The sequence below is a fragment of the Nesoenas mayeri genome (genome assembly GCF_963082525.1).
Source record: "Nesoenas mayeri genome assembly, chromosome: 11".
NCBI classification, from domain to species: domain Eukaryota; kingdom Metazoa; phylum Chordata; class Aves; order Columbiformes; family Columbidae; genus Nesoenas; species Nesoenas mayeri.
The window spans coordinates 408,965-480,414 of NC_137563.1; the positions used below are offsets into that span (position 1 = coordinate 408,965).

Genomic DNA, 71,450 nt, shown 5'->3' on the forward strand with positions numbered 1-71,450 from the left:
TTACATTTAGAGACACCTAGTGGCCGTAGCCCGAACTGCTGTGGGAAGCAGCTGTGGCTGCGCTGCCCGCACCTCCCCGGCAGAGCCACAGCTCAGCGCAGATCCGGTGTTCTCCGAAATAAAGAGGCGGTGTCTGTTGAGCTCAAGAGCGTGACCAGTTTTACTTACCTTTTTGGGGCACATTCTCCCTTTCCTTACCAGTTGCCAGGTGTGACATTTCAACTTGTGATATGCTTGTACTACAATTCATTATGGATTTCAATTCATGAATATTCTACAAACATCACAAGTTATTAACAAAAAGTATTTTGAGCCTAAGTAATTCTTATTGTTTGCCTTCATGTGCAAATGCAGCTGATCCCATAGCAGGTATGTTGATAAGTCCATGTTCATGCTGTTTTTCCCATAATGCAGGTTCTTGCCAAGAACCAGTGCCACAGAACAGGGAACTACATACAAATACTTAATCTTCATAATCTTATCTTCCTGTATGGGGTTGTCTTTGCCACAATATTTTCCACCTAATGTCTGTTTGTATTTGTACTTGTTTAAAAAATATTCAAGTTTTTACATTTAACAAATCACTGAACATCATAAAAATAATCAAATTACTTGTCATACTACTGCTATGGTCTGTATGGGATTTGACAGCAGCCTAACAGCGTCTTTTCTGAGAACATCGTGATTTTTTAAGTAAGTTGACTTGTATCAGCTCATTTTACTTTCAACATGACTACTACCAAAATCCCCGGAAGCAAATCCAGAAAAGTTTTCACCTAAGATACCGTATTTCAGTGCTCTTCAGCTGGCCTGCAATACACACCTTCCCTCACACGCTCCACAACACAGACCGCTCACCCCAGGGCGCCCAGCCCACGGGTTTGCTGCCCGAACCCTGGCACCGCAGCTGCTGCGGATCCCCAAACCCGCGCCGGATCAGCCTCCGCCCCCGGAGCACCTGGTGGCGCCTGCGAACGCCGGCCCGCGCCGCGCCGCCCGCACCGCGCCGCCCGCACCGCGCCGCCCGCACCGCGCCGCCCGCGCCACCGCCCCACCGCCCCGGCCCCTCCTGCGGAGAGCAGCAGCAGCAGCACCCGCGGCCGCTGCACACGGCTGCCGCCCCTGAGAATGTTCTCTTTACCCTGTTAAAGTGGGGCGGGCACTTGGAAGTCTCCTGTGCCCAGTCAGCGGGCAGGCGGCAGTCCCTGGGGGGCGGGCTGGTCCGCAGCTGTTGGTCCTGCCCGAGGGGGGAGCGGCCCCGCCCGGGTCAGCGGGGGTCAGCGCACGGGGTGGACAGGTGATGAGCGCGGCTGCCGCCCGAGTTCAGCCCCACGTACTCGGTATTTGGCTCGTGTTTCCCTCGCTGTTTTGCCCTCAGCTGCCGCGTTGATCGTTGTCCCGGGCGCCGCCGGGGCGGGGGGCGCCGCCGGGGCTGGGGGGCGCCACGGGGCTGGGGGGCGCCGCCGGGACTGGGGGGCGCCGCCGGGGCTGGGGGGCGCCGCCGGGGCTGGGGGGCGCCGCGGGGCTGGGGGGCGCCGCCGGGGCTGGGGGGCGCCCGCCAGGACTGGGGGGCGCCGCGGGGCTGGGGGGCGCCGCGGGGCTGGGGGGCGCCGCCGGGGCTGGAGGCGCCGCCGGGGCTGGGGGCGCTGCCGGGACGGCGGGCGGCGCCGGGGAGCGCGAGCCGGCGCCGGCACGTGCCGCTTTCGCTGCTGGCGCCCAAAGGAGCGGCCGCGCGCCGGCTGCAGCTGCTCGCGCCGCAGTAAAGCCCGTCCCGCTGCGCCGCGCCGCGCCCGCACCCGCGCCGCCCGCCGTGCCCCCGCCGCTGCCGCCCGCCGTGCCCCGGGCCGTGACCCCCGCCGTGCCCCCGGCGCCCCCGCCGCTGCCGCCGTTCCCGCCGCAGGTAAGGGGCTGTGCACAGACTCGCCTGCTCAGCCCCGCTCCGGGCCCGGCTCCTCTCCTTCCCCCTGCCCGCTTGCAGCCGGCTGCCGGCCTCCCCACCCGGCAGCGGGGCCGGGCTCGGGGCGGCGGGGCCGCCGGCCGCGCTGGTGCCCGGGGGCACAGCCGGGGTGGTTTGCAACGGCGGCGGTTGTGCTGCTGCCGCGGGAACGCGGCCGAGGGCGGGCGCGGCTGTGCCGGAGCCGAGCAGAGCGGTGCGCTGGGTGTCCCCGGCTCCTGCGCTGGGTGTCCCCGGCTCCTGCGCTGGGTGTCCCCGGCTCCTGCGCTGGCTCTCCCCGGCTCCTGCGCTGGGTGTCCCCGGCTCCTGCGCTGGCTCTCCCCGGCTCCTGCGCTGGCTCTCCCCGGCTCCTGCGCTGGCTCTCCCCGGCTCCTGCACTGGGTGCTGGGCCTTCGGCTGGCGTGGCGTTTGGTCCTGAGCGAATTTCATCCGAGCTTCTGGGCGTTTTGTTTGGTCCCCTGTACGTTTAGCATCAACTGTGTAACTTCATTGTATTTCAACTTTGATGTTAGATGTCTGAAACTTCTGGTTCCGAGATAATCTGGTGAATCAAATGTGTATCCCGTGGTGCTGCAGAGTATGCTCGTTCGCTGGTCTGCTTAGGGAAAAGCAGTGATGTGAGAGAGGGCACTTCAGAGTTCGAAATGTCAGCTCATTTAAATGGGAAAATGCTGTTGTGTTATTTTAGTGATGCTTTATTGAGTAGGTGCAACACCTTAGAGTAGGAGACTTTCTTTGTTTGTTGTACAGCAGTTCTGTTTTCTCGGGAAAACAGTTTTGGTTAGCAACTTTTTTTTCTGAGACTTGCTTGATTAGAAACTTAATGGCTCACTTAAAGCCTTATGATGTTCCTATGGCAATTACTTTTCTAGTTAATGCTAGGAACAGTAGTAGTTTGTTAATATTTAATGAGATTTTAGCATGTCAGTAATGCCGCTGGTACAGAACTGTGATCTTTTGGGAAAACCCATTGCAAAAATGGCTGTTCGGGTGAGCTGGCTCTGCTCCAAAGGTCGTGCCGGTTGGTAGGGTAGGTGTGTGACAAGAGCAGGTTGTCTCATTAAAAATCCTGCAGTGTTAAAATTAGAAGTTTATTGTAACAAAATGTGCAATCCATGCATTGCAATGCATTGAATCAGTTTTGGACTTTGCTTCATGATAAACAGTGTCTTTGCTTAAGCAGATTTGACTGTGTATACATAATAAATTGTCCTGGGTTGTTGACACTAAACAGCCCCGCGCCCCGTGATGAGAACACTGCACACAGGCCTGTTCCGTAACTGGAGTGTTCAGAGAGCAAAATGGGAAAATGAGGAGTTCTTGTCAGAGTTCAAAAATCTTTCTGTGATGCAATTGATTACACCACTGACTAGCGAATATTACACCATTATCCAAAACCGAAGGCTGACGGCATGTTGTAGCTGTACTTCCAGCATCTGATTGCAGCGCTGTTTACATCTCAGTGTTCTGCAGCGCAGTGTAGCTGAGCCACGAACTCACCTCTCTGGGTTTTATTTTTTAATCTTAAATGATTTCAAGGTCGCTTATGGAAGACAAAATGCGGGACACAGAACTTGGATGTGCATTCACTGCCCTCCAGTGCGAGACATTTGTTAAGGGTTTTGGTTGTTTATTTTTGTGGTGGTGTTCTTGTCATTGTTGTTTTTAGGTTTCATGTGTCCTGACCTTACCAGATCTTATATCTTTTCTCCTAAAGCAGCGTAAACAACAACTAATTCTGTAGCTTAATTATGGCTAATTCTGTATGGAATCTGTGATATTTCATCAACATGAAAGTTGATCAAAGCTCTTGTAGATTACATGTGACTTTTCCTTGTATCTATGGGAAGTCTTGACACAGGCTAGAAGTTCATTACTCTCTATGCTTTCCAAGTCATGTAGGCCATAAGCTTGGATTTGACACCACCTCAGCAGACCCTTTGGTTCATGTGGATTATGTTGGGATCATTGACTCTCTAAAGGACATAAATGTGTCTCTGCTCAAGAGACAGTTCATAATTAAGAAAAGGTAGGGGCTGTCTATTCACTAGCATAAGGAATCAGCACTTTTTTACGTGGAAGACTTCTTTTCGGTAAAGGTGGGTGTAACTTATCGTATATAAAACTAAGGTTAAAACCTGTCTTTAGGTCATTAAGGTGCAATTTGGTAGACAGCAAATTTACATTCTGCAGAATCTGATGCTTTCCTGTAAGAACTGATGGGTGAATGTCCCGAGGGCGATGTGAAGGAGTGCCTCCGCTGAAGGGATAAGCCATGCTGTTGGAATGCTTGGGGCTTTACAAGTGGCAGGGAATCCACATCTACGCAGTTCTGTGTCTGCTTAAGCAACATTTCCTGTAGATAGCTCTTCTTGTAGCTCATAGAACATTCAGACATCATTTTTTCAGGCAGTAAAAACAAATGTGGTTGTTTTTTCTTTAAAGAGATCTTGTATGGCTCCAAACACACTTGTATAATGTACTTCTTTTTCAAGTAAACTTTGTATGTATACAGATCCGTGATGTATGTGATTTAAAGCCAAGGTAGCTAGCTCACATGCAGTAATTGTTGTCTGACATAGTCAGTAATCTAAGAGCTGTTTAACCGTTGTTGCTGAAGCCTTTAATGACAGTGAAAGAAAGTGGGAATTTATAATTTGCACGCAGTGTTAATTTTTCTATTTAGCAGAAGAGCACCCTGTGACACGTTTCCAGCAAGCTTCAAATAATGTAGCAGCTTATGTGGAGGTGAAGGTTATTCTGCTGCACCCTGTGACAGTGTGTAATGCACAAGTGTTCCGAGTTGTTGATGTTTTCACTGCCCCATTTTCCAGCTTAGGCGCAACATAAACTATTTTAATTAATATTGTGTCACCAAAAGGTTTTGAGATGGCCAATTGAATTCTGCCAAGATAGAGTCTTTTGATGAAAACGTATCTTTATTGATTGTAGAAGAAGAAAATCATTCTTAAAATGAAATCCAGAGAAAAATCATATCCCTCAGAGAAAATTTCTGAGTGGCAGGCTGAGATTAACATCATAAAATTGAATTTGTGCTGCAAACCTTTGATGTAATCAGCAGCTGGGAGATGGTGTTGCCCTTACTGTGCTCCTTCTGATTGTGGTGAATTATTGTGTGGAATGAAATAAGTGTGTCTTGTGTCACTCGTTCAAGAAATACAAACAAGGTATTACTAGGTGGCTCTCGCTAGTTAAAGTGGGTTGTATTGATTCCTGGCCCCAGACTCCTGCTCCCTTGGACTGCAAAGGTGCTTTATTCGCGCCCGGGGAGAGACGGTGCCGCTCAGGGGACCCCGCCCGGCGGGGGGTGCCCGATGGGGGTGCCCGATGAGGTGCCCGGCGGGGGTCGAGGGAAGGAAGGCCCGTGTGATCCCGGCAGGATCCCGGCAGGATCCCGGCAGGATCCCGGCGTGGCGCCGCAGAGGCGAAGCGGAGGGAAAGGCGCGCAATGCGGAGGGTGCTGGCAGAACATATTAAGGCGTGAGGGAGTGCGACATACAGTAGAAATGTTGGTTGCTGGAGGATTTTACTTGTTGCCTGTTATGTGGTTAGATATATTAACTAAAATATTTGAAATATAAAACTAGTTTTGCTGCTGGACCCACAGAGAGCAGACTGCATCCTAAAGGAGCCAGTCATTAATTCTCTTGTACAATCGTGAGCATCAATGCGGGACGTTTGCAGGCTTACAAAGACAGCACTATGTCACTTCTGTATCTTTAGATTACTTTTATCAAGTATTATATAAATGCAATGTGTTTATTATTTATGCCTCTCAGATGGACTTGGTGTCTCTTGTGGACAGTCGGTGAATAGAATTGTTTAGTTCTGGAAAGGTTATATCTTTGCTGATTACCAGCGATAATATACAACACCTTTCAGGAGAATGCTCTGTTTACATGATAAAGTAAATTGAGAAAGGAAACAATTAGCTTTTTAGTAATAGTACAAAAAATATTGATAGAACTTTTATTTTCTTATGTAGGCGGCAAGAGAGGACATGTGAGATAAAGCCAAAGAACGGGCAGGATTTTGCGGGACTAAAGAGACACACGCTGCTTTTATGAAACTGTTAATAATTGCTTTTAATAATTTTGGCCATCTATCCTGTGTTGGGTGGTTTTTGTTAGCTTCCCTTCCCCCCCAATATTTGTATTTTTAATCCAATACAGTTAACTGCTGCTAATCTCTTAACATTTCAGGACTGTAAGTGAATTTGTGCATCTTTTTTGTGCCTGCATCAGTTGCCACACATTTAACTGCACTTGAAAAAGTTGAAGTTTTACTGATCATTTAGGATGCATAGGAGAAATGGAATAAGTACGAATGTAAATCGAGAAAAGGCAGATTTGCTGTTACCTGTAGAGTGATCTTCTGTTGTACGAAGTCTTTTCTCCCTCTATAAATAATCTATAAATTCCTATTTGGTAGCTTTTGTTATGGGCTGTAGCTATGAGACAGAGGTTTCCATCACACCTGGGTTTACTGTGTGAACTGTTTGCCATTAGGTCTCTGGGAAGCTCAGTTCCTAGTTTTAAGGGCCTTCATGTGTGTGAGAATGGGTGAATTATGAATTAATTTAAAAATCAGAATATTTATTTTCGTTATCAAGAAACGTGGTTCTTATAACGGTAGGTGATAGTTTAATATGGTTCAGGTTGTCCTTATGCTTTTGAGCAGCCTCTGCGTGGAATGCCGGGACCGAGGGGGCGCGCTGCTGACCGCGGGGGCTCGCGCGGCTCAGCCCGACCCGCGTGTTCCCAAACCGTCCTTTGGGATCGTAGCTTTGTGTGGAGAAAATGCAGCTCAGGATGTGTGCCTGTTGTTAAGCTGTGCAAATTGGGAGCATTTTCCATGTTAGCAGAGGTTCGTGGTGTGGTTCTGGTAGGAAAAGCGTTTGTAGAACTAGAGAGGACGGCGGTGATGTGGCCAGTTAGTAGTGGGATGAACTGGTGCGGTTTTAACTAAGACCAGGGAGTTCTGGTTACATTCAGGAGGGAGTTGTTTTTGGCAGTGTGATTGTAAGGGCAGGAGGAACAAATACGCTTATTAGGCTGTAAGCGGGGAACATGGGTAGGAGGTCTGAGGAACTGGATTTGAAGTTGCAGTACGGGTTGGTACTGTGAATCAGCTGCGCTTGAGTGGGCAGAGCTGGAGGAATTCCACATGCGCTGATAAGCTACTGCGGTTCAGGTGTGCCTTGGGCAATATTTGACTTTGTGGAAACACTTTTTATGTTTTTAAAGGAACAGTCTGATAAATATCTGTTGATTTTATTTAAAAAAAGTTTGCTTGAGGTGCCATCAGCATCATTGAATAACTTTGCTGGAGCTTTGGTGGTCGGACGGTGTGGATGTGCGCATGTGAGCGTGCAGCGTTCCTGGGGAAATGGAATTCTTGGGAGCAAAACTTTCACACAAAATACTCGTGCACCAAAATATCTTAATCCAAAAGAAAGGTTAACCAAGAAGCAAGAGGAAAACAGTTAAGGACTTACATTAATACAGAAGTTCATATGCCTTCTGGTTTTTATTTCTCTTAGGCTTCAGTTATAGTACAAAAGAAAAAGTACAAAATGTTCATGTAATATTTCAGTCTAAATTACTTCTCTTACGCAACCAACGTTTTGTCTGTAGTAGTAGTAGCTGTTTATTAATTCATGATGCTCATGGAGATCTAAAACAAGCGTGTGCAAATAGATCATGTATATATTAGCAATTCTATCAGTTTGTCTGGGTTCCAACTTGTGCTGGTGGTCCGAGTTCTCTGTTAGCCATCACTTGCTCAGCAGCAGGTCTGCCAGGAATATTGATCTTGATTCTGTGCTGCTTTTACAAGAAAATGTAATTTATGACTTCATATTCAGCGCAGTACAAACCTGAATTCTGCTGCCTTACGGTGTTTTACGCTAATTGAACACTCCCATGGCACAAGTGTAAATGACTACATGATATGCAGGAAAAGGCATTTAAAAGACCCCCGATTTGGTTTATCAAGTGTTAACTTGTCAGCCATGGTTTTATAAGCCCTATGAAAATGGTGGATTTTCTTTGCTTAGCTGATACCTAAAAATGTATCATTAGAGTTTGGCTAGAACAACTTCCATTTCAGGGCACAAACTGGAAGATAAGACGACTTCGGTGTTCACCAGTAAGCATGATACTTCATATGAGTAGAGACTGACAAATGAAGTTTTAGAAAAGTCAAATTCTAAAGCTGAGATAAATAACGTGTCCCAGTATTTTGTAATATGCCCACAAAGAGCTTTAAAATGTAGCCAGATGTGATTGAGACGAAGGAACTCTTGACCTCAGTTGGTGTTCTCTTGCGTTGCTCTTGCTCTGCCGTTGTTCTGGCTGCGGTTATGGCGGGACCTCGGTGGTCTGCCGTACCAGCCTTTTCAGCCTGTTTTCTTGGTAGATGAGCCTTTCACCTCCTGTCCTTGTCAGGAATCAAGACCATTCCTCCGCTTTTGTGTCACGTAACGCTTTTATTAGTAGGAACTAAGATACCTCTCGTCTGTGCCCGTGCTTTCAGCTGTTACTATGCTGGGTTTAGTGATGGCTTATATTACAGTTTCTTTAAACGCCGTTTGAAAGGCTGCTTGGGTGCTGCTTGTGCCGCACGGTGGTTTCGGTGTTCTCCGGGCGCCGCGCTGCAGGTCGCGGCAGCGTTGTTCCTCCGGCTGAGCTGCCCTGCGCCCGCCTGCGCTCCTGCGCCCGCCTGCGCTCCTGCGCCCGCCTGCGCTCCTGCGCCCGGCCCTCCAGCTCGCTGCTCAGGACCTCGCCACTGTGAGCTGCGGCTGCACCTCCTGCCCAGCGCCCGCCTGTGCTCCTGCAGCCGGCCCTCCAGCTCGCTGCTCAGGACCTCACCACTGTGAGCTGCTGCCCAGCGCCCGCTGCCCTGCGCCCGCCTGCGCTCCTGCGGCCGGCCCTCCAGCTCGCTGCTCAGGACCTCGCCACTGGCGCCTGTTGCGTTTGAAATCTTGGCTCAGGATGTGCTCCAGGCTGGGTTGTCTCCCCTTTCTCCAGGACACCTTCCCTGGAAGGCGGGTTTTGCTTAGTGGCTGCAAGCAGCTGCTCTGAATTGTCTCTTCAATGCTGTCATTGCTGTTAGGACAAAAAGCAGGTGTTGCCCCCCCGCCACAGCTGGGCAGAGCAGAGCTGAGCTGGGTTGTGTGGGGCACTGCAGGATGGGTGCTGGTATTCCAGCGTTGTGATGGTGCTGGTCCCTGCTAACCCTGGTCGTGTTTGATTCTGCCTAGATCTAAAATAGCGCCGCATCGCTGTCGTGCTGTATGTTTGAGCTGTTAGTGGATAGCGATCTTAATCAAAGCGTTAGTATGATGTCAGCAGCAGCTAGAAAATGTTTCAATGCCTCATCAACTTTTTTGCAGCAGTATTTTGTAGATTCCCTTTTCAGATGTTGATTAAATCGCCCCCTTGTGTCTGTAGTTGATCTTGTTCCATGTCAGCGCGGTCACTGACCCGTTCTGTGTCCAGGTGCTGGCGATGAGGGCGTCGCTGCAGGCCGTGGCGCTGTGGGGGCGCGCGGCCCCGGCGCACAGCATCACGGCCGTTATGATCACCGACGACCAGCAGACCCTCGTCACAGGAAGTCGAGAAGGACAACTGTGTCTCTGGGATCTTTCATCAGAATTAAAGGTTCGTGTCCGCTGCGTTGCCGGTCTGCCAGAAAGACACATTGGAGTTTCAGCTTTTATTATCAATAATGGCATTATCCAGACTTGCACTTAGATTAAATTTTAAAGATAGTATGGTATTTGTTATAGGAAAATCATGAAACAAAGAGTGTTGAAGTGGCTATATGAGCAACCAGTAATTTACAGACTTAGGATAATTTTTCATAGATTATCATGACCTGTGGGTTATAATTGAAGGTGTGCTGTGAGTAATGACAGCAAGTGAACATACACACCTGTCAGGATTCTGCTCTTGTAAAGTATTTTCTTTTTTTTTTAAAAAAAATCATTTTTGGCCGTCATTTAAGGAAAAAATATCTATTTCTAGAACTGGAGCTGTCTGCTGGGTTAGCAATGGGAGAGTTTACAGAAAGATGGAAGAAGAAAGATGAAATACGTAGTTTTTGTACAACTAAGCTGCAAACCTCCTGACTTATTATTGCTATTGCTTTGACTATTTCAATTTATTTTCATAGAATAGAAGAGAGTGAAAGTGGTTCCAATTTTTTGCTCTGCATTCCTAGAGCTGTGATTCTGTTCTTGCTGGATTTGGCTGCCCTATTTGTGCTCAAACATAGCTCCAAAGTTTAGTTTGTGTTCCTGTAGGGCCCCCTTTTCCCACTAAGGTCTTTGCCTGCAGTGAGGCTGACCGGGGGTTGCTCCAACACGCGGTGTGACACGCGCCTCGGCGCGTTCCTGCGCCGTTCCCGCCGTCCTGCCAGCCCTGCTCCGTGCTGTAGGGCGACGGCCGGAGGGGTCCCGCACGTGGCCTGTTCCAGAGCATTCGTTGCTCCGTAAGTTCTTCACCAGGCGCAATTTTTAGAGTGCAGTGAATACAAAGTCTGTACTTTATGCAAACTGCATAATCCGTCTACATCTTTGTACATTCCAGAAAGGTAACTGAAGAATATAAAATATGAAGCAGATTGACAATTGCTCATTAATAACATCTACAAATAGTATTCTCTAATTTTTAGATCTGCTTAGTTTATACAGAAAATGTTATGTTTAAGTTAAACCGTTGTGTTGTTCTCCTAGATCTCCTCTAAAGAAATGCTCTTTGGCCATACTGCTTCTGTAACTTGTTTGGCAAAAGCAAGAGAGTTTGAGAAACAGCCATATGTAGTAAGTGCTACTGAAAATGGGTAGGTAACCGAATATTCAATTATTAATTTCTTAAATAATGAAATGTATGGCAGGTGTCGGCCAGATTCAGCATTTGACAGAATGTTTTCAATCCATTTCTTCCATGATGTGAAAAGTACAGCAGTTACCCTGGATCATGGCTGTGTTGCTTGTATATGGTAGTCTCACTAAGAGCTCACCTCTGGGGCAGCCGTGGGGTTCGGCACATCGGGGTGTCTGGTTAGGAGTGAGGAGAACGAGTCGTTCGGGGGTCTGCCAGGGCCCTCACATGGCTGTGGAGACAATCAACAGGCTCAGGAGCGTTTTAGTATCATGGTGCTGTTTTCCTGTGCCTTCTGAGCTCAATCCTGAGAACTGAATCAGCACAAGGGGCTGATGTGCTCTGATCCAGGTTACGCTTACTCGGTGAACGTGTCCAGAAGCACTGAAAAGGCTGCCTTTGAATAAAAGGCCCGTGTGTTCCTCGTCTTGGTTTTGTCTGCCGTGCTGTTTTGGAGTGCATCCTTTCCGAGGCTCCCACCTTGCAGCTTTTCTCCTCTGTGTTTGCTGGGACTTGGCCCATCGATTGACTCAAACTAATTTTCGCATTTGTGCTACGTTACCATTCAAGAGGTTGTTTTCTCTCTGAATATTTGCTTATCGTTTCAGCTGGGGTCTGAAGCTCATCTGTTCAAGATTCCAGTTGTTGAAAGTAGTTTGGGCTGGCTTCTTCCTTAGGGGCTTTCCTTAGTTTGTCTTAAAGATATTCTCCTTGTTTTGGCTTCATCTTTTGAAATGCGCAGGACAGCTCTGTTAAAACCTCTTGCCATGAGGAGTTCCTGCCAATTGCCCTTTTCAAGCCGCACCTTCCAGCACCGCAAGGCTGCTGCTTCCTCACTGAGGAGCCTGTTTGCCCTTTGCAGCTGCACCTCTGTCTGATTCTCGCACTGAACCACAAGTACACAAGACAGGGGTGACTTGAACAGACTAGTTCAGGCTTCTTAATATTGGGAAGTTAGACTGCCCCGCTGGAACAGTCCGTGTAAACAGTTCCAGTTGTCATGTGCGGGAAGGAGGGTGAGGAGCCTACACAAGTAGTTTTGTGCTGGCCTCCTACATTTCTGCTGGGGTTCAGAGGTGGAGCTGGTTTTTCCTCAGTTCTGCACTTCTGTTAGTGCAGTGCTGTTTACAGATCATGCTGCGAGAAAAGATGCTGTATTTCCAGAAAGATGGGCTGAAAAGCATTAGGAAACAGATGAGGTTTTTGCTATAGATGTGCCATGCAGAGCGGTGTTCACATCCTGCCGGTCCTGCCTCCGGAGGGCTCAGCGGGCGTGCTCGCAGCGTGTCCGCGTGGCGCTGGGCAGCCTCCTGGCCCCTTCGGCCGCTCACTGGTACCAAATCACTGCTGACTTCTCATCTGTATTACATAAGGGCACAGCATCCATCGCTGAGCCCTGAGGGCGGCCACACGGATTGAGATCATTACAGACAGGAGGCCTCACCTTCGGGAGATGCAGGGATTGTCCAGCTGCATTTTCTGCCTTGTGAATCGTTCACTTCTGCCATTTTCGAGCTTCCATCTCCTTGTTCTGAGGGTGGAGGAAATGGTATGGAACATGGTACTTTCCCCCATCCTACTTCAGCATCTCTGAAGTGATCGTGTAGCTGACTTATCCCAGAAGGACGAGTATTGAGCAGCATTTCTGTACTTTTTATATGGAAATCTAGAAATTAATCCATAATGATTCCGAAGTTCGGACTGATGTCCTGTGCATGCATACAGCATATACAGCAGGACGGGTTTATCTGCATGTGGTATCGTTCACTCTGTGTTAGTACACACGGTAAGTTAAGTACAACACACAGGAGCTGAAGTTATATTCTGGACTCTTTTGTACATGTTTGCACGTATGTATCATCTTTACTGCCCTAGCGATGTTACTGTATTGTCGTTCTGATATAAACAAAGAGAAATGCTCTGCTTTGACATGTTTAACAAACAGTGTAAGCGTTCTTTTGAACTTGGGACTCGTGGTCTATCAGCTCTGATGCTACAATACACAGTGTAGATTTCACTGCTCTTGATCAGCTGAAAAATATAAATCAAGTAATATTTTTAGATTATCATAAAATGTCAAAGTGTGTAAATGAAAATGCAAATCACTAAGTAACATTTCTGATATAAAGTATTTTTTTCCCAAGGTGTTCTTTAAGCCCTCATGCAGAGAATGTCTTAGAATATTATCTCCGAAATCATGAAGTTATTGTTTCAACTGTGGAAATATTGCTTGCTGGTTAAATAAAATCTAAAAGCATTGAAGTTTAACATTCAGTTGTTGAGCTATGAAAACACACCTTATACAACATCAATTACAACGTTTAATTTGATTGTGTTCCTGTTGTACTCCAGTCCTGTAGCATGTTGAATGATGTCTAGATGAAGAGTGGCTGATGTGTCTTTCTGGAACATTGAAGCTAAGGGTAATTAGCTGTATCTGGACGTGTCCCAGGCGCTGGGCGCCCGTTGCGGGGCCGGTGCAGGTTGGGGAGCAGCCTGCTGGTGTCAGTGTTTGACCTGGCCAGCGCGGTTGCTGCGGCGCTGCGCCGTGAGCGGGCGCAGGTGCGCCGTGCTGCTCCAACGCGCTGCGCGTTCACCCAGATGAATCGTTCCAGGAGGATGTAGTGCCAGCGACAGGTAGTTACACTGATGTGTTGACGAGCTGTAATGGCACTATACCTACAATTTGTTGTAGACCAGAGTTGGCCTTAAAGTCAGGTTTGCTGCAAGGCAGCAGGGTGTAATTACCAACCCAAAAAGAAACAGGTACTGCATGTCATCCCCTGCTAATGACCAAACGTTTTCTTACCCAGTAATCTGTAACAAAAAGCCACCTAAACGGCCAGGCTGCACTTAAGTACAGCACTAAAGAAAAACTTGGTGGCATGAAATTATTCCAGCCCATTGAGTGGAAATGACAGAGAATAATACAGAGTTGTCTTTGGCAGGGAAATGTGTGTTTGGAATGTCACTAGTGGACAGTGCATTGAGAACGCAAAGCTTCCCTATAGGCATACAGCAATCTACGTAAGTATAGCAACTTTTCGTGAAATATCTCTGTTCATTACAAGAGGAATTTTGCTTTATTAACATGCTATTTTTCAGAAACATACAATTTTAAATGTATAGCTGTAATATACTTAATAGTAGAAAAAAGCCTGTTGCAATATAAGTAGTTTTATACCTGCTGTTTTTCCTTTTTTTTTTTACTTCCTTGTAATAAAAGAACTGAGGCTTTTATGTTCTTCTGAACTCCTTAATGAGATCAGGCTGATCCTTTGCCAGCTGCAGGTGTCTGGAAGGCGGTGTCCATTAACACTGGTCTGGGCTCTGGGAGCTGTGATGCTGTGATGTTCTGTTGCAGCGGTGGTGGTCCATGGGGAATGATGGCATGGGAGAGAATAGACAGAATGTTGTTGTCTAGCAGGTGTAGTGCACTCTTGGTTTTTGATAACATCACCACTGAAAATTGTTGCTTTGTTTTTAGTTAATGCAGGCTTTAATTAAAGTACTAACGTGTCTGGTCTGGGAGGTTCCTTCTGCCCAGCCCGGGTTCAGCTAGAAAGGGCGGGTGTCAAGCAGTGCAAACTGAATATTTGCCGTTGAAATGGAGTTTAGCACCAGGGTCAACTCTCCACCGCTTGTGGATCTGAACCGGTGTGGGATTTTCTCAGAGGACTAACTGTACAAATCTTCCAGTTCAAGCCTAATTTAAGAATAACAGTAATTACTAGTGGTTCCTGCTGCTAAGCGTTTCTGCCTCTGGTCATTCATATCACCTGTGGTGATACTTATCCTACTCCCAGTTATTTATGCTGCTTTTGTTTTCAGAGTTCAGTTAGTTAACTGATAGACCAACAATTATTATCCAAGCAAAAGAGAATGTGCAGAGAACTTGTAGTGAATGTGGCACAATTTTGTTGGTCTCACTGATATTTTCATCTGCTACTTTAGCAATAGTATTTACTTGTAAATTCCATTTGAGGAGGCTGCTTATGCGTTTACAGCAATTAACTTAGAGACAGATATTACCCCAAATGCAAATGTCCTGACACGTATGAAATGCTTAGCAAAAAAGAAATCTTCGTAGTCACTCTGCACGTCTGCCGTCTCTGTTCCTTAGTGCTTTGCTCTGTGTCTGCTTTTTGTGTTCTGTATGCGATTCTTGAGAAAGAAGAGATCTTCTGAGCACTAGGACGTGTAGTGCCAGCGTGAAGAATATCTCAAGGGGCAGAAATTCTTCCTGAAAAAGAATGAGAGATTCATTGTGAATCTTCCGATGAGGTCTCTTGGAGAAACCAGACCCAACCGTTCAGCAATTGATAATGTAAATTAACACTTTGCTGCCCCAAATCTGAACGTTTGGGCAGGGCAGACAGTGATTTCAGTGCAAAGCACCGCTAAGCTGTGTGCCTGTAAGACGCTATCAGTGCACGTGAAACGCTGGTGTCGCTGGCAGCGTTGTGTGTGCTCTCGCATTGCAGTGGTGTTTTACTGCAGATGTTGGTGACGGTTCCAAGAGTGACACGATTGTGACAGTGTGCGTTTGTGTAGCTGTGCGTGCCCACGCTTTCCTCTCGCGCAGTATTACCACTGCTCGTCCCGCGTGCCCGGGGAAGGCTGGCTGCTGTGCTGCGGGGAGTACAGGGACGTCCTCGTCATCGACGCCAAGACTCTGAGTGTTCTTCACACTCTGTCCTCACAGTCTTCTGACTGGATAAGCTGTATGTGTATTGTACACTCTGCAAGAATTCAAGGTATACGTTTTGGATGTACTTACGTAGGCCAACTAAATAGTGATAAAATATGTCTGTGTAAATAGTACAACCCTACTAGATTTAATAGCTAATTGTGCTTTACAGAGCTGTTATGTACAAGATGTTAACATTTCATTGGCGGCATGTAAGAAGGTGTTTTTAATACTCCTAATGTTGATGGTGATTTGTTTAATACATTTCTTAAAGAGAAAAACAAGCAGACTCTACACTGGTTGTATGCACCTAATTTCTTGGATATAAGTGTTGATTAGTTATGTAATATCAGGGAAATTAAAAGCACAAACTCACTCTTCTATGTCTTCTACTGAAATGTATCTGATTGGACAAAATAATTATTCACTACTTGCTTGCATGTTTTGTATTTCTGAATAGTATGTGTAAAATTAACATTTCATCCCAGCGGTGTGCTGCAGAGTCCCGGTGTTGGTGCTGTGCAGAACACGCGTGTCTCTCGGGCTCCGCGGTTCTCTGCGGGCACCGCGTGAGCTCGGTGTTGGTTTCACTGTCTCACTTTAACCTCCACAGAAGACTCGCTGGTCGCGGTGTCTGTAACCGGAGTGCTCAAGGTGTGGGACTTGTCTTCATCTGTCAACAGCATACAGGTCAGTTCGAGTGCGTTTTCTGTGGTTTCTTTCTGTGCGAGAAGCAGAAGCTCAGATGCTTTTTGTCTTCTGTGCCGTAAAGGAGAGAAGCAGCGTGGGCGAGCGGGAGTCCCGAGCTCTGGGCTGCGTGAGCTGCCGGGCGGTGCGGTTCTGTGCGTACACGGAAAGGCTCCTCCTCGTCGTGTCCCCCGCCTGCTGGCAGGTGCGCTGTGAAGCCTCGTACCTTCTTAGGAACTTTGTTCGTTTTCAAAAGCTACTGTGATTTTTACACGCAGATACTTGTTTTTCTCCTCAGCTTAAAGAAAAAGTGTTCGCTAATTTTCAGATATAATAGTGTTCTTTATCTGTTCTCTGCTTGTATCAACTGCATGGCTGAGATGAAGTGTTTATTTTGCATTGATGTGTTTCCGTTTTAGAAGTTTCACATGAAATTGGGTGGGTAGAACAGGGTTTCCCTCGGGTGTCAGGCGGCCTCGGAGCCCTGCGTGCATTGCAGACCCGCCAGAGCGCCTGTCGCAGGGAGATGAAGGCGCACCGCAGCCGCCGGAGCGCGGCAGGAGTGGTGCCAGGCGCTGGTGCGCGGGGCCTCTGCTCCGCCAGGGCGCGGCCCGCGCTGCGCTCGGGGAGCCGGCGGAGCCACGGACCCCGGGCTTCGTTACCTCAACTGTGATTGATTTATTTTCAATTGTAGTTAAACTGAACTTTATTGTTTAAAAAAAAAATAATCCATATTTCTCTTTGTCAGTGTTCTCATGTTCCTTTTGAAATAATCCCGAGCTGTTAGCACAGCACACGGGTTTGATCCATCGCCGCTGCTGGGGGAGGGCGGGGGGGTTCAAGCGCCTCGGGTCAGCTCGAGTGGCCCAGTTGTGGGGGGTCCCTGAGACTTCCTTGGGGCTACTTAAAGAAGTCTGTGCAAAGCCATTATAAAGAAATGCCATGGATAGGATGGATAGACTTTTCATGGGAAGAACAAATCTGTGTAATGTGCATTGTTTTCTATTAATTTCTAAGATGTTTTTCCACAAGACATCCATGTTTCTTGTAATACCTGCAGTATGCATTCGAATACACATACTGTACTCCTTGAAGTAGAGTTATAGATACCCAAGTCATGTTTGGTTTTCAACTTCCATATTTCAGTCAGTATACAGCTTTAAAATAGAAGATGATGATGAGCTTACTGCTTTATTATCAAAGTGTGAGATGTGTAGCGCAGGAGGGAGTCACATGTATGTTTGAAGTGGCTCCTTAAGGCACTTCTACAGTAATCAAAATAGAGACAAATTAGCTAATTAATCAAAATTAGCTTCAAGTATTTGGCAGAAATTCTCATTCTGAACTGTTTCCTCGTGCTGCTGGAGTAAGTTATAAAGATGTAGCCATGAATATTCTCTCCGCGAAGCCCCCGGGAGTGCGAGCAAGCAGCCGGTATCCTCCGTTGTACCCTCTTTTGACTCAAAATGGGAAGGGCAGAGGAAGCAAACAAGCTTATTGGTGTTTTTTACCAGCTCTAGAAATGCAAGAGAGGATTCTTGCAAGCAAAGGGGAATATGTGTTCTTTGCTTTCAATTAATTTGCAAAGAAGAAAAGTCTCTTGCTCCCCAGAGAAGAAAGAAGAACCTGCTTTGATATGTGCTGTGATTCTGCCAGCAGCTCGTCTTTTGAAGAATACAGACATAAGCATTTGTAGTTCAAAGTCTTCAGTGTCATATTTATGTGTTAAATTCATTACCTAGCTTTCTGCAAGAAATGAATAGTCCAGAAAATATTAACTATGAATGCAAGGCAAAACAAAGCAGATCCCATCAAATACCCCTAATATAGCAGAAGTCTCTAACGCTGCTTTTTGTAATTGTCAGTGTCTTTGTCTTCAAAATAGTTAGATTTTGAGTTCACAGTGGTTGATCGTATGAAAACGGCTTTGGCTTTAAAAAAAGGTGGTCAAACTACCAACAGTCAAGCTAATGTTCTGCGTACTGATCCAGTGCCCCAGATCAGCTCGAGTTAAATGAACGTGCCAATACTATTTGTATTTCTATATATGTTGTTTGTTTCTGCCCCGCGCTCAGGTGTACGATTACTGCGACTTCTCGCTGCTCTGCGCGGAGCCGTGTGAGCGCGGCCGGCGCTTTGCTGGCGGGGAGCTGCTGGCGGCGCGCAGGCTCGTCGTCTGGACCGAGGACGGGCACGGCTACATCTACCAGCTGCCGAGCAGGTGGGCCGGGCTGGGAAACTCGCACGCGGAGTTCAGGTACGGGGTGAACTTTGGGGGGTTTATTGTGGAAACTCTCTGCGTGTTGCAAGTGATCAAAAACGAGAACAAAACCGCTGTGGCACTGAAGATTTGCCCCGGGTGCGACAGCCCGCGCTCTTTGTCCAGCACAGCGGGGAGCGCGGGGTGAGATTAGCCATGTAGAACTTGGGCAGCTGGTGCTGCGGCTTCAGAAAGTCGCTTGTAATTACTGATTCGGCAACTTTTAATTGAACTGGTGAATCTTGGATGTTACTGTTGTGCTTTCTGAAAAATACGACTTTCAAAAGCTTGCTTTTTTGTTCCGAATTGCGCAGTGGGCTTTCCAAAAGCACGTATCCTGCTGACGCGGGGGCGCTGAAAGAAGCTGGTCATCCTCGCTTACTCTGCTTTACTGCTCTGGGGGAAGATAAGGTACATTCAGAAATGTTTACACGGAGCTTAAAAGCTTCATTCGTTATTTGTTTGTAGTAACCCAAATGCTTTGTGTGACCATGAAGGAATAGATAAGGCAAAACAGTTGATTTAGAGCTAGAAAATCTATTAGAATTAGGAAGCAGGGAAAAAAACGCTTTGGCAAGGGAGAACCAAACCAAATAGAACAGATATTTCTGTGTAGCTTTGGTTATGGTTTTACTAAGTCTTATGACTAATACTCTTTATAGCGTAGCAGTTGTTGGAAGTTGTGGATTTATAGTGATTCCTGCATGCAGTTAGTTTGTGTGATGCGTATTTGCGTGAGAACTCAGGCAGGTCTCTAAGCAGTTCCTGTGGCTGCTCAAGGGAGGTGGGTTGTTTTGCCCATGCAGAACCCTTGTCAGGTGCACCTGGGTGAGGTGTGCTCGTGTTCGTTCCTCCTGCTGACAGCTGCAGGCTCCTGGAAGGCGCTGTGGTTGCATACTCCGGTGAAGCCTGACGGATTTAAGTTTCAGGTGAGGGGCAATAGCGCAGCCATTCAGCTCTTCCCCGAACGCCGAGGTCTGAGGTCAGGTCGGTATCCGCTGAGGCTGCGGGAAGGTCAGGTGGCGCAGGGGAAGAGGAACAGCCAGAGCACGGGCTTTAGCAAGTACTGGGGTTGCAGTGGCGGTATGGAGCTCGTGTGTGCTGCACCCGAAACACGTGCGGCTTTTAAATGATGTGCTCTGCCCTTCCCTAGTATTTCTGCTGTAATATTTGCCTTACTGCCTGACTGGTTTTGTAGCAGCTTTGTGAGACCACAGAGCTGCCTGTGCCACGGTCAGTTGTGATCTCCGTTCTTGGATTACAAACCGAACCACATTACAGCACAGTTGCTTATTGTGCAATTTACTCCCAGACTTCAGTGTTCTAAATAAAATACATCCCACATGTGGGGTTTTCAAATTGTGTTGCAGCAAACAGAATGAAGCTGTTACTACACTAAGTGTGGGCGATGTGTGGCACAGAGCAGCTGTGCCGATGGCCTTCATCCATGCCATCCGCGGCACCGGCTGGACCCTGGGGGTTTGGCGTGGATTTGTGTGTGGCCCTGCACACATCTCCCGCTTTACTTTGCTGTGAAAAGACTCCGGAGTCGGTGCTCCAAGACAGCTCCACAACACCGACCTGAGCATTTGCTTCCAAAGCGCCCGCCTGCTGCAAATAGTAATGCAGACATACCTGGAGATTCCTTAGTTTCTTGAGTTTTGCAGAGGTTTTGAGCAACTAGCGGTTTCTTCTTAAACACCTCACCTGTTTTTAATAGTCTGATGTTGAGAACTGAGCTTGTGGAACAACTGAACAGGATGTTCTTGGCATCCATCCATCCATCAGTAGATCATCCATAGTTTGGGTGTTACTGATGTGGCCATGTAGAACTACCTGTGGTGTTACATCTACAGACAAATTAAACTTACGGACTTCTGGTCTTCACAGGAGAACAGAAACATGGTATTTGAGATAGATACTGCAATAAGTCTTGGCATTGACTGAATGGAACTAGGCAGGTGCCAGTGAGTCTGTTTATCAATGATATTATACCGCTGCAGTATCTAACTTATTCCAGATGCCCCACTGTTAGTGTTATAGACTATTACCTTCTATGTAAAAGCATAATTCTTATCTTTCATTATTTGTAGTAACATGATTGAAGCTTTACTGAATTTGTTTCAATGTGAAGATCATCAGTGTTCCGCTGCGTTTTTGTTCAGCCTGACCGTGGTGCTCATGCTGCATCTTTCAATACGCTGGTGATACTGTTGGTGTATCCTGCCTTAGGACAGTGAGCTAGGGGGCCCTGCCCCTGCATTTCTCCATTGGGGACGCAGGCAGAGGTGATTTCAGGAGGTTTGCACCAGGACGAGGAGCCCTGGTCTGGGCAAGACTTAGTGATTCAGCCATGCTTTGTATTATATTTCTACAGCTATTGATGTAAAAAAAAACCCTTTGAATTTGCAATTATTACCTGATTTTTATAATCTCTTTCATATCCAAATATTGATTTACTGTTATTTTTGGCAGAGTTTTCCTTTTGTCATGGGCTTCATGAATGAAAGGAAGGAGCCTTTCTACAAGGTTCTTTTTTCTGCTGAAGCCTCAGGAAGGATCACTCTGTGGCACGTTCCTGATGTCCCTGTGTCAACGTTTGATGGGCCACCAAAAGGTCTGGCAGCTCTGTGCTCTTGAGAGCATCTTTGTCTTAACTTGTCATGAAGATATTTTCACACTAGAAACTGGTGCTCATTCATTCATTCTGTGATAATTGCCCGTAGTTAGAAGGAGAAGACACTAACAAAGATGAGCATCTAAAAGTTCTTCATGGAACTGAGCAAATAAGTGCTCCTGTTTCCTTACCATCTACCCGTAAATGCTTCTACACCAAACATCATGAAAATTTGCGTAGTTGGTCCTGCCTATGGTTGTTCAGAGGGAGGTATAAAATAAAGGATGTAGTGAGGTGTGGTTAGTGTTGGGGTGGCAACGGCTGCCTTGCCATTGCTGGGCTGCGGAAGGGGTGAGGTGAGTGGGGAAGGGGAAGTGAAGACGTGAAACTGTATATTTTGCTTTGTTTGGATTTTTGGTTTTGAATTTAAAAAAATCCAACACTAGAAGAATCAAATTGTTTCTTTTCTCCCATCCTCTAGAAATCCCAATCGCAACAACATGGACTCTTCAGGATAATTTTGATAAACACCGTTCAATGTCGGAGAGCCTTATTGATCATCTTTGTGCAACTGACAATGGACTTGGAAGTGTAGTTGTCAGTTCGTCTGTGTACATACCCAGTCTTGATAGGCTTGTGTGTGGATGTGAAAATGGGGACATTTTTGTAACACCAGGTTTGAAAACTGCAAGAGCAAGACTTCTAGAAAACAGACCTGTGCTGAAGGGTAAGTCCTGCCCGAGCTCGGCTGGGTCGGGCTCAGGAGGCAGCGCGGTTCGGGCACCCGCTCGAGTCACCCCTGTGGAAATTCCCTGGAAAACGGGTGGTGATCAGGGCCTGAACGAGAGAACGGGAGGTGATGATCGTCTTTCTCCCGCTGACCCGTCGGGTCGCAGCTCGGTCCTGACGAGGTGTTTGCGCGGGTCGGGCCCTGGGGCGGCTGTGAGTGCGGAGTCCCCGGGGCGAGGTGCGTGGGTGTGGAGGTGTGGGCAGCGGTCACCTGTGTCTGTGTGGGGTCCCCGGGGCGAGGTGCGTGGGTGTGGAGGTGTGGGCAGCGGTCACCTGTGTCTGTGTGGCGTCCCCGGGGTGGGATGTGTGGGTGTGGAGGTGTGGGCAGCGGTCACCTGTGTCTGTGTGGAGTCCCCGGGGTGAGGTGCGTGGGTGTGGAGGTGTGGGCAGCGGTCACCTGTGTCTGTGCGGAGTCCCCGGGGTGGGATATGTGGGTGTGGAGGTGTGGGCAGCGGTCACCTGTGTCTGTGTGGGGTCCCCGGGGCGAGGTGCGTGGGTGTGGAGGTGTGGGCAGCGGTCACCTGTGTCTGTGTGGAGTCCCCGGGGTGGGATATGTGGGTGTGGAGGTGTGGGCAGCGGTCACCTGTGTCTGTGTGGAGTCCCCGGGGTGGGATGTGTGGGTGTGGAGGTGTGGGCAGCGGTCACCTGTGTCTGTGTGGAGTCCCCGGGGTGAGGTGCGTGGGTGTGGAGGTGTGGGCAGCGGTCACCTGTGTCTGTGTGGGGTCCCCGGGGTGAGGTGCGTGGGTGTGGAGGTGTGGGCAGCGGTCACCTGTGTCTGTGCGGAGTCCCCGGGGTGGGATATGTGGGTGTGGAGGTGTGGGCAGTGGTCATCTGTCGGCTTCTCTCTAGAAGATCATTGCACAGAGGGAATGAAAAGGGTACATCTCGGGAGATGAAGCTCAGAGTGCAGACCTTTTGGGAAAAGTCTTCCCTTTTAGGAGCATGTTCAAAATTCTTTGATCCTCTGGAAAGGATTATGGTATTTAGTCTTTTGAATCTCCTGACTGTTTGCAAATGTACTGTGAAATACGGAACCTGTGTTCTTTAAGAACAGAAATGGTTTACGTACCATCTTGCTTCAGATAACCTGCCGTACAAGGTTCTGAGCGGTCACAGCGGCAGGGTCACCTGTCTGCTGTATCCGCACGATCAGTCGGTGAGGTTCGACCCCAGCTGGCTGCTGTCGGGGGGCCAGGACTCCGTGGTGATCTGCTGGGACGTGTTCGCGGGGGGCGTCCTGCACCGCTTCAGCCTGCAGGCCGGGCCGGTCACCGAGCTCCTGCGGGCTCCGGAGAGCTACAGAGTGAGTCAGAGCATGTATTTCTGTATGCATGTATATGTGTGTGTGTGTGTGAGAGAGAGAAAAAACAACTGGAAATACTACAACACTTTATCCTTAATTTATCTTCATTTAATTGTCTTGTTTGAAAGTTGCTTTTAATTCCAGGGGTATTTCAGTGATTTAGAAAAATGATCCTAAACCAGTGACATGTTAAATTTAAGCTCTTAATAACCAATTCACTGCTTTTTAATATCATGATTTTCAATTTTTGTGTTGATCTGGTTATCTCCTGCCTTCGGAAGCTAAACCAGTGTGGTTGTGGCTGGTTATGGTGTTGACACGGGAGCGTTGTCTTGCAGTTCCGGGACGCCAGCGTGGTGTGCTGCGTGTGCAGCGATCACTCGGTAGCAGTTTTGCACCTGCAGAAGAGAGCGTGTCTCCTGCATGCCCGAAAGCATTTGTTTCCTGTGAAGATCATCAAATTCGACCCTGTTGAAAATCTGCTGATTGTCGGGTGTGAAGATGAGTCGGTTTATATTTGGGAAGTTGAAACAGGTAATAACTCAGAGGGGTTTTTGTTCACTTTCCCTAATTTTGTTTGTCTGTAATGTTGTGTTATGTGAACGTAATTTATAGAAGACCAAAGCAGAAATACTGACACGCTGAATATATTAATCAGAGTTTAAATGTTTATATGCACAGGCAAAAAATGAAATTTTCATGTGGTTCAAGGTATGTCATTAGTAAAATACAAGAGCTTCAGTCATCCTGACAATCAGATGATGAGCTGACATTGCAGTGAACTGAGGATTTGTAGAAGCTGTAAATAACATGCAAGTTATTCTCTTCGTTATTAAAAATAATGACATTTTCAGTCCTAACAATCGCACGTCAGGGCAGGAAGTTCTGCTTTCTTCAGCAAAACCGTGATCTGAGAAACCCTCAGAGGGAACTGATAATCAGTTAATAGCAGAAGACGATTGCAAAGCTCTCACTGTGTAGCCAGGCAAACTAAAGCTGGGAGTTTCAGGTTAAACCGTAGATTCCCGGTTGATTTGAGTGTGATGCTGATTCACAGGGGAATAGATGCAGTTGTTTGAGCTTTGACAGACAGAACTATTAGACGCTGGAATGGTGCTAAACTGTTAAACAGTTTCCGTGCTGTTCACAGCTACGTGTCGTGGGAGGGGTAAGTGCTTAATGAATCTAGACCCACCGAAATGCACAGCATGTTAATAGTGTATGGAAATGTAGTTTTACTAATGGAGCACCGAGATCGCAATTTACAAGTTGTTATAACACCGTCTAAGCTGCTACTTCTCCCTGTACTTCTTGTACCCTCTCTTCACGAGGCTGCCAGAGATACCCTGTTCTGTGTAGTCCACGGAAAGTTGCTCAAGTACAATGGGCTGCATTTATTCCAGATAAGTAGTTTGTGATGAAATGTGTTAAAGTCCAAGAGTATGGTTGACATCAAGCGGAATTTACCTTATCTAACCTGAGACTTCTATCAATACTTAAGACATCGACCTGTGAGCTGGTGGTTGGTGCCGGTTCTGTAAGGAGCAGAAGGCAGGAGTGGGTGAAGGCTGCGTGTTCTCCTTGGCTGCAGGGAGCTAGAGGGGCTGGGGGAGCGCAGCCGCGGGGCTGCTGCTGTTACAGGTCCGGACAAGGTACATCGAATCCTGTCCTTCCTCAGTCCCCCGGAAGGAAAATTATTCTGTTGTAAGTTCAAATGTTGTTCTTGCATATGCATAGTGATATAGAAAACAATACAGAAGCCATGTGTAGTTTAATGCATCTTGCCTAAATTTTAATATATGGATACAGCAACATTCCATTACAGTGGAAGAGCTTTCCATGGCAATAAATATTGATCTAATAATACATTTGGAATGTTAATATAGCATGTGTACAGGATATGTTCCAAACTTACGTGTGCTAGAAGACAAATATGGAAATCAATAACAGATTTTATTCTAATTAAAGTGCTGAATATTTTTTCCGACAGCCAGCACTTGGAATCCTCTTCATTAAGGAAACCAGCTGTTCTCTGTGTGGCTTTTACCTTTTCCTAAGCACTTGGTATTTTTTTTGTGAAGTTAAATATCGGTATGTAAGAAGTAGTAATAAAAGGCCCAGTGGCTGCATACACATATGGCAGCGTGTCCAGTGAGCCACATTTCTGTCTAAGAAGGGATAGACTCTAAAGAGCAATCTTGCTTTCTCAGAGGTAGATTTAGTCTTCCAATTAGTACTTGTTTAATATGAATTTATTTCTTGAAGTTCATCACGCTTGCAGAATCAGTCTGAGAGCATGTCATTCTGCATTCTGTCTTGTTCTGGTGTATTACTTCACAAGGCGCATGGTGTGAGTTCAGCAGTGGCGCAGCAGCAGGTACGGACACTGGTCACCGTCGCTGGGGCCGTCGGTGTGAACAGTTCCCCGTGGGGCACGGGAACCCGCCCTTGGTCTGTGCAGCACAAACTGCTTTGTTAGGTAGCGGGTTTCTTTCCAAAACACTCTGGAGTTTGAATAAACTCTCTCATTTCAGTCCAACCCTGGTGCTTTAACCAAAGTCCTGTTGTTCAGTCAGTCTTGTACACACACAATGTGCTCAGTTCACGCCCTTTCCTTCATTTTAGAATCACACAATATCCTATTGGGAAGCACCGTGTTTAAATAACAGGTCTATCCTGAGTCAGGTGCATCTGTGAATACACCCAGAACGTGGGCCCTGACGTCTGCTTTGTTATCCCAAACCCGCTTCTGCGCGCACTCTGAGGTCAGGACAAACAGGTCCCACTCGCTATTCCTGACAGCGATCTCCCGAACAGGGAGAGTCACCTCGTTTCATCCTCCCTTGTCACACCACAAAGAATAGCCCTCGCAAAACGACGGCTCAGATGTGAGGTACCCGGCTGCATGACTGGGAGGAGTTAATTGGAGGCTGTGAAAGGCTTGTGTCTTCCCCAAAGGGAGCTTTTCGCATTTGGAAGAAGGCTCCAGAGATTCAGCTCTTCTGTTCTTAGGTCATGGTCGGACCTCCAGCATTAACTGTCAGGGCAGACACCGCACGGCCTGAGATGCTGATTTCTCTGCCCCTCCGCTCTCCCACTTCAGAGGGAGCAGGAGCGGCGGCGCGGGGGTTAACCCGGCCAGCGCGGTTGGGCTGGGGCAGAGAGCTCGGCCAGGGGTGCCGACGTGGAACGGGCAACGCTGCCGTGTCTGCTCAGACCGTCTTTCTCCAACCAAGCAGCTCTGTGAAGAAGTTCCAGGGGCGTTAAAGGTAACACAGTGCAAATGATAACATGCAGGAACATGGACGGTTGTCACTTAAATCCCATTCTAAAAGACATGGAGGGTGAGGAAGCATTGGTTAGCGTATTTTGAAAATCCTGGGGATGGTGTGCATGGACACCCAGTAAAATGCATCATTCGGAAGGAGCAGAGAGCTGCGCGCACAGGGTGACGCCCAATCCATAGCACTTGGTGTGCAGGAAGAATGAGACGTTGTAGGAGTCTCTAGCCGGTCACATCTGGTGGTCCAGAGCTGCCCAGGAGAGTGAAATACTCCCCTCCTGTCTGTTCCGAGACTTGGTTGCCATGGCCACAGCTTTGCAGATAAAGACTTTCCTCTGCTGTATTTTGTATGTGCGGTGGAGGGTCAGAGTGGTGCTGCTGCTAGAAAACCCTGTCTTTCCCCTTTCATCCACTGCTATTTTATGCCCCTGAATCGAAAGCTTGTGGGCTCATATATGTTTCAAATACTTCAGATTCGAGAGGCTGTGTCTTTTCTTGCTCTTTATATTTTCCTTCAAATCAGAGAAAACATATTCCTAACAAATAACAGTTTCTGGAACAATAGCCGCCCTGCCCAGTTCTGACTGTTGCAGTGGTCGGAATGTCTTTGTCGGCTGTACGGTTTCTCCATCCATCGCCTGCACACGCCCCCAGTGTTTTATCTTACAGATGTGTTCCAGAATCATAGCACACAGTTCTCTATTGTCTCTGCCACGTAATCACTCTGCGAGGGAGTACCTGGGGGCTTCAGAAGGGTGAAGTGTATTGGAGAAATAAATGCATTGCAATACTTGTGTTATTTCCCACCTCCTTCCATCACACTCATTTTACTATGCACTTTGTGCTCCTTTATTGCAGCTGCAGATGTACACACGAACCTGTACACATATATACACTCACCCATACAGACATCCATGATTAAGAAGTATATGCAAGCAAACGTGTTTTTAAGCTAGATCTTCTGCAAGGTGCTCCTTATAAGGGATTTGAGATTGCTCTTATGAATGATACAGAAATGATTTAAAGATCGAGCTCTGTTTTCAAAATTGATTTGATGATGTTGTAGCCTTCTGTCAGTACGAAGCTCAGCTGGGTGTCAGGGTGTTGTTCTCTATTCAGTGTTCCTGTCTATACATGTGCTCAAGGGAAAAAAATGTAACTCTTCTTTGAGAGGCTGAGTCATAATTCTTGCCCAATGTGAGTCCAGAAGGGATTTTCTCAGTTGATAAGTTAATTTTCTCTTCTCTAAACTACACATACTAAATTATGTGTTTGCTATGGCATGACACTGGCACTTGGAAAATAGGTTTGTAGGTAGTAGGAACATTCAGTAACCAAACGTCCGTGTTCACGTGTCTCTCAATTTGCATCCATAAGTTTATAATATGTACAAGCACATCTGTCAGCAGTCAAAGAGAAGATTATGTATGTGTGTGTGTAAAATGTCGGTGTGCGTCCATGCACATGGAGACTGCCTGCTCGTTCCAGCAGCCGCGGTTTCGGTGAAGTGCCGCTGTCCCACCCCTCGTTCTGCCGCTTCTTGCGGGCTGCTGCTTGTTCTTTCAGCTGAAATCCTTCCTGCCGTCAGAGGTTGAGCACTTGGCTCTGAAGCTGTTGCCAGGGAGGATGCTCTGATATTTAATCACAGAAGTCTACAATGTATTTTCATGTTTTACTCCCGAGTGTGTATTCATGTAGAAGAGGATAAAAAGTCAGGCTACTCAGATCTTGATTTTTGTTGAAAACCTGTTTTTATCCTCTTTTACCACTAGAATATGATTCGGGTAAGGCTATCATACCATACTATATACCCACAAGACTGTTGCACAGAATGGTCTGGCTCTGAAGGTGACTGGGAGTGAGGCCCTATAGAGGCATTTGGAGCTAACCGGACCTGGTTTGAATTGTTGAGGTTCTGTCCAACACTGAGCAGTGTGTATAGTCAGGTCTTTCCAATGTAATACTGTGCCCCCCAAATTCTTGGATTTATTAAAAATGTATTGTAATCTGTCTCAGTTCCTTGCCCATAAAAATACCATGAACTCCTGGTAACTTCCCGGGGATAACGTGATAATCTTTCTGAAGCGCTGGAGTCCTCCCCTGCTGAACTGCCCCGCGGAGGGCGACACGGAGCCGGGTGCTGCGTGTGCGTGTGCGTTTTCCCTCGTGGCGCACTTGCCACAGAGGTGATGGCAAGGCCTCTGGGCGACGTGCTTTCCTTCCAGTGAGCCTGCGGTTCTGAGATGATCGCCAGCGCTGACCGGGCAGGGATGGAGAAAACGACGTGTTAAAAACAACGGGGCTGATGCTTTTTTCAGTGCAATGTTACAGTAATGTATGGTATGCAATTGATTTTCTAGGGAACAAAGAATCAGTTGCGTTACTTTCTTCTGCTCTGACTCTTGGCCGTAGAAGTAACAGAGGAGATACAGCAGTGAACAGAAATGGATGAGTTTCAGAGAAATAATTGCAGATAAAGGGATCTTTACACACGTACACACACGCTTATCGTATGAGATCCCTCAATCCCAGTCCAATATTTTTAGCAGGTGTTACTGGTAGAACTCCGATGTTACACATTTTTTCTGGTAGCAGTGGAAGGGAAAATTCATGTTGTATTACTTGAGGCTACAAAGAATTCAAACTTAAGGGGAAAAAAAACATCTCATGTTATAGTAGATATTGAATACTTTTTAAATGCTTCATGTGTCTTTTATCTCTGATAGTTACAGGAAAGATGCCATTTCAGCGATTTCTTATGAGTTTAATTCCTATAGGAAATATGCAGTATATAGTGTGAGCTCATTTCAAATATATTTAGGCTCAGTTTAGATATCTTTAATGTTAGTTATAAGTTAAGCACCACTACTAAAATTATTTCTACGTAAAGTTATTGTGCAGATCATGTCAGTTGGTGTAGCAGCGCAAGGTTTCGGGTTGCCTGGAGCCGCACGGCTGATAAGCGGTCTCGGAAAGGTGTTCGTGTTGCTGACTGATAACCTACATGTAGGACGTTCAGCTGTTAAAGTGTCAGGTAAAGGTGGTTTTAAGAATGGAAGGAAACGTTTGAGCTTTGCCTTGCTGTTTGTGATCTAGAACACTAGAGGACAGCACTGAAATATTACATACATGTGTTTTTGTTGACACTGTTAGTGATGGGGATGCTTTGTGAGAAGAAAACAAATGGCGCTGTTTTGGACAGCGTTCGGGGAGCGCCATTCTTCTGTATTTGCTGCTTCTGAAAACATCCGACTTCACACACTACACAAGTATCTTGTTTCTTGTGGTCTGAGGTCTAAGGTATTTGCTTCTTTAGAAATAAAGCTTTCTATTTTTTTAAGTAGTAAAGCTGTAGAATAGACCCTTGTGTATAATCACATTTCTAAGGTCCAGAAAATGAAGAATTAGTTTGCTGGTCTGTAGATGTTTGGTGATTTATCTGGTCCCATGAAGTGCTCTGTGCTGATACTGCAACGTGCAGTTCCTCGAGAACATCACGGCCTCTCTCGTTTGCCCAGGCACGCTGGAGCGGCACGAAACGGGCGGGACGGCCAGGGCGATCCTCGCCCGCGTGGGGGACCCGGGGCGCCGGGCGGCGGGCGCTTTCCTTCCCGCGCCTCCGCAGCCAAAAACCAGCAGACACGCGGGACACCAGCCCTCCAGCTCTTACCAGCGCGGCGTGGCGTGTCACGGTGCTGCCCCTGCACAGAGATCGGCTGATGAGGTAAGAGCGGGTGATCCTCTAGAGCCGTGGCTCGGGATCCACATTCTCCCTGTGTGAGGCACGTGGAGGCCTGGTTTTAAGTCTCTAAAGCCTTGCTCTGAGTGGCTCACTTCATGCCTTCAGCCCGTTTCCCAGGGCGGACGGGAAGGGGGAGTGCCCTCTGCAGGGCCAGCACAGATGTCCCGCAGGCGCTGCCTCAGGCTTTGCGCCCGTGGTCCAGCCCTGTTTCCCCGTGCAGTGGCTGCCCCTGTTGGCAGCGCCGGCAGAGCCACCAGGCCCTGGTTTGGGTCCGTGTGTCTCGGGAAAAGCGCCTCGTGGCACAGCGCTGTTGGCCTTTCGCTGTTGCTTTGCTGTGAACTCGCAAGTTCCTGTTGTCGCTCAGTGCCGGTGTTCTGGATGGCTTTCTGTTAACATCCTTACGGAACCGGGCGCGAGTGCTTTACGTTTGTATGAGTATGGTTAAATAAAAAGAGGGTGGCAGTGCTCCTTTTGAGGTAATAGGCTGTGGATAGGTCTGACGGTCTTCAGGAGCGGTTTAGCCAGGTGTTGTACTCAGCTTTGTCTAGTAATTTTGTATGGAAGTTGTTAAACTAAGTAATTGTGACTGGTGGAAAAGATGTGTTCTGTCCTTTTGTTCTGAAAAAATGATAGAAGGGAATACCACACTGCAGCTGTTGTTAATGTGCCGTTTGAGAAAACGGGGACTGAGACGCCACGTAACGAGGAGTAAGGTTGAAATGCAGCAGTCGTTCTGTTCGCTTGTGGCCTAGATATATCTGCATTTGTCAGTTATTTGTGGATATTTTTAAAGCTTGTATTTATTAAATGTAAAAGCACCTATTAAAACTGTCTCAGATTTGATACAATCTCAAATTCAAGGAGCTAGGTATACCCGTATTTGGGTGTGCTGGCTGGCGCTCGCTGCCGGCGCAGCCCGAGGAGGCCGCGGTGCCGCTCGTTCCCGGCCAGCGTTAACCACGGGCTGTCGGGAGTTCTGTCCTCGGTGCCGCAGACAGACCGACCGTCTGCGCGTGGGGGGTGGAGGACGTGCTCCCTCAGCCCTCAGGAAGGGCCGCGGCCTGTGTCTGCCTTCATTAATTGTGCCCCACAGTTCTGCCGGATCAGCTATAGCTCAATCTAAGTCCTCATTCTGAAATTTTCTTTTTTGATTTTTTTTATTGTAGCTACAAATTTACATTTAAGTTTAAAATGTTTGTTGTTTAACTCTTAATATTTCTCTTTGACCTTTTCCTAACCTGAGTCTGATTTCTGAAGTTGTTTTTGATCCTATTTTCTGAGAAGTGTGATTAGGCGTAGTCCTGCCGGGCGCGTTGTGGGGCAGATGGCGCGCTAGCTGGCCATCGCCGCGGAGCGGAGCCTGACCGCGCCGCTCCCCTGGCCAGGAACAGCGTCCTCTCGCCTTTTCAAGGGAGAAGTTCGAGCAGTTGTCTTTGGTCAGATCTATTAAATTCATGGGATTTTCAGTTTAACAAAGTGGCTGGAAGGAAAATGTGCTGCTCGTGGAATATGGGCAAATAGTTTTTGGTAGAGTTGAACGTGCTTTGGGGATTATGGTGATCTGAAATTGGAGGTAATATCACAATAGATAGTGGTGGAGTTGTAATGATAATTTATAGTGCTTTCAGGCACATGTCTTGGCTGCTCTGATTCTCAATAAAATATTCCATTTTATTGCTTAAACTTTGTTCATCAATTATCTTGTCCCAATAAAAACCTTTTTATTGAGAGAATATTATTAATGTGTCTTAGACTTCCCTGTGAGTGTCAAGATTTTAATTTTTTTCTTGATTTCACCTTTTCTGCCATTATAGTCAAGTTAGCGCAGTCTAATTTCCTAACAAGTGAAGTTCTGTGCTTGGGAAACTGCTTCTCATTCATCAGAAATCTGTCATCCGTAGCATCTGGTGACTCTGCAGCTCCAGCGCCGTCAGAGCGGGCTCTGGAGCTTTGGGGGCGCTGGGTGCGGGGCCGAGGGGACGCGGGGCAGCGGGGGTGCCGTGGCGCTGTTGGAGCCCGCTGCGGCTCGGTGCTGAGCGCGGCGCGGGCGCTCCGCGGCTTTGCTCCGCTCTTGGGCGGGAAGCTCGAGGTGTTGCACTTGATCACCTTCATACAGTCTCCTGAAGCCCAGATCCCATGAAATTAGTGAGAATTGTGTGGATATTGGCGAGTTGGACGTTTCGTACCGTATTGATAAGCGTGTAACGACCACACAGATGAAAGTATCGTGGAACTTTCAGATTATCAAAAGGTTTTTGTATAGATGCACACTGAGTGTTTCACTGTCAATTTGCTTCTTTGGCAAATTGTTTAGTAGAAATTTAACAGCACACAAAACTGTTCATCACGTTTCTAATTTTTAAAAAGTCAGTTTTGGCCTCTTCTTTAGTAATTCTGTTTCAGAAGATTTAGATACCACAGAGCGAGGGGTGCCCGTGCCGTCCTGCTGGTGTTGTGCTTGTGAGTGGTCCTTATTTCGTACAGTGAGATGATCCACGTTAAGATTGCAAGATTCAGTGGTTTTTCTTCATGTTTAGTATCACATTATTTTATCACTAATACTGTATTCAGACAAGCACAGATAACATTTGCAAAGCAATGGTTTCTTTTTACTCTATCGTGAGTCCAACTTCAAAGGCTTGCTTTCAAAACATTTGTCATCATGTAAATCACAGATCCAAAAGCAGAATGCTTTGATTTCATGGTGTTTTGACCGTTTTAATTCTTTTATTGTGCCGCACGTGCCAGTGGGAGTACCAATAACAGATGAGTGTGACAAATGCAGTTAACGCGAGATCCATATTCATGTTGTCAAATCCCCTTGATATATTTAAACAGATTTTAATTATTTTCTGTGTCAAAAGACCCCAAATATATAGCTTAATAGTTCTTCAAGAAAGCTTTACTTAATACGTGAATGTAAAACCTCTCATAAAAATGAAACTTTTACATTGGCCCTGGTCATTGACATAGGGTATTCATCAAGTCAGCAATTTGTGTGGCAAAGTGCCATTTGAATAGTGTATTGTTAGAATACTTATGGTCCACTTGACAAGGGCTCTTGCTGTAAATAGTGCAATTTGACTCCAGCTGTTAAAGAGTGGCTGTGACAGCAGCCAAATAGAATGGAGATGCTTTACTGCACCGCACAAAAATCAATAGTGGGTTCTTGTTCGCAGTAACCTATTTTTTCTCTTTTTTGCAGATTTATACAAGACTATCTAGAGTTCGTTTGTGGAAGTTTAAATATTATTTTTAAAGTGAGTCTGCTTTATTTTCAGATTAATGTTGATGATAAGTGGTGCTTGTGTTTAGTGGAGAAAAAAAGGCAAAGAAAAGGCCAGTACTCTGTGGATCTGTGTAAACACTGTGGTAACGCAGCGTTATTTCAGCTCTGCGGCTCGTGTGGATGCACGTTCGGACACGGGTGTGAGAGCTGTGTAGCGAGTGGCAAAAACGCTCCTTTCCCCGCGCTGTCCCTGTCGGTGCCGCTGCGGTCCCTGCCCGTTTGCCGAGCGCGGGCTTTGGGGCGGCTTTCTTTGTTGTCGTCGCTGTCACAGCCTCCGTGGCGGCTGCGACGTGCAGCGCCATGGTGAGCTGTGCGGAGCGGTGCTGAGCAGTCCGGGGTACTCGGTGACACGGGGTTGCTATGATACCTGGCCACGAGCTATAGGTATTGAATCGCTGCTCTTAATTGCAATAGACTGCACACTGGATTGTGTGTTCATGGTGTTTATATGGAACCAGCTCTCATTACCCCTTTAAGTCATATAGTTATTTTTGAAAATTGAAGCTGTGTGAAAAGCTGGTTTTAAAAAAACCACATGAAGATGCTTTAATGCATCATATGAAGATTTCATGGAAGCACATAAAGAGCTGGGTATGTCTGGGAATTGTTTTCCTGATGTTCCAGACACCTTTCATGTTAGAAAGCTTCCTAGCTTTTCGGTTTAAATAATCCTAGCTTTCAGTTTAAATAATTTGGACAGGAAGCTGTGTTTGTCATGCACTTACCTTCTAGTGATTTCAATAACCTAATTGAGCTGCTTCTGGGTAAAAATGTGAGAGGAGGAGCAGCTTCCAAAGTTGGTGCCATAATGGCCGAGCCTTGGGCTGCTGGTCACAGCGCTGGGGAGGTGAACACGGCGCAGATGAGGGGGAAATGTACTTATTCACTGATGAGCTTTGACAGGAGCGTTACATGTATTTACTTGATATATTCACTTGGTTATTTCTTAAAATACTGTTCTTTGAGCATTAATATATGGTGCAGAGAGTCAAAATACCTAAATAAGGGTTTACACAAGATCTGTAAAAGCTCATTTTGGTTTATGCAGTTACTAGAAATAATTATGAGCAGAGTAGTTAAATACCAGTTCCTATAACACTTGTAAATGCATTTTAAACATTTTAAATTGACCTACTTAGTATTAGTTGTTCTGAAGAACTTATTTGCTTCTATAACAGCATACGCATTCTGCTCTCAGCAGAACGCACGCAGGCAGGATGCGGCTGCGCACACCTATTTCCTTAGCGGGAAAGCCAAATTGTGTTGTTATACTTGCCTAAAACAAGAAACAAGAATGTACAGCAATTATAAATAATAGAAGAAATATCTACTTTGTTATGTTGCTGAACAGAATTAGTAAAAGACAACAGCAGTTACTTGTTTTAGCTTAGCAAAGGATGCAATTTAAACACGCAATGGTGGTTGGAAGCCTGGGAAATCACTGCTGGTTACATCTCACTGCAACTGATAGAAACCGATAGAGAAATGGAAATGAGCTACCGGCGCAAACACCAAATCGTACTTATCAAATACAGAATCAAGAGTGGTACCATAATCATGGTATGTTAGACATAGGTTACTTTGGGGTTTGTTTTTTTCTTTTGTGGTATTTAGAGTGTTATTATGAGGAGTTACAGATTTGATCATTTGTATGGAGTGGCTTATTAAGAACACAGCGAAACAGAAGGAAGTGCAACATTTCTCCTTAACGGTTCTGACCTTGGTGTGGCTGCTGCCAGCGTGTTTCTGTTCTTTGCTGGGACTGGTGATCAGAAGCTGGTGTTAGTAGTATATTAATTAAGTGTAATAGGGAATGAGTGAAGAAATGAAGGGGGGGGTATGCATATATTTTTATTTCCTGTAACTGAAATGCATTTCAGTTCTGCATTTCCTGTGAAGTTTCTCAAGTGTTTTATCCAGGTAGCAACATTACTACAGTGAAGTAATAACTTATAAAATTAAACTGGTATGAGTTAAAAGGCATCATAACCCTGGGAGATATTGACAGCTTGGGCCGCATGTCAGTTTGCTGGGACTTTCTGCAGTTTCTGAGCTGCTGCACCAAGGGGAAAATGTAATGAAATAGAACAATGGGAAGTGTAGAGTCTTGAATCTGGGCAGGAACAGCCCCAGGTTCCAGTGTAAGTTGGGAATGAGCTATTAGAGAGCAGCGTAGGGGAAAGGGACCTGGGGGTCCTGGGGACAGCAGGGTGACCATGAGCCAGCACTGGGCCCTTGTGGCCAGGAAGCCAATGGTACCTGGGGTGGGTTAGAAGGGGGTGGTCAGTGGGTCAGAGAGGTTCTCCTGCCCCTCTGCTCTGCCCTGGGGAGACCACACCTGGAATCTTGTGTCCAGCTGTGGCCCCTCAGTTCCAGCAGGACAGGAAACTGCTGCAGAGAGTCCAGCGCAGCCACCAAGATGCTGCAGGGAGTGGAGCATCTCCCGTGTGAGGAAAGGCTGAGGGAGCTGGGGCTCTGGAGCTGGACAAGAGGACACTGAGGGGGGACTCATTCCTGGGGATCAATATGGGAAGGGGCAGTGTCAGGAGGATGGAGCCAGGCTCTGCTGGTGACAACCAGGGACAGGACAAGGGGCAATGGGTGCAAACTGGAACACAGGTGGTTCCACTTATATCTGAGAAGCAACTTGTTGGGGGTGAGGGTGGCAGAGCCTGGCCCAGGCTGCCCAGGGGGTTGTGGAGTCTCCTTCTCTGCAGACATTCCAACCCGCCTGGACACCTTCCTGTGTAACCTCATCTGGGTGTTCCTGCTCCATGGGGGATTGCCCTGGATGAGCTTTCCAGGGCCCTCCAACCCCTCACATCCTGGGATTCTGTCAAGAATTGGTTGATTTCAGTGGATTTTTCCATTGATCAACTTAAAGCAAAATGGAAGCAAAAACTTGCAATGGTGATATTGTAGCACACTTCAAACTTGTAGGTGTGGGTAGTAAGTAACAGTGGGAGAGAAATCTGAGAATAAGCCTAAGCTATTTATTTCAACTCTTCAGACACAATTTCTATATATTTATACAAGCTTGTTTCTCTATTATTATACTGGAAGTGACGGAAGACTTTTGTTTTCCCTATTTAAAAACTAATGTGAAGAATATTCTCTATATCAGGTTTAGTTGCCAGTTATTCTTTGGTGTCATGTTATTTGTCTCCAGGATCACTTCTATATGTACACTTGCATTAAATCCAGTGAAAAATGGAAGTTCAGTATTTGTGATGGACAGACAGGCAGACAGTGTGGATGTGGAAGCAAAATAAGAGAAACGTTTCATTTTCATACCAGGTCTTTGCGCTGAGCAGTAGATGTGTTAGCAGCTCTCTCGGAACAATGGAACGTGTTGTGCCCAGCAGACCCATCTGGCCGGCAATCTGTCCCACCGTGCTGATGGAAAGGGAGGTTTGTCCGGTTGCGCAGTCCATTCATCACAGCTTGGGCTCGAACACTCTCGGCTTAATTACTTACGTTCTGCCACAGACTCATCAAGAGTGATGCCACAATTACTGCTCAAAGCGCTGCGAAGGTTGTAACGTTCTCCACTGGGATTAAAGACCAAAAAAAGATTTGCGCTCTTAGAGGAAGGAGGTTGACCTGGCTGATGTTGCAGTTGAATTGATAGACAAACGTGGGTGATGTGAGCTGGAAAAATAGTGTAGCATTTCCTGTGTGGAACATGGATCCTCAGGAGGATCTGGGTATCCTCGGGAATATTACCAGAGTTGGTGTAATGAATAGTATAGTAAAAGTAATTTAAGGCAAGTTCAAAGCACTTCTTTAAACTAGTTCATAGGGGAAAATCATCATGAATTGACACCTTTGTTTGGGACTGCATTGTCCAAACGATGAAGCCCCAGGTCAAGCGTACATCGCATGTGAACTGCGGCACCGCTGTTAACTCCGGGCTTTGACACTTAGTTGTTTATATGTGAGTACTGAGGTTTAAGAAGGGTAGATGAATGAAGGGAATTCTGAACGCCCCCGTTAAACGTATCTGAGTGCTGTGGGTGGGTGCAGTGTTGGAGCCGAGGGTCGCGGGTGGCCGTGGGGCGGCAGCAGCGCTGCTCCCGTGGGGCTCGCCCGGCACGCGCAGCGCTGCCTGGGGGCGGGTGGACCTGTGCCCGCTCCCCCAGCGTGGGCACCCGGGAGCGTGCGCGGGCGGCTGCTGGCAGGGCTGTGTTGGGTTAGAAGGTGCTTATGGTCTTCATGTGGAGATGAAAGTAGAGCTGCCAACTTGCATCCTTTCTCCTGCGCAGGTCCTTTTAGAGTTAGTGCATGGTGTATATGTTTAGGAGCTCTTTCAGTTATATACCTGCTGTTTGTTACTGTTTTAATTAAATGCAACTTCGCACATATCCTGGTTTGTTCGTCCTTTCAGCTGAACAAGAAGGTAAGACAGCTGTGTATTTGCAAATGGCAGTGGGTTCATTGTAGGAAAGGCCATTTTGAATTGTTGATTGAACTGGGTGACATTAGAATGGAGCACTGAAAGGTGTTTTGGGGCAGTGCTGTTGTGAGACACTCCCGGCGTCCTGCGGACATGGAGAGCACAGTTCTACCTCTGGGGGATTTTCTTCTTCAGAAAACAAGCCAGGCTTAAAAAAAAAAAAATAGGCATCCCATGGTTTTATCCAACGTAAGAAATTTTCAACACTAAATCTAGTTAAGCCTGTATTACATCCGTTACGTAAAGTTACGAACTTAACAAGGCAGGTTTGCTCATGTGATTTAGCTCAAACAAAAGACCATTCAGTGTTATTGTTGAACAATGGCTTATTTTTCAGTTACAAATACATAGATGTAAATATGATCACAAGACCACGTTTATATCTAATGATTATCAGTTCTTCAAGCATCACCTGGGGACTTTGAACCTTTCTGTTATGTGTTGTATGACCAAGTTTTGGCTCAGTGATGTAAAGGGCTTTAGGAAACATGAGATGGGGAATTTGAAGTGAAGGTCCAGCTCTCCCTGCCTGCTCCGCGCTGCCCAGCTCTTTGTGTTCCCCACCCAATGGCCCGTTGGATCACGCGCTGCTCTTACTGTCATGCTGAAGCACTATAATACATTTTCTTCTTGCTTGTCTTGTAGTGATTAAAGTAATAAAATCAGGCTTTCTAAATTCAGAAGTGACTTTGTACTAACTAGACATGTAAGTTATATCTAGTTTTTAGTTTTGTTTTTAGAAGCTACAGCAAATCATAGAATTTCCTAGTAGATAAAGAGATGTTGTGTTCACGATGTGGGTTTAAGATGTGCTGTTGGAAATCTGAGATTTTTGTGGAACTTGCTAACAGTATTTTATGCTCATAAACCAGTTTGAAGCCCCAAACACAATTTCATTTATCTTTATATTCTAAGCTTTATAGAGTCTGCAGAAGTGTCCATCTGTTCAGCTGAGATTGCTTCAAATAGCGAGTGGTCAGGGAGACTCAGCTGATAAAGGTCGCAGGAGCCTCTTGACCCCGCGGTACTTGCCAAGGCAATTGGAGCGCGGGGACTGATACACAGTTAGATATAGCTTGCTAACGCAATCTGCACTTTAATTGGTAATGATAGCAGGAATACACAGTAAAGTCATTTCTGAAAGAAAACAAAAAGTATCCAATATAGTAATTTATTACCAGTCAGTGGGTTTCACGCACCGGGTTGTTTTACCCCCGCAGTGGTCGGAGAAAGCAAAAAGGTACTCTAACACTTAACTGAAAATGGATGCCCTGCTGCTATCAGAGATGCATGGTGGTCAAATGATTGCCTGTGCCATTAGCTTGGTAATGTTTTCTCTATTGTAAACGCAGCTCCCCATGTTGTTCCTGTGCATCAGCTGCAGATTGAAGGCTTTCTCGTTTGTCTTCTATTTGTGCTGCCAATCATCAGGCTGCTGTCCACCAAGCACATTTCAAGGAGACAATTTGTTTTACTGCTGCCGACTGCCGTCTCTAGCAACCGAGGGCTCGGGGAGTTCAGAAATTATTGTAATGCCTTAATTTACACCGTGCCAGCCATTTTGTGCATTATGTGTTTGTTTTCTGAGACAATTCCATCAGACAATTACCAGTTTCCTATTTTGCAAAACTGTATGTGAGATAGCACCTGCAAACGTGTCCCCAAAACACAATTCTTTCTCTTGCGTATATTGTATGTAATGCTACTATTTTCCTCAAGGAGGTTGAAGAGAAAAGCGTCTACGCAGCTAAGGACACTGAGCTCTTCTGTATTTAAAACAAAGACCGACCAGCCAAAAGCGAACGCGTTCAGTGCTCGGTGCGGTCGGGATGGAGCGCCGCGAAGGGAGCGCAGCCGTGTGGGCAGCGGTGCAGGGCTGCAGCTGGGGCTGTTCTGCAAGCACGAGTGTAGGAGGCAGGGCAGGGGCAGCTGAAGAGCTTTAAGAGCAGCTGTGTGAGGTGCTTATGTCTTGTGAGCATAGAGCCGGGCCAACCGTGACACCCGATGCTGAGAAAATTCAGGAGCTTTGAGCTTTTCACATCCCAGTGACCGGCGTGATCGGGACACCTGACAATTCTTGGCCCCGAATACATTTTACTTGCCAGGTTCTGCTGCCTCCCCCTCCTGCATTTCTGTGAATGGAGCTCTCCACGGTCTCACTGTTTATTGTCAAAGTTGATTGCCACCAGAGGTAATGAACAGGGAATGATTCAAACATGTAAATGCTCTCTAAAGTTTCTGTTGTCTTTGTAGTGTAATGAAAGGTCAGATTACAGCAGACAGGTGTATACAGAGGTATATTTTAGTAAAGAACTAATTATTATTTAAAAGTGGAGGTCTTGCGTAGCTGACAGACTTCTATCATGTGCTTAAGGGGCCTGCGGGCGGCGGGGCCTGCGGGCGGCGGGGCCTGCGGGCGGCGGCGTCTCCGGCTCCGTCGCGGGGTTCGGGGCGACTCGTGCTGCTGCTGCTGTTCTCGGTGTGGTTGTGACACCGAGTTACTAAACTCTTCATGTGTACATTTGAAAACACATTAAAGATGATGGCAATATTTATCTGAACGTAGTAGAATGTATTCTTGTGAAATATTTCTAAATGAAAGGCACAGTACAGGATGTAAATACCTGTTAATCCGCTTCTCAATATCCATCATCAAATCTATTCCCAACACTCTAGTTCATAGTTAGTTTTATGGGTTTCCTTCTATTTTCTGTCATCTGTTACAGGGAATAGCTTGTCCACGTTTCCTAGGTGGTGTTTAATGTCTGGAGTTTGGACATCCCGCTCCTGCGCTGGGGTGAAGCGCCGGTGGCAGAGCTGAGCTGGCGTGGCGGATGCGTTCAGATCAATGCCAACAAGCGTTCATGTTGGCAATGGACAGTTGTGGCTGCACACGCAGCGTCGCCAGACATTGTCACAGAAGTTCTCTTTGTTTGGATGGGGATTTCCTAAAGGTTTCTGAATGTTAATCAACCAAATATGAACGTATAGAACGGAGAAAATGAAAACGATAAGCCAAATATCTTCTATTTATGTCAAGGCTAGCTTGTGAATTCCAGTGTTTGCATTCCATGGGGTTCGCCCTATGTATTAGGAAGCAGCATAATTAAAGCTTAAAATAATCCTGCAGCTTAACTACAATGTGTTATTTTTGAAAAAGGAAAGGGATAAAAAGAGAACCTGAACAAGCAGTTATAATCTCTTACTTATGACTCCCTATGGAGATCTTTAAGTAAGATTATGTATTTAGAGTGCATCCTCATCTGCTGTGAGCGTCCTTCTCTAAACAACAGAAAACCAGATTATATTATTACCCCAACAATATAGTCAAATAACTTATAGAGAGAGACTTTTTGTCCTTGTGTTGTTTGTAACTACAAGATAAAGTTTAACAATAGCTATTCCTATAAAATGACACTTTGTAATGTAGAAGGAGGTAGGTAAGGAGTGGTTTTGAGACGGAGGAGTTAACCATGGCATTGGGGTTAAAGCCAGCTGCTGCCCTGCTTACTGCACTTGACCGTTTCTTTGAAGATTCAACTGTTTTTCAAGAGAGAGAGTCCTTTGCGTTAGTTAGTGGAATATTTCTAATTACCAGAAGACAATTAAAACTGGGAAGCTGCCTTTGGATGCTGTTGTGCCGGTGGGGTGGAGCGGCGATGCTGGTGCTGGTGGGGTGGAACGGCGGTGCTGTGCGGCGCGGGGGGCGCGGGCCTGCGTGGTGCAGTGAACACGTATGGGGCGTGAGCACCTAAAGAAACGGGCACAGCATCAGTGAGGAGTTTGCACTCCCTCCCGTCTGCTGTTTGCCTCTTTAACAGATACAGCGGGATTCTGATGTAAGATGTTGTGTCACAGTGCCACAACTTCCCAACGGGACGATCCTGCCGCAGCGCTCTCGAGCTCTGCAGGAATTTTCCAGTGTCGTAGGATTAGTTTGCCTGTGTTCTTTAAAGCTTTCCTAAAAGCCTTTCAGCTTGGAATGAGACCTACCAGGGGAAATGCCAGCCTGGAATTCTGGCAAAGATGTACGTGCTCTCACAGCGCGGCTGTGTAGCCGAAGATGCTGGGGAGCCTGTATTACAGTGTTTGCACGCGTATGTTTCTGTGTATCTTAAGCTACTTAGAAGAAAATCCATTTTCCTTAATTCTATTTATTATTCGCTTCTTACTAAGTTGAACTTAATAGAGTTAATAGATTTGGCCTATTCCCTATGCAATTCTATGCTGATAGCTTGAAAATTACAAAATACTATGGATTTGTGTTTGGACACGTTTGTTTTTTCCTTTCAGTTACCTGATACCGCCTGCATCCAGCAGCCCTTCGCGATTGTACCAGTTCAAACGAAGTGGAACAACGCGAACTTTCACGTTCTCTTATTTGATCTGGAAAAACTTGAGGACGTCCTGCTGGCATCTGAACTCAGTGGGCGAAGGGCATCGAATTCCTTCCACAGCTGTGACACTCTGGGCAGAGCCAGAAGCGCTACCGAGAAGCGGGCGCTGACGTTAAAGCGGAATAAACCCGCGGGCTCCGCGCCTGCGGCGGCCGGGCCGGGAGACCCCGGTCGTTCGGAGCCGGCCTGCGGGGCCGATAGCACAGCTGGGCCTCTGGACGAGAGTGGTGCCGGGAAAAGACAGAAGAAGATGAAGAGTTCAAGAAAGATTAGAATGCAACCATCAGGAAGCGTTGATGTGAACGTCGCCATCGATACAGCTAAACTGCTGCTGTCGTGTCTCTTACCGTGGGGCGTAGATAAAGAAATAGACAATCTTTGCGTTAGATCCCTGGGTTTCCTGAGGCTCCAGCATCCTGTTACGTTTGGACTTGTGTCGGGTGAAAACCACCTCTCGCTGATGTTGCCGGGCTGGAAACGCCATCGTGCCGCGCTAGAAGAACAGGCAGTGATCAACTTGTTCTCAACAAGAGTGCTTGATTTAGCAAACAAGTACCTTGCTGCGACCGACGGACAAACCGGAAAGAAGGATGGACACGAGAGAAATGCCGATGGAACAAGGGGATTGGAAACAGTGTTCTTACTTAGCAGGATAGCCTTAATCAACAGAATAATTAACATGCCTTCAGAAGTTACAAGTGAAGCTACAAGGTAAGAACCTTTTCATTATCAGTCTTTTCTTCCTCTATATTAGTTAAAAAGTGAAAAATATGACATTTCTTAAATATGGGCTACTGCAGTAGAGTTTACATTCTGTCTCTAGAGCTTTTTTATTGAATGTTAGTTGAACAAAAGGAGATTGGGATAAAGTATCTTTATATTTCTCTGTTTAACAGATGAGAAAACTGATGCAATAATTAATTGTTTTCAACAGAACAAGAGCTTGAATTATCCAGATTCACACCCTGTTTTTCTGGAGATTGCTGTTTTCCTTGCAGTTCAGACTAAGTAGAATGAGACCCATATTATTGTGCTGTTTAAACTTCTCCCCGAAAGCTCTGTGCTGCCCCTGCCAGGAGATGAATAAAACATGAGAGAGACAAGAACAGTCTGCCCTAGTTACGGTGTCTGAAGTACAACCCCCGTAGTAACAGCCGCCACTGGCAGTGAATGCCTCATCGGCCCTTGCGTTCTGAGAACCGTCCGAAATAACATTTATGTTACTCACAACAAATTTATTGACTAAATGCTTTTTCAGCATTAAAGGAAAAATAGCATGCTCAACATTATTTGAGCGAGCCAAATAGAGCAGACTAATCAGGCAATGGATATTGTCCACAGACTTTTGTTGTTCAGCAGACCCAGGTTGGTCTGTATTTAGCATTTTAGGGACAATTAACTTCAGTGTTGGTGATGCTGTGGCCCAGGGGCAAGAAGGGGGACAAAAACGTATTGATCCTGATGCGGCGAATATCTGTCCGTCTTGGAGAGAGCTCTGGGCAGCGAGCGTCTCCAGAGATCGCGCCGTCCTGCAGGACCAGCGCGCGCTTTCAGTCACTTCTGCTTCTAATCACATTGCCTACTGGTCCATATTCAGCACAAGCCTGTGTACAAAAGGTTGTTTCCAGCATTCCAGCTTGAACAGGAATTTGTGCTTGGATTGTGTGGATTGTTTGAAGACTCCGAGGTGTTTTATCGGGGCTCGTGACGTGGTTTGGATCACCGCTTTTTCCAGAGCTGGATAGTGTATCTACCTATAGCTGCCTTGTAGCTGAGTTCAGCCTGGTACCATTTGTGATGCTCTGACATGAGCTGTTGCCTCCCGATGGCCTCATCTGGATCAGAGCACTGCAGTTATTATTCATTCCATTCTATTATAGGAATTTTTATGTTGTTTGTGGGTTTTGGTGTTTGGGTGTTTTCAGTTATGCCTTTCTGGGGGGACGTGTTCGTTCCTCTCCTGGTTGTGCTCGCACACTCCTGCCTGCTGTTGAGCCTGTACATTCTTTGTCTGTCATCTCCTATAGAGTCAGAAAACTAACAGGAGAGCAGCCACAATTTTTGCTGCTGGTTACGGGAACGTGTTTGTCTCATTGTGGCTCTGTCCTGTAATAGCACAGAGTTTCTCCTCCCCACTTCCAGAAACTGTTTCAGCAGTGCAGCCGGCAGTCAGAATTCACTCTTCCCTGCCTCCCCCCGAACGAGAGCGTGGTGAGAGCAGTCGAGATACGCAAAGGATTATTTTACTGTTTCCTAACCTCCGGGAAGCTGCAGATGATGTCCCGCTGCGGTCAGGAACCACCGCGTTCGCGCAAAATCCAAGTTGTGTGCGTAGAACCAACCAGAAGATGTTACTGTGTCCGCACTAGTGGGAGAAGTGGATGAGAGACGTGGGAAAGAATTGCATGTTTAAGACGCTTCTTTCTACAGTAATGCAGAACATGGTGGTTATCTTTGTATCTGAGATTAAAGGCACAGTTTTGCTACCTGAAGGTGCTCTCTGAATGCATCTCTGCTTCCTGCACTGCCTCAAAAACAGCTTGTGTGCAAAGTTATCTCCTCTCTACCCAGGGAAAAAGCCCCCTGCCCTCTTTCCTCCTCCTCCCTCCCTGGTAATAAGTGTAACATGAAGAGCACTTGACCTGTTTGCCGTGATTTTAGGACTCAGCCTTTATTTCACCTCTTCCTCTCGCAAATAATAGGGGTCTGAATGAACTGTCATAGTCTGTGTTCATTCATTCATTAAATCTTTTGTATGATTTATCGTTACTGGTTAATTCCGCGTTCAGGGTTGGAATGAGTTCTCTTCGCTGTGATGAGCTGTATTGCGGTGCAGCCTGGCCCGGTGAGCAGGGTGAGAGGAGCGGGGCAGGCGCCGTGTGCTCTCTGGCAGCGCGGCGTGTCGCAGCCGTCGCGGCCGCTGCAGCGGGGCGCGGTGCTGGCGGGGCCCCGGCTGCCGAGACGGCTCCCTCGGGCTCCCGTCGCTGGTATCATCGCTGCAGCACAAGCCGCTCTTGCTGGTTCGGTCACTAACACGGGGCAGAAGGTGCGTCCTGCTCTCGGTTCAGCGTCGGTCCGCAGAGCGTGGGCGTTCCTCCGTCCTGGGGAGGTTTACTGTGCTGCCACACTGCACAGACTCCAAAGCTTTTCAACTTTGACATTAAAAACAGGAGAAAGAATATCTGAACGGATTTTTCAGCAGCTGGAACGCTTGGTTAACGTGTGTTCGGCTGATATTCACTGTTCTGCCTACTTTGGTGCTGGAGAACAGGTGTTTGTATTTATTCTTTGCGGTGCACCACGGTGTCTCCCTGCTGGTTTAGTAATCATTTAGGGATTCCAGCTTTCTTGTGTTGGTGGGGGCCAGTCTGCATATCGCAATGAAATATTAATTGAGCTGGATGGAGAGTTACCTTAGTATCAACTATGGCCTTGATTTGGGGAATGTGATTAGAAAACTTACACCCCTGTTCTTTGGCGTATCTGATGATTTTGCTTTTGCAGGAGGGTGAAAGGAATCTCTCCTTTGTTATATAAAATAAACACACATATACGTACCTTCAGTCTGGAGAGTAAGAACAGGAAAAATGCATTGGATCGATGCATAGACTATTGGGTATTCCTGGATGAGACTGACATTCTCATTTGGAACATAAGTTCTGTCAGCACGTGTGTACGTGTTTCTGCTGAAGCCACGGGTTTGACAGATCATTGTTCCCCGATGAGAAACACTTGCTTGAAAAACTCTGGTCTAGTTGCTATCGCAGGTTTTCAGCTCGGGTTTTGGATCAGTAAGTTTCAGGTTATAGTGTTTCTGTGAACTATGAGCTATTAGATTGGATAAATGAAATGGTGGAACGTGAAAACAGTGACCGGTGAGTGATGTGCTTTGAGCACGTGGAGTAGAGCAGCACTGGTCTCTTTTGTGGTGGTTCATTGTTTGGGTGTTTTAATCAGTATTTTTAAACATAATTTGAACACTTCACCAAAAAATGATTGTAATAGAAAGAAGGGTGAAGTATTAAAACCATGACTTGAGGAAGAACTTGTACCCAAGTCTACGAACTGTTGTTCATAAACGTGTTTATCTGTTGGGTTTTGTGCAACTTGTCCCAGCTGGTGAACATAAAGAAACCTGCAGTAAAATGTGCCGGATTGTCAAGTTGTGGGCAAAAAGGGTGAAGTGGCTCTTGAGGAGAAGCTCAGTTGCAGATTTGTGTGTGCTCGGGGTTTAACAGTTTCATGTCCTTTTAGTCCACAGAAATCAGAATCTGTGCATGACAAACGGCAAAATACAGAAGCTCTAACACCTTCATTCCCCAGTTTTCATGGAGAGCTATCCAGCAGTAAGTATACGAACGAGTGTCAATATTAGCTTTTAGCTGTTCTTTTTTTGTGTCCTTTATGTTGCTAAAGTGCATCATTTAATTTCAGTCATGAAAAGAATTGTAGTCGTGAGCTTTGAGCAGGTCCGGCTTGCAAATACAGAAACTGGATTATTCTGTTGTTTTCTTCTGTGAGCATCACAAAAAACATGTCAACAAAACATTGACTATCAAGTGATACTGGGCTGAAAGGGATATCTTCTGTGATGGCAAAGCATTCCGCTGAGCTTCTACAGACATTTTCCAACAATCTGGAAAACAGGAATGTAGTAAGAGAAGCACTGTCTCCTCATCCCCGTTGTCCCTCGTCGCCGTTACCGCACACCCGATAACCCAAACCGCTGTGCGGTGGTGCAGGAGCCGTCCGGAGCGCTCGGTAGCGCCCCGGGACCTCGGCCTAGCGCAGAACGAAGCGAGCTCTTCTCTGCACAGGCTGTTGTTTGCCAGTCTAGGTTCATTTTTACAGTATGCAACTAACTAAAGTGCTTAAATAAACACTCATATTCTGTTTAGGTTTTTATCAGTATACATTTCAACAAATATGATGTTCCTGTTGCAGACCAGGTCCTGTCCAGGCTGATGACACAAATTCTTTCAGATCAAATCTTGACCATCTCCTATGTAAATAAACCTTAATATCCCCATCATATTGTGTTAGGTATTGACGTAGTTATATTGATATTTACTGGAGAGCATACCACTCCCTGTTCACTTTGCAATGTGCAGGTACTTATGCAAGGTTTTCAAACTCCCGTCTTTGCTGCAGGAATCCAACACTTAGGCGGGTTGTCAATGCCTTGTGTGTTCAGGACACTTGCAAAATTTGGTGTTACCAAAGCACACACGGTTGCTACTTACAATTCAGTTTCCTCTTCCTAAGACATTACATGGTCCTGGCAACCAGAGATTCTTGCGTGAGTTCAAAAGATTGTGCGGCCAGTTTACCCAAAGTACACGTCTGGTAGCAAACACAGGAGTAAAGTACCGAGACGTCACATTTGTGTGTTGGAGTCCGAATGAGCAATAAGGGGACTGAACCAGCACAGCTGCCAGTTCTGACTGTGCCTTGCTTTGAAAATAGTCAGAAAAGTCAGGACAGGCTGTAATAAAACTCACCTGCAAACGCGTGCCTGTGACACCCTTGTCACCTGCGAGCGGAGCCGGTGTGGCGCTGGACCACGGCAGATTGCCGCCCCGGGCAGGACGGTGACTGCACAGAGACACTGATGTGCTAACTGCTCTTTTAAAGGTAAAGAAACACATGTTCAAGTAGTTTTAGAACTCAACTAGTAAAATCCATAGGTAAGTAGTCCAGATCGAAAAGTGTTCTCAGTATCTTTAGAAAATTACGATGCAGACATACTGTGTGGGATGTCAGACCTCTGTGTTTTTCAAGACAAACAAAAAGACTAATCTGATTTAGGATAAGAGTAAATATTCAAACAATGTACTGTCTAAACCCTTTGTGCTTATTGCACCAGATGAAAGCAGAGTCTAAGAAATGACACTTCTTCAAATCTTTTCGGGTATGTTGCTGAAGTGAGAACCCACAACTGTTAAATACCTTTGTTTGTGTGCCCTGGGGTGTCCCGTCCGTTCACAGGTGGGGTGTGTGTGTTCCAGGTGGAGGTCGGTACCGCTCCCCAGGCCTCGGAAGCAGCTCGTTGTTCAAGCTCGTCCGCTGTTGGAGCGACCAGTCCGTGAAGGTAGGAGAGCGCCGCGCCGCTTGCTCCCCGTGATCCTTGAATAACACAGCTGGAACTTACTGTTTGTATCTGGAATGTGACATAGTAGTTATGGATTTAAGGTGAAATTATTACATACATTGTGCCATTCAGATCTGCAGAAAGCAGATGAATATTTCGCTCTGAAGTATGCTACACATGAAACTATTTTACCTTAAAGTACATGTTTAGATATGGGAAAGTTGGGGAAATATCCAGAATAATTTGTGATGTTGGCAATAGGCGTGGGTATCCAGCAACCAATCATTTCTATCAAATTATAGGGTTTTTTATACAAACACAGGTTTATGGCCAACTTATTAATCCTGAGCAGCCCAGTTAACCACTCCTGTACATTTACCCAAAACGTCACTGGGTGCCTGCTTTTTAAACTTCTTTGCCATTCTCAGATATTCACTCTGACGTGACCCAGAGGACGTGCCACTTGTAGATTGCTCATCTGCTCACAGCGCTGCAGCGCGTTCTGTGCAGCAGGGACGCTGGGAACCTGCTGCCCATGACCCGTGGGTCTGCTGGCCGGCCGAAGGGCCGAGGGAGGCCTCCAAGTTAACATCCTAAAAATATCGTTCTAAGATTTTAAAAGAGAGGTCATCATGGTGCTGATGCAAGTTATCAGAGTAGTCAGGCTGCAGTGGGTTTCCTGGATAATGATTTCCGTGCTCTTCCTAGCTCCTGAGTCTTCAGTGATAGATGCCTTCTCCCTATGCTTTTATTCAGGCATTTCAAGAAGAAGAATACAATAGGAAATTATTTGCTTCCTTTTTTCCTGCTCTAAAATCTTTATAAATCTCATTGAGTGAAGTTTGTTCTTGTTAGGTTGATTTTCCTGAGACTAGAATCCTTTGTCTTCACAAAGTTATTACAGAGCAAGCACGCTTCCTTTTCCAATGTGTCTTACTCGTGAGCTGGACAGGCATTTGTAAAGCAAAGCGGCCGTGTCTGGCTGCGCTGCTGGTTTCAGCGCTGATCTCAGCAGAGGAGCTCAGGGCTAAACGTGGCGGCGAGTTTTGCGTGGAACTTTAACAGGCTGGCAGTTTCACTAACAAAAGGTTAGTTAACATTTAGGACGGTCTCCCTGTAGGGAAACTGTTGATACCGTGTTAAGATCTGACATAATCATCTGCATGAGGAAAGTAGTTGCCTTGGCCTCCCTCTCAGCAGTGGGAAAAGGCAGACAGCGGAGGAACTGCTGAGGTTTTAGGAGGAATGAATCATCTCAGGAGTTTCTCATCTCTTTCTGTCAATTCCTGCAGTGCACATGTATTTTTTTCTCACTTCAATTACTTCATTTCCATTAATATCTAAAATAAGGTAGGCTGAATCTGAGATGTTATGAAGGCATTTTCTTTCAGAGCATAGGCCGCTGCACGTTCAGGCTGTTGCAGAGCGGTGCTGTGGTGCTGGTACCTCCTGTACCGATGCCCACGTTCACAGTGATTTCTCTGGGATGCTCTGACTGCGCTTGTGTTTATGGAGTTGGATCTCCTCGAAGCCGAACTGCCCTCAGTGTGGGTGTCTGGACCCCTGTCCTGGCAGTCGCTATCCGGGATGAGAGGAGCGTGGGCAGGGCAGCAGGAGCCTGGTGTCGGGTCTGTGTTCGGGCTCCCGCGGTGCCTGGGCAGCAGGAGCCTGGTGTCGGGTCTGTGTTCGGGCTCCCGCGGTGCCTGGGCAGCAGGAGCCTGGTGTCGGGTCTGTGTTCGGGCTCCCGCGGTGCCTGGACGGCAGGAGCCTGGTGTTGGGTCTGTGTTCGGGCTCCCGCGGTGACAGGCGCAGGGCGTCCGGGGTGCAGTTCGCGGGGCTCGGTGCTGTGTTGGGCTGAGCTTAAAAACACAAAACTGCCAGGTTTTCAATCACTTGGTGATAATGAGAGATGAGGTGTATGAATTCTTGGGGAAGATGCAGCGAGAGGCCAAAACTGAGCGCGTGAAACCGCGCTGAGCTCTGTGGAGAGGGGGATTGGGCAAGCGACGGGTGGGTGTCGCGCACGGCGCCTGCGGCGTCACCTGCTGCCGTTTGCAGCTCTTCCTTTGGGATGGTAGAGGAAGTGGCGTGTTAAAACGCTGCCTGGCTGCAAGCGCAGCAGTGCGAGGGGGTGCCATCTGACCCAGGCCAGGGACGGGTCCTCAGCAAAGCACAGCACCATGGACACACGACGTGCACAGTTGTGCTGTGTGCCTCTGTAAGAGAGGGGTTTGGCCAAAACTTCTCCCAGGACAATAAGGACATGTCTGTGTTTCCCTCTCTTTCTTAATTATTGTAGGTATATTGTAAGAGTCTCCTGTAAAGTCAGGACTTGTAATCCCCCAAGCTCAGGCTTGTATGGATGTGAGGAATTGGAAGCTGCCTTTGGTTTCCCCTGTAAAATAAAGTGCTATTATAACAAGATGAAGGTTTGCGCTATGTCAGAACACACAGGGCTGGGCTCGCTTGCTGTGAACTCTCACACTGTGGACCTGACTGTAGTGTACCTGTCTACAATAAAGGATTTAGTCACAAAGGACACCTACAGCCTTTGTTCTGCTTAATGGTTTGAGTTTACAAGGGCAGCTGGAAACGTGATTGAGGACAGCCCGCAGATTCACTGAACGTGCTGAGAGACCTGGGCGGCTTGAGGGGGTCTGCACATCAACTTCATACTCATCTCAAATGTTTTAGTAGATTGTTTATAATCTATCCTATAAATGTATGTAACTTAAATTTTGTATATCAAGTTTAGATTTGTATTTAGGTTGAGGTGGGGTACGCTGTCCTGGGAACTTTTTAGGTTCTCTCTGTCTTCAAGCAATGTCTGTAGCTCGGGAATGGCCGAACACCTTCCCGAGGGGTAATCGGAACACCGGACAAAGAAGAGACCTGCGCACGCTGCTGTCCGCACCGCGCTAATCAGACTGGGGGTGCGGAGTCTTGGTCATTGTGTCAGGTCTCCGTGTGCTTTCTAAATGTCTCGGTTTTTAAACTTCCCCAGTTCTCTGGGCTCCTCTGCTGAAGCAAAGAGAGGTGATAACTGTTATACAATCCCCACACTTCATGGTCTTAATGCCCACACGTGGCGCATCAGCTACTGCAAGTGGCTTTTATAGGCTGCTCATAATTCCTGCAGATGTTCCTTTTGGAGGGGTTTGAGGAACGATGTTACTGTGTTACACAAACAATACTGTATTATCATGTTCCAGCTGGAGGAATAAAGGATCACCGCTAACAAGAAAACATCCTCTAAGATTTTCAGAGAAACTAGACACTAAAAATTCTAAAAAAAGTTAAACTACAAGATCCTTATTCAGTCTATGAAGCATTTTCGCACACATCATAGAAAAAATAAAGATATTTCTTATTGGCTGCTATGCATTAGTAAAGCACCCAGTGATATGGTCATGATCCCTTGAAATCACGGAGGCAGTAGATGACTGCTTCTAGTTTTGAGATAGGAAAATTAATGTTCAATTGGTGGGCAGCAGTCACAATTGAAAACTTGCACCATTTTGTTTGTGTTCAGCTGACGTTTTTCTCAGTGTGTGCAGAGACACACGGTTGTCGCTGTCTGAACGATACGGTAAGTGCTGACTTCCTCGTGACATTCACTGGAACAGACGTAGAGTCCTGTAGTAGCAGTTAAAGTGTGAGCTGTCTGGGTGCCCAGCGGAGTCCGCTGTGGTGCGATCCCATGTGCGTTCCGGCAGGTCGCCGAGGCGCTGCAGGCCGCGCTGCTGGCAGAGGCGCGGAGCTCCGCCGTGGCGCCGCGGGACACGCCGGGCGGCGGGCAGCCGGGGGCCCGCAGCGGCAGCGGTGAGTGGTGCGCGCGGGCCGGGCGGGGCGGCGCCCGGCACAGCCGGTGCGCGGGGTGCAGCATGCATTGCTATATCCTGTTACGGGAACGTTCCCCCTACTCAGAACAAGCTGGGAGTGCAAGTTCGTAATACTGTATTTCTGCATGAGACAAGCCAAACAGCCCATTCCTGACCTCATCAAGCTGCGGCTTTCCTTACGTGATTGTCAAGCTCTCATCTCTAAACATTAAAGAACCAAAGTCAAGTTTCTTGGACCATGTGGTAGTTCTGGTGTTGTAAATACTTTTGCAAATAAAGGAAGCAGTGTTTTTCAGATAGAATCAACCAAGAGTTTTACAGACTTATATTTTCTGTGACATCAGGACTTATACAGCACTAAGAATTAATTGCTTAAATTTTATAACTTCATAATGTAATACAGAATCTTTTTTTCTTTTAGAAATAACCTCCCTGCAAGGAGATACCAAATGCACTTTACAATTAGATCATTTCATTTTACAAGAAGCTTATTCTTTGCAACTTTACAACGGTGCTAATGTTTATGGTAAAAGAGATTGAACCTGAATTTATGTTATGAAGTTATATTATTTTTTTAGCCCATTAGCTGAGTCTTAAAATTAAGTGACCTAAATTTTAGATCCAATCTTATTAGTGAGCCTTCTCCTGGGAAACTAATTTATAATCTCATTGAGTGTGTGTGTCTGTCATGAAAATTTGTTACCGGTCTGCTTGCTCCGGGGCGCTGAGCACGATCAGCACCACTTGCTGCAGGCGGGAACAAACGGTGTCTCTGTAGTTGGGGCTGGTGCAGTGTAGTGCCGCTCTTGAGTAGCTGTTACATACAGCTCATACACTGAAGATTACTCTGAATCATTTCTTTGGATGTGGTTTGGGACAAGATGCATTGTAACTGAAACATCCCCGGCTCCAAGGTTCTTATAGGGATTTGATTTAATGTTTCCTGTGTTTTCAGAGTGTATTTCAATGTGGTGCTTTGGCACGGGTTACAGCAAAAATGAGACTAATGAAGCAGCAGTTGCAGATATCTGCAAACTCAGATGTGTTCAGGTCTTGGGGTTTGTTTGAACACCTCCTGTGGTGGCTGCAGCAGCACTCGTGTTAGGTGCGGAGCGCTGCAGCGATCACTGCGGTCCCGTGGCCACTGCTGTGTAACTCCGCTTGGGTGTCGAGGCGCACACGGGTTGTGGGTGCAGGGCGTCACTTCAGCTTTCCGCGCTCCGAAAGGGGAGTTTGGGTGTTTATGTGTCTAGTAAAGACTTTTGCTGCCATTCTGTTGTTACCCCGCTGTCCGGAGGTTGTGCAGCAAACTGGAGAACTGCTCTGGCAGCAGGAACAGTGTTCGTGTGCGTGAGTACCGGCAGGGCCTCTTCACACCTCGTGGTCTCAGCTGTGCTGTAGAGCCGGCTGGCTTCTTTGAACTAGTTGTTCAGCAATTTAATGTATTCTGTAAGAGGCAGAGAACGTGCGGGAAGATGGGGAAGGTGGTTTTACCCTGTGGGTATTATCCTGTTAACTTTCTTCTTGTTCTCACTTCCGTTCGTGTTTTAGCTTGTTGCTTTATTTTTCACAGTACGTAAATAACATGAATATTCTTGTTTTGCTTTGTGTTGTTTTCTAATAGGCACCACGAAACTTGATGGGTTTATTCAGAATTCGACCATGTGCTGGTGGTTTATGTTTTTTTTGTGATTTCTAATATGTTAAAGACTAAAACTATTAGTGGCATGTGATGATACGCAGGAATTATCGAAAGCCCCTCCAGGAGCAGGCCTGCGGGCAGTGTAGTTCTGCCTGGGTTTAGTCATTCATCCGTAGGTGTATTGTCTTGTATCTGATTAAATACTCTGGATTTATGGGTTGTGCAGTAGCTGTCACCTTGTGTGACATCAAGGTAAAGGTTAAATATTGTTTCAGGTTTTTAAGTCATAATTCAAGACTGGGATTGTGCACTCTGACCCGAAGTAGAAGTACCTGAATCTCGGCTGCCATCGTCATTGTATTGTACTGCATTTTTGTTTAATTGGAATGAATAGATTGGTCTGGAGATGTTTAACCTTCCTTAATTCAGCTTCTATTGACTCGGGTAGAAATCTGTTTTCTTTAGAAAGACACGCAGAACTTTCAGGACCTGACCTTCAGTTTTATCTTTGAAGTTTCCAGTATGATGTAGAGCTGCTTTTCCAGAGCTCCTGCTCCTTCGGGAGCTCCCGCGCCCTTCGCTCCGCGGCTGCGGCTGCGGCACCTGGGCAGCGGCTGCACGCGCTGGGCTGTTGAAATGCAACATTGCGTTCTGTGGTTCTGTACCAACGGGGTTGTTTGTTAATTGAAGTAAAACAAACAAACCAAAAAACCCCTCAAACCATAATGTATTTTCCAGAAATAAGGATAAGGAATCAAAAAAGCTACATGTGTGGGGCTGCCAGAGAAAGGGTTGGCTGCGTTCCGTCCTGGTGCGCTCTCCCATTGCTACTAAAAGGAAATCTATATGCAAACAGTTGCAATTTCTTTATGTTAATGTCAGGGATAATAATTTTGGACCTGTTCCAAACATATTGATAGCAATCGTAACATTGATTTTTCTGCAAGCTTTGCTCCGGTTCTTCAAAGCAGCTGAGCTTTGCCCTGTTTTTTTGGCATTCATCATAATTCTGAAAAAGTACATTGCGCTTTTATCCCTTCTTGCCTTTTTCCTCATCATTAATGATCTCAGGTTAATGATACTATTTAACAGGCTGTTGGTGTTTTCCACTGCCATGTGGGTCAGACACGGTGATTTTAAAATCTTAACAATCTAGTTATCCGCTCCTATTTGCCCAAGCTGAGGGGAAGTTTGCTGCCATTCTTCGCTCGCTTTCATTCGTAGTGTTCGCCCGTGTGCCATACGTACCTGGTCCACAGCCAGCCGCGTACAGAGCTCCTTTGGGAAGCAAACTGGGGGTAACACCGCTGTTCTCATTCCATCGGCCTGCGCTTGGGCACGAGGAAACGGGACAGTCCCTCCTGCGGCTGACTGGAGTCGAAGAACTGATGTATGGGATATTCTAGGAACGCCAAAAACTGGAAAAGTGAAAGGAAAGCATAAAGTACAGGCTTTATTCCTAAATACAGAATATTTTAAGTGCCTCTCAGACTTGTGAAAGATCCAGATGTGAAAAATCACAGCACTAAGCCTAGGCTGCAATAAATTCTGGATTGCACTTAAAAATTCCTAGTTTAAGAAACTGCTAATGATTCAAGCTTTTAAGTATATTTGAAAGATATTAGCTATAACCTAATCTTGTGTGTGGTTTTGGAGCTCTTCAAACTTTTCAATTAAATGAATTGGTTCTTGCAGGAGAAAGCTACTGCTGATAAATACCAGAGTGAAATTAATGGTGGCAATTGAATTTCGTAGGTTAGTGTAAAGAATTGTCAGAGACTTATCTAGAATGTAACAACACGTTGTGTTGAAGCGAGGAACCCATTCAGTAGCGGTAAACCAGCGGGCGGCGGGCCGTGCCAGCGCGGGGCGCGGGGCGCGCGGTGACGGCAGCAGCGTCCGCACGCCGCGGTGGCCGGGCTGAGAGGCGGCCCGGCCGCGGACACGGGTTCAGCGCCAGCTCTGGAGCCGCTCCGGGACGGTGTCTTTCCCACAGCACACGAGTCTTGCCCGCAAGTCTCCAGGTGTGGTCAGGGAAGTGCAGGTAAAGAGAAGGGTCCCTCTGTCTCTGGTGTTTCCTTTCTTGTCACCTTGTTGCAACCTACTGCCTTTTCGTATTGGTTCAAGTATTCATTCTGACTTTGTATTTCAACAAAGACCCAAAAGGCAGCTCTGTTAGTCATTAGTCTGTTTGGACCATCGACGTCAAAAAGATTACACGAGATTTAAATGAAAACTTGGCCTTGGTTGCCTGAGTGCTGGGGAAATAACTTCTAGAGGTGAAAAATGCATTGATGTTCTTATTTCCTGAACCCAGAAAACTTGACCAACGTCTGAGGAACCAGTTTCTGGTTTAGCAGCTTACATTGACATAAATGCACATCTGTCCCGTATCTTTACATTTCCCTTACTGTGTTAGTTTCAAGGTTGGGTTTGGGCTTGTGATGTGTATAACGTGTTCAGTCTTCGAAGCTGCTCGTTTTGCTGCGGCCGGGTCCCGTACCCGGCGTGCGTCACGTACCCGGCGTGGTGTGGAGGGGCTGTCCCCACGAGATGCTGCGCCCGGGACGCCAGGGCCGGACAGCGGCAGCGCTCGGTGGCTCCCGGGAGGCGTCTCCGCCGCGCCCTCGTTCCTGTGCGAGCAGGAGCTCGCTCGGGTGCAGCTGAGGGGCGCTTCTGGTAGACGGGTAACGGGGATGGAGATACAGCGGGAACCGGCGGTGAAAGAGGAAAGTCTACAAGAACGGAGAGGAAAAAAATTACAGTAGGAACATGGCAATGTGAACACGTACCAAAGGTTACCAGTGTCCGGTGGAAATGACTACCACAAAACTGTTGATTAAAAAAAATTCAAGAATAGAGTTTGATCCCGTTTCCGATGTGATAAAGGGTGAGATCAGTTGGAACCTGGAAATGAGGAGATTGTGACAATGGGCATGATTTTGAATTGGAAGAAACTGAGAAGAGAGATCACTAAACGCACAAGCGGTTGGGACTCGGTGCGTTTGAGGAGCGTGAGAGAAAACGCTGCTTTGTTAGCACATCAAATCACATGGAAGAAAAAGACAGTTCAGTTGTCTGAAGGAAAACCAAAGGCAGACAGAAGCACCTTTCACTGACACGTCCTGAAGGAAAGCGAGCGAGGGGTTCCTGTTTTTATAACCTGTTTGTTAAGCTCACAAATTTTACCAGTTTGTTTTTAATATGCAGATATTTGAAAGAACCTGAGGTGATTTACTGTCCGCGGGTTGTTTAAAGGTTTCATTGCTTTAGAGGAGCCAATAGTCCTTTCCTGCTGCTTTCTCAGACTCTTTCCGTTTTTCAAGGGTGTTGAGGTTAAGTATCTTCATATGAAGATCTAGGGTACGTTTCCACCGGCCAACAAGTAAGCACTGCAGAACTAATAGATTGCACTTAGTATTCATTAAGTTACATTTGCATGAGCCCCCCTGGATTGTTTTCAAGAACATTTCCGCATTGTATCCGAACTGTGATCACAAGCGCGCTGAGAGCTGCTCTGCTCGGTGGAGCTGGATCTGCTCCCGCACCGGGCGCCGCCTCGGGCCCCCTTGTCCTGGGCTGAGCTCAGGGGCCGGCAAACGTCAGCGAGAGCGTCGGCGTGGAGGAACCTTACACTTGGGTAGTTCTTCTCAGAAGTGGATCCTCGAAAGCGTATAAACCGAAATGTCCTTCTGAGCCTCACAATATCCATGATTAACATACATAGTATTTCAAACTGTATTGATCAAAACCATCCCTCTTCCAGGGTGGCCTGTCTGTGCTTTGAAGTATTTCCAGCTGTAATTTTAGAGCAGCATCTGAACAAACCTCTATGACCACACAGTATTGCAGTTGTTACTTCTCCGGAGGTGCTCCTGTCCGGCGCCCTTCCCGCGTAACCCTCTTGTCCCGTCGCACGTCGCACCTGCCATCGGGGCCTGTCCAGGCTGCTTTATTCCTTTACGTTCCCATCTTCGCTTCCTCTTGCTCCCAAGAAACAGGAGCGTTAAAACTGCTGTGCAAAGTGAAACTTGCCTGTCCGCTCTGCTGTTCCGTTAGTGCGAACGCTGCAGCCAGCACGAGTGGGAAGTTTCTGGATAGAGCTGAAGTTTTGTGCTCTTGGACAAGTTCATGCACGTCACAAAATTCATGAAACTATTAAGACTCACTTCAGGCTGCTTTAAAATATTCTCTTGCAGGCTAATTTTGTGTGTACGTGCATTAGCAATAAGCAGTGTAAGAAATTATTGTATAATCAACATTTCATCACTATTAATGAGAATTAGATTCATCCGTAATCTCATTTTAGTCTGTGAAACAGCAAACCAATTAATCTAACATTTGTTTGATGAATGGACTTTGAGTATGGGCTGGTGACAGCAGCAGCTTTCCTCTGTCCTCAGTGTGCATTGAAATGAGTGTATTATATCCGAGTTTCACATTACAAATATTTCCAGTAAAAGAATACAAATCAATGATGTATTTTAGCATCTAACCTGTGGTTTGACTATAGCACTGTATCATGTCCTATATATCCAATTAAAACTGTATTTTGATCCAGTAGTCTTTAATATTAGTGGTCAAGTACTAAAGGAAGTAAGCTTAAAGACTCGTTCTAGAACTGCAGCTTATTTCATTCCATGCATCATATATTTTACCAGAGAACTCCTTAATGTAGCAGAAATCTGATTTGGTGCGTATTTTTACACAAAATCAAATTGCACAGGCGCCATCTCAGACTCCTCCAAAACATTAGGAGGGATAGGATAGGATTCACTGGTCAAGAAGGCAGCGAGGATGACACGTGTTCTAAATTCAAATGCACGATACAGTTCCGACAGTTTTGGTTTCTCTGTGCTTTTTTTAGTGTTTATTGAATGGGAAGAATCTCTGATATACCTTCTCTTTACATCTTTAAAATTAAACACACTTTTTTCAGGCTGTTCATACAGACATGTGAAATGATCGTTGGTTCCTTTTTAGTCTCTACTGCTATTTAGCGGTTCATTCAGTACAGGTGGAGTACAGCACGAGCCTTTCTCTACTGCCCTTTAGCAGTTTGGTACAAGCGGAGTACGGCACGAGCCTTTCTCTGCTGCTCTTTAGCAGTTTGGTACAGGTGGAGTACAGCACGAGCCTTTCTCTGCTGCTCTTTAGCAGTTTGGTACAAGCGGAGTACAGCACGAGCCTTTCTCTGCTGCTCTTTAGCAGTTCGGTACAAGCGGAGTACAGCACGAGCCTTTCTCTGCTGCTCTTTAGCAGTTCGGTACAAGCGGAGTACAGCACGAGCCTTTCTCTGCTGCTCTTTAGCAGTTTGGTACAAGCGGAGTACAGCACGAGCCTTTCTCTGCTGCTCTTTAGCAGTTTGGTACAAGCGGAGTACAGCACGAGCCTTTCTCTGCTGCTCTTTAGCAGTTCGGTACAAGCAGAGTACCTCTTGGAAGGTTCAAAAGGAGCCTGTTTCACTGGTGACCATTGTTATCCACGACAAAGTATGATATATTCTAGGTTATAAGAATGACGTTGCTGGCAATAGGCTATATTAAGGAACAGTAAAACCGGGAGTGTAGACCTGTGCTTTTGTGTAATGAAATGTAATGGTTTAGTTGCACGGTTAGGAATGTTTTAAAATAGGATCGTGTGTTGTTAAGGACTCAGGGCAGTGACAGGCGTGCTGCAAATAGAGCTGAACATCGGTGGCAGGTCTGACCTACAGGCGCAGTGAGCTGCTGTGCCCGCTGCGGGCAGGGACGGCGCGGGCTGTCACAAACCAGACCGGCCGTCTGCACTCTGCTCCTGCTGGTCCTGCTTAGGCTCAGATTTGCCAAACACGTTTGTTAATGTTCCATGGCTTATGAAGGAGCAACCTACCTCAGCCCGGGTGAGCTGGGCTGTGGGGTCACGAGGGGTCACAGACGCATGCCGGCCCTGGGCCGCGTGCCGGCGCTGGGCCGCGTGCCGGCGCTGGGGCGCGTGCTGGCACTGGGCCGCGTGCTGGCCCTGGGCCGCGTGCCGGCGCTGGGCCGTGTGCTGGCGCTGGGCCGCGTGCCGGCGTGGCTCACGGGTTCCAGAAGGCGCTGCTGTTCCTCAGCCGCCGGTCGCCGTTTGTGTCCTACCCAGAGAGGATTCAAGGGCCGGGGCTGTTCTGGAATGACACCCCCCAACAAGTCCCCCCAAAGCTGGTGTTGCCGTTCGAGGTGAAACCGTGTGATGTGGATGCGTGTTTCCTGAATGGATGAATGAATAACATGACGCACGTAATCTGCTGCAGGGAGAAGCAAGATTGATAATTTTGGGATCAGTGGTCAGATGTATTACAGTGTGTTTCCTACCTTAAAAATAGATACTTAATATTGTATGATGTTTATGGATCCATTACATAGGAATATAATAATACCAAATGAATATTTTGGGGTATTTTTCTTGCTGTCTTTGTGTGATATTTGCAGCCACGTATGAGATTTTAGAGTGGAATGCAGGAGGGAGCTGTCCCTCTTATAACAAATATCGTGGTGCTCAGTGCTTTAGCAGTCAAGCAGTAAAAGCCTGGTAACAAAACAAAAACCCTTAAGAACCTTGTTTATTGAATTCTGTTGGCTAAAACTGCCAAAACTAAATGAATAGCTGTTACCGCTGCAGTGCTTTTTTTGTTCACAAGAAAAATATCTTGACATATTTTTTCATCTTGTGATTGGTGCACGTTTCAAGGGTATAAATTAATCTTCAGAGGATCCTAGGGAATATCTTTCCTGGACACTTCACTTATACATCAAGTTGGCCATGTTAGCAATCTAATCACAAACCTGTAATTCAGTGGACAACAATTTCTTATTGTGAACAGCGTAGCAGCTTTTACTATCATTTAGGTCAGGCTGAGATTGCTGATGCACCATATGTTTCAGGCCAGGGATGATGGATGGTATCCTCTGGTGCCCAGCCCTAAGTGATTGGGAAGATTGAAGACACACAGTTCACTTAAGCTTGCGTACTATTACATCAAGTAATCAGCGTGAGAGGCAAACCTGTGCTCTTTGTGTCACACCACCCAACTTTCTGCAGGGACACGGTGTCAAAAACACAATCTAGGAACATTTCCAGATGACAGGCCAGTTACTAGAACAACCATTTAACAACTGGGTTCATCTGGAAAGCTTAATAACATGCAAAAGTCAATACAGGTTTTTAAAACACCTTTATTTATATGAACCAGTGTTTTGTTCTTAAAGGGTTTTTATTCTAAGATTGAACTTATGCAGCAGAAAGGTGTAATAATGCAATCCTCCTGGTAGCTCAGCCTTTCAGATATCGAAACACAGTGTTCTCAGCATTAGAGACAAATGTTCCTTTGAAATAATTTTCAATGCTTTAGAAGTTTGTATAGAAAGTTGTGTTTAAACACACAGCATCTGTTGAAAGCTTAGGACATGAGTCCCTTACCCCCCGGCGCCTGTCGGTGTGCAGGGCAGTCATCGCTCTGTCCATTGCCCCAGCGCGCTGAACCGGGATCCAGCCAGGCGAGAGAGAGCTTCTCCCTCTTCATCAGGCCGTGCTGCGGGGACAAGGCTTTGCATGGGACAGGAGGAAGGTCCTGCAGGACACTCTAAATCTCATTTTGCATTAAAAAACCTGCAAGAGAAAGGAGTAGAAAGGCGTATTTTCTTGTAAAACAGCTGAGTTGGAAGCGGAGTGCACAGGCCAAAGTACGTTCCACAGCAGCCGGGAAGCAGGAGCCCGCGGCTCTGAGAGTTCGAACTCTGGAGTGCTCCTATAGCCTGGCGTTGATGAACACACAATTACCGAATGTTTTCTGAAGCAACAGGCACTGTTTATTTTGAACACTACATTCTGGCAGCTATTCTGCTATTGTTAGTATTGTTAAATTTTTTCTCAATTTCTTTGCCTTACTTGGTCATTTACTGGTTTCACAGTTTTTATATTGACCTAATTAGGTGACTGTGGCCTCGCACCAAAACAAACGCACGCTGCATATTTGAAGTGTGCGGTTGGTGAGAAGCGCTAGTGAAAGCAGTTTTAAAAGCCTTTGAAAAGCAGCCGCTGCAGTCAGGATTCCAGGCAGAATTTCGTGCCGGTCCCGCGAGAGCTGGAGCACTGAGCTCCGGTGCTGGACGCAGCTCTACGTCAATATTAGCCTACGGTAATGGGAAGAGAAAGCTATTCTGAGGAGGAGAGCTTGCAGAGCAGTGATGAACGCTGTCTTTAAAATCAAGATGTGGAAGAGGTGGGAGCAAATGTCTTGCTATTAGTAAGACTTACTGGTAGGGCAGAAGTTGCTAGAAAATGGAATAATTATTGTAGATGTTGTTTCCGGAGAGAACCGCTGGGCTGTGCCGTGACCCACGCTCGCGGTGCGGAGCCGCGCGGCGCCGGGACGGGAACGCGGCCCAGCGCACGGTGATGGCAGCGCCGAATGGAGCACGTCAAACGTGAAGTGCACCCCACCAGGACAGTTCGGTTGGCAGGGACCCACACCAGTTGTCTAGTCCAGGCCACTGCTTTGGCCTTGTCAATGAGAGAGACTTGTAATTAAGGACAAATAGGTGTCTGAAAGCGCATTTTTCTGCGAAGAGCTGATGATAGTGAATGAGAGCAACTCCTGGGAAGTTGCTTCAGCAGCCCCATGAGCCAGATACGCAATAAGAACCTTAAAACAGGGCACAATCAGAGTCAGGTTCTTTGTGGAATGTCAGTCAGTGTGCAGATGTCCACAGGATAAACAGCTGTAGTCCCCACATCTCTTCTTTCTCTTTCCAGCTCCTCTGACTTGACTAGTAGTGGAAACATACTGGTCATGGTCATTTGAAAGTGCCTTGTAGGGGTCCAAAACAGCACCTAAAACTGCATTGAAGTATCCAGAGCGAAGTTTGTGGAGGAAGAGGGACAGAATCCCTGTGAACAGGTTTTAGGTATTTAAGCACTGAAGAAAATCTCATTAGCCTCCTACACTCGTGTTAATATCAGAGGAGTGTTGATCTTAAACATTGTGGTCTACACTTGCTGCACACTGTGGCTCTAACGTGAGAACGACCCAGGGACGGGCTGGAGGGGCAGGACCCTCCCAGCACGTGAGAACTATGGAGGTGACACAATGAAAACATGTCCTTAGGTGCTGATGTAGAGAGAGTCACTGCTGTCACCCGTGGTGCCCCGCGAGCCAGGGTTGTTGGGGTACTGTAAGCACTTGGTACTGGTCAGGCAGCGCTGGCTTTTTGCTTAAAAGAAGCGTTTCCTGGCCATGGCAAACGCGGAGACGAGCGCTCGGTGTCTGCTGAAGGCAGGCGCGTGTGGTAGGACTCAGGTTTTGCAAGCCTGGAATACGTGTTCTATGAAACCTGTGACACCGTGTCAGCAAAGAACAGAACCCCAGCCAGGTCACTGGGGCAGAGATTGCAGCGTGGGACAAGTAAATAACCTCATTTCCGAGGGACGCAGCACAGCTGGATTCCGGCTGTTATGCACAAGAGGGTTTTTCTGTGTCTTTTAAATGAGACGCTTCTCCCTGAACAATCAGCCCTATCACTGCGATAAGAAGCCTGTGATAAAGCTGATTATATTTTTGTTGGTCACTGCAGTTAAAGAGAAGGGAGGCAAAGCTTTTAACTGCTGCAATCAGCTGTGCCTTTTTAAATCCTGTGAAGATGGCAGACGCTTATGTTAAACACAGCGGAGTGTTGGTAAAGTTAACCGTGTGCATCCAGAAGTGGCAGAATATGGACTGAGGTGCAACCTCAATCTGCGCTGTAATAAAGTAGCTGTTCATCTGTGGTCAGAGATCGGCATGAAAGACCTTGAGTCCCTCCACTTTATTTTGCAGAGAGGCCATCAGCCAGCTTTGCATCATCTCGCTCTATCAATCAGGGCCTCAGCGCTGCTGAAAGCTTTCCTGTTTGGCTCTGGTTTTCACAGACAGCTCAATAACTCGTCTGTGGAGCCGTGATAGATGTACCGTGTGCTGCTAAACTGGCTCTGGAACTCTGAGCCGAGTTTCAGCTGGTAATGCCTGTGACTAATTGTTTTAATCAGAAACATTTTATTCATTTCCCATTATTATTCTGTAGTCCCTGATTATGTGTTGTGTTTTGTTGGGGTTTTTTCCTCAGTTATTCTCTGGCAATGGTAACATCTGAAGGCTTCCCCGCATACAGTGGGCTGCTAGAAAACGAGGGTTTACTTGGTGAATAAGCTGCGTAGTATCACAAATAAGATTAAAGTAAACCTGTATGAACAAGAAATATGGATTTCTAGTACTTTTATTTGTAGCAAAGTACATATCAAGCCTACTTTGAAATAGAAATTTTGCCACCTCTGAGTTGTTGAGCTAATCGTAAGTGAAACGCGCTTGTGGCTTTTTCAGTATATATAAAACAGGCTGGCGTGACAACACCCACGTGATCTGGGCACAGTCGTCTGGTTTTGCTGAGGGGGCCCGAAAAGAGCTGGTGGTTCCGTTGGGGCGCCCGCAGGTCCTGGCGGGGCAGGGTGAGCACGGTCACTGCGGCTCTGCAGCGCGGCTCCGCGCGGCGGGGCAGGGACTGCGCACCGGAAGGGTTAGAAATTGCATATGGGGGTGAATATGTGAAATACGGGGAGGTCCTAATAAGCAGTGCAAGTAAAAGCCTTATGTTTTGGGTTGTTGGATGTCTTAGAGCTTATGTGCAGAGAAACTGTTCCTTTGAAATAAAGAGGCAGCATGTTGATAACTGTGAGGATGTGCAGGTTGTACTTCGAGCACGCGCAGCTGAGGAGTTCCTGCAGCTCACCGACTGTGCTGTGCCTTCAGTATCAAAAACAGGGGAAAAATAGCACATGAAATGAGTTACTAATAGAAAAGAAAAGCCGCAAATGGCAGAATCCGCTCTGGGATATATGAATGTGGCTCCTGTCAAGCATAATTGTGCTAATAAGTAGCAACCAGTACTTCAGTTTGGCCCAAAGTTAGAGAAAACACACCAAAATGAACTGCTTTTCCAATTTTCTGTGCAGTGGAGTTCTAGTAGGAGAAAGAAGAACATAAGGCATGTTAATTGCTTTTGGGAATATGTTGCTCCAGGTTAAGGAGAATAAATATTGCATACTCTGGAAAGCAAGTTGAGTTTTACTGGTCAGTGCCAATTTGCACGTTCCTCACTTAGAGCACGGAAGTAGCACTAGAAATGGATCCTTTGGTGCGTGTAGTAAAAAATACATATGTTGGGACAGTTCTCATAAATGTACAGAATAAATAAGATGGAGCAGCATTGTACTGCATGAAAAGCTCAACGAGCGGTTGGCAGCAACAGCCCCCCATGCGTTAGCTGTTGGTACAACGGCACAGGGCAGAGGGGACACCGGAGCACACAGAGTGGGGACAGCGGAGCACAGAGAGAGGGGACAGCGGGGCACAGAGAGGGGGGACAGCGGAGCACAGAGAGGGGGGACAGCGGGGCACAGAGAGGGGGGACAGCGGGGCACAGAGAGGGGGGACAGCGGAGCACAGAGAGGGGGGACAGCGGGGCACAGAGAGGGGAGACAGCGGAGCACTGAGAGGGGACAGCGATCCTAAACCAGATCCAAACGGCCCCTGGCCGCTGCGGCTCGGGTACAGGTGCGCTCTCCCCACGGTGTGCCAGCGCTGCAGTGGAGGTGCATTTCGTCTGTACGTGTCGGGGTAGCATCTCACTCCGAAGTCGCTGTGGCACTCGGAGAAGCTATAAGAATGTAAATAACGCTGCAAATATTACAAAGGTATCATGTACAGTGATTGTGGGGCCTTTTGGGGAGGTCGTGTTCTTTTCTGGTGACTCTCTGAAGAGATCTGGCATGACGAGAGGAGAGATGAAAGACAGGCGAAAAAATCAGCGGTGTAATTTTAAACGCTGGTTAGTTTAAAGATAAGCTATATAGGAAAGAATGTTGTAGAAATATACAGAATTACAAATTGTTTGACAAAATTCAATGAACTACTCATTATTCTTTATCCTTTCTCATAATTCAAGAGCATGCAAGCATGCAGTTAAGCCCAAAGGCTGAAGCGTTAAAAAGCTTAAAAGAAAATATCAATATTCATGGTACCTAGTGCCTCGGACTGCCCTCCAGTGCAACAGGACAGCACTTTTTCCCCTCTTCACTGAAAGTGGAGAGTTTCAGAGTTCTTATGCACCAGTTGCCAGGTAAGTCTGAAGTAGCTTACGTGGAGTAGAACAGACTCGAATGGAGCACAGTAACTCTTCTGTGGAGTTTTTAATGTGGCCTCTAGACGTCAGTGTCTGAAAGACATCCTCCATAAAAGTCATTACGGTGACTTTAGAGAGACATAGAAGCGCTCCTGTAGCTTTTGTAGTTCCTGTAGCTAATTGCATTCACAGGGAAGTATTTAGACATCAGGAGAACCCAAGCCAGTTATCTTTCCTTATGCATAAATCTCTAAACACCTCCGACAACGGTGTGTACAAGTCTGGCTTTGCATTGCTAATTCGTGTGGAACACAAGCAAACATGTAGGCGTATTCCTGCGCATTCCGCTAGCAGCGGTGCCAGACCCGAGGGGTGAGACGCGGAGCTCAGCTGCAGCGCCCGGCTCCGGGACGCGCTCTGACGGTAAGAGGTGAATGCTGGTGTACTGCCCGCTCTTCTGCACGGACATCTGCTCCGTAACTCCTCCTGGGGTGACTCTTGGGGAAGCCATCAGGAGAAAATCCTTCCTGGCCTTGCACACTCTGGGCTTGTCTTTTATGCACTGAGGAAGTAACATGTTAGCTTGAATTTAAATAAAATAAATATAAGCTTATAGTAAAAGTAATTTTTTTTACTTGTATGAAATGAGGTGCCAAACAAATGCCTCATCAAAGTATATCTTCTCAAAGTACATCCACTGAATGGGAACCATATAAATGTGAAAAGACCTTAAAGGAACTGTTAGTCAGGTATTATGTTTGTGGTTAAAGGCCATCTAGGAGGAGCAGTAAAATAATGGCCATAGTGAGGCTTACAAAGTGTGTCACATCGCACTTCGCTGTAAATATCACTTGGGTGTTTGTGGGTTTGTTTTGGACGCCGCGCGGCGCTCGGCCGTCACCGGGGCTGCTGCACCGCGCGGCCCGCGGCAGCTCCGGCTGCTGGCCCTGCCGGGCCGGGGTCGGGGTCAGCAGCGCTCATTTATTATTCAGAATTGCTTTCTGACCTTTTATCAGCTGGGTCAAGGAATGCTGCCTTCTCCTCGGCCACATTTTGTAGTGAAATCAGTGTCGTGCACAGATAATGTAGTTACCGATTCATTCCTCTCTCTCCAAGAATGTGCTGTGGCTGTGGGGCTGGTGAAGTTCCAGGTGTCCGTACAAACGTGTGCGCTTCACGACCACGTGTGCACCCGCTCGTCCTTGTGAAATAACACAGGTAGCTCCGCATCTCATCCCTGCGTCGGGCTGCGCGTCTGCGTCCCTCTGCGGCAGCGCGCTGCACGCGGAGCTGCGCCGGCACACCGCGCCTCCTGCTCTCACCGCTCCCCTCCTTTGAATAAATTCCCTTCACTATTCCTGTATGTAATTTATGTATTCGGTATATTTTCAGTAGTAGCTGTATCTCATACATCTGCCACACATGCATATCAGTTGAATATAGGAGAACTTAGAACTGTAAAGCAAGAAAAGTAAATAATGTGAAGACCGTTTTATTGGAGATTATAATGGATTCTGGAAAGGAAAAAACCTGAGTGTCCAGAGTATTTTTAAAACATTCTTGGATTACAGATATGATCCTGATCTAGAAAATGAGCGGCCAGCATGAGTTCAGTCCCAAACAATCCGATGATTTGAAGTTTTTGTTGTATGGTGAGTAAACAGGAAACACAAATGACATGACAATAAGAAAAATATTTTTGGAATTTTAGAACACTAAACCTTGTAGAGAAGATTGGCCATGAGAACAAGCCGTAGCACCGTGTGGAACATGGGCAGCCGTACGCGGCAGATGGGTTCCTGACGGAGCTGTGCAGTTCAGCGTGGTTCCTCCGCAATGATTTCATCCTGTTAAAAGGAGGAGCCAGAGGTCGCGTTGGTCCTGCCCTTGGCGCAGGCAATATGAGATGTGCGTTCTGACACTGCACGTGATGAACAACCGTCACACGGTAATCAACAAATAACCTGTATTAATGTTTATAAGCACAGGGAAGTATTAATGCAATGTATCCTTCAACAATGTATTGTGAATATACAGCTTTCATGGAAATGGATTTCCTCTAGTAATACTGTAGTAAATTTATGGTTTGTTAAATATTGCTGTAAAACACACATACTTTAAGTAACAGAATGTAAGCATAGCTGAAATATGGCCAACCTTATATGTAAAGTAGGAAAAATACTTCAAACAGAAAGGTTTGAGTGGAGCGTGAAGGGGAGCGCTGCACAGCGCTCCCTCGGGACGCAGCGCCGGGCCGCGGGGCAGCAGCTCCCCGCGTGCGACCGCGACGAGGACGTGCCGGGACCGGGTGCCTGCGAGCTTTGTGTGTTCAGTTAGTCACCGCAGTCAGCTGTGCTGCTGTGCTACAGCTGTGTAGTCCCAAATCATCGTACTGAGGCTTCATTTTGGAGCTGAGTACATCTGGGTTATTTTGGAAGAGATTGGGCAGATTCCAGAGTGCCTTTTATATTCTGGAGAAAGTGACTGTGTCTTCTACTGGTTTGAATGTAGTTATGGAAAGTCATCTTCTGCAGTACCTGTTCTGATCTTTTTCACGTGTCCGTTAGAATTTCTGCGCTGCTCGCTTCATCTCAGCTGCCTTGGCCTTGTGGTAAATCAAGAGCAGCCCTATTGCTGCTCGTGGAAGCGCACCTGGTGAACACCAGGTGAACGTAGTGCCCTGAGCAGACAGTGAGTATTCCGTGATTTATTTTGCAGGAACGCTGTGTTCTCTGTTAATTATGCTGCTGCCGTTGCACTGTGCTTTTGAAACTGCAGTTAAGGTCCTGCTGCGCATTTGTACCCTTCTTGCGCAGGAGCCCTTTTGGCATTTCCACTTCACTCCTCACACAAGGTAGAGTGAAACCTTTAGTGATCTCCTGAACCGGCAGCTTGGTTTCCTGAGAGACTAAATTTGTTTTTATCCTTCGGTATGCAGAGGGATATATGACTGTCCCCAGGTTCACCTCTGATTGTGCAGACAAGCTGGTAGTTAAAAGCGTGTAGGAATAGAAACAAATCAACCAGTAAAAGAGGAGAACACCAGAAATAGTTTGAAATACCTGCAGGAGATGGACATAATGCTTCCGTGTGGAATTTCTCATTGAGGACTGGATCATGTCCAGATAGCCGCTGTGCGCCCACCTTTGCCGTGTGTCGGCTGGAATACGGGTGCGCGCAGATGAGCAGCACCCGGGAGCAGGCGGTGTCGGAATACCTAAGTAAAGACCTTCCAGATACTTTTCACCAGGTATATTGCAAAAAGCAATCAAAATCTTTGCTTTCAGAATTAACAAGAAACTAATGATCAGACTTCAACGGAAAATCCAATTCTAACCAGGGGCTTGGCTGCCGTGATAGTACAGCCAGTGCATCCGGTGTTGTATTGCCGACCTTCAGAATTGGATGGCAAATCTTATGTGTTTCTTTTTTCAAAGTCCCTGTTCTTATAGCAAAGTGATAATACGAAAGTATTAACTTTTAATAAAAAAATACAAAATCATATCAAGTTTTCCGATGCTAGTTTGCTGCCCAAAAGGCCAGTTCACTCCAAATCTTACCCATGTAACTGGAAATCTTTAATTAAACACTGTGCAGCCAGGATTCATGCATAATGTAACACAGCGACTGCAAACAGCTCGCTGCTCATCATTTGAATTTCCCTCTTGGTCCTGCAGACAGGAGGAGTCTGTATTTGAAGTCGTCCCTGATGAGATTTTGCTGTTACATCCTTAGAGAAGGTCCTTGTGCATATTTATGGGACAAAGTAGAAGGATTACATATGTGAATTTTTTGCTTTTATGGTATTAACCCTAATCATTTAAAAATACATACCTTGGTGCAGTATAATCACATACGCACACCTGAAAAAGCTTTTGACTATACAGAAAGTAAGTGGTGTAGTGCTGTAAGCCTTGAAGTAATAATACGATGATTGGGCCGTGTGCGTGTGAGAGCCCCTTTGAAACCAAGCATGCAATTCCATCTGAAAAAGAGGATTTCCATATCTTCTGTTGTTTTTTGACAAAGAATGTTTTAGTCAGCAGCCCGTTGGGTAGGGCAGCGTCACTCCTGCAGTCCCGCTGTGGGAGCCGCGAGGACGGACAGGACGGACAGGACGGACAGGATGGACAGGTCAGTGCGCCAGCGCCGCCGGCGTTCAAAGGGGCGGGCTGTTGGAAGGACGGACAGGAGGAAATGGACTTCACGAATTAAAACCTGCCCGGCGGTTTCACTGTAAACCACCTACTAGTCACACAGCACTATCCCGTTAATCCGTTACTCTTAGAAGAGGAATCCCTGTATATCCAGGTACAATCCTTGCCAAATATCTGGACACAATCATCGGCTTTTAGGATTACAAGTAACATAATAAAGGATAATGATCGAAAATTAAGCACACTGATACAGAGTGCTGGGGTTAACTGGGCCTGCCATGTGCACTATAAGGCAGCAGTTTATTAGGTTTAAAGTGAGATTAAGGAGTTGTGTAACCTGCAATTATGCTGTTTTTCATTAAAAAATAAGATGATTTGGCTCAGTAGGCCCCTTCCTTATATTTACCTCTGTTTAATTGGATTGGGAACTGCTTAAACATCTTTGAGTTGGAGATTATAAGAAGATGATCCCAGCTGTTTTTTGCAGCTTAAGACAGCAGGCAGACAACATGATCATGTCAAGACTCATACTAAAGCCTTAATCCTGCTTTTTCATCAACCAGCACCACAGCTGAGTCTTTAACCTCCTAAGTACTAAATGTGCTTTGGATCTCTTGCAATACGTTTGATGTTGAATGCTATTGTCTAATAGTATTAATTTTTGTTTCCTTTGTGAGAAGGACTTTAAAGAATAGTCTCTGTCCACCTGAATTTTGAAAGCTAGAGTTCAAGACTGTATTTTTAGTTCTTTTAAAAATACAATGTTTAAGCTCGCACCTATAGAAGTCTGTTGTACTCTATGGAGGCAAGGAATTGCATTGACCGGTACCTCACCTTGTTGTAACGTAAAACCCAGTATATCGGTGACTATATTTCATCATACATGTATTACTGGATTGAATATATGTTATTTCAATAGGAAAGAAATGACAACAGCTTTAGTTCTATTCAGTTTTTTTCCTAGGAACTGTTAACATGAGTGAAATAAAATTTCCAAATTCCTAGCCACAAAACCTGCTAACCAGGCTTTATGTAGTTTGATAATCCTGGAGCTGCATGACGATTAAATGCTGTACTGATTTTTCCTGCACCTGTTAACAGTATGCACGCGGTGCAGTAACCTGCTCCCCGTTTGCCTCTCTTTGTTCCCCTCCCGCCGGCCCGCGCCGCGC

At 46.6% G+C, this 71,450-nt stretch overlaps 1 protein-coding gene across 1 annotated transcript; it reads left to right on the forward strand.

Annotated features, from left to right (window-relative positions):
• Positions 1-9,486: 9,486 nt before the first annotated feature.
• On the forward strand, positions 9,487-52,420 carry WDR72 (WD repeat domain 72; the record flags this gene model as incomplete). The annotated part of the gene is made up of 18 exons (XM_080351193.1): positions 9,487-9,639; positions 10,716-10,822; positions 13,347-13,425; positions 15,449-15,620; positions 16,167-16,243; positions 16,326-16,445; positions 18,316-18,497; positions 18,815-18,911; positions 19,307-19,429; positions 20,976-21,117; positions 22,956-23,209; positions 23,548-23,743; positions 30,011-30,216; positions 42,273-42,758; positions 44,519-44,587; positions 45,270-45,422; positions 52,184-52,289; positions 52,395-52,420. The coding sequence occupies 18 exons, from the start codon at positions 9,487-9,489 to the stop codon at positions 52,418-52,420; spliced, it is 2,748 nt and encodes a 915-aa protein (XP_080207319.1).
• Positions 52,421-71,450: the final 19,030 nt, after the last annotated feature.